At 37.6% G+C, this 72,089-nt stretch overlaps 2 protein-coding genes across 3 annotated transcripts; both read left to right on the top strand.

Annotated features, from left to right (window-relative positions):
- The first annotated feature begins 31,750 nt into the window (after positions 1-31,750).
- Positions 31,751-34,149, top strand: LOC104211318 (RNA-binding protein involved in heterochromatin assembly dri1). 2 transcript variants are annotated; one of them, XM_009760364.2, is made up of 4 exons: positions 31,751-31,888; positions 32,646-33,066; positions 33,585-33,658; positions 33,802-34,149. In XM_009760364.2, the coding sequence occupies exons 2-4, from the start codon at positions 32,660-32,662 to the stop codon at positions 33,813-33,815; spliced, it is 495 nt and encodes a 164-aa protein (XP_009758666.1). In that variant the 5' UTR covers positions 31,751-31,888; positions 32,646-32,659; the 3' UTR covers positions 33,816-34,149. The 2 variants fall into 2 exon arrangements, with proteins under 2 accessions (XP_009758666.1, XP_009758665.1); XM_009760363.2 differs by having other exon boundaries at positions 31,752-31,888; positions 33,585-33,703.
- Positions 34,150-50,195: 16,046 nt separating this feature from the next.
- LOC138875891 (uncharacterized) lies at positions 50,196-50,975 on the top strand. The gene has a single exon (XM_070154766.1). It carries the CDS (start codon positions 50,196-50,198, stop codon positions 50,973-50,975), a length of 780 nt encoding a protein of 259 aa, XP_070010867.1.
- The last annotated feature ends 21,114 nt before the right edge of the window (positions 50,976-72,089 follow it).

Genomic DNA, 72,089 nt, shown 5'->3' with positions numbered 1-72,089 from the left:
AAGTCTAAACCTTCCATGAACCTCCAAAGTACTTTCCGATCACGCTCCTAAGTCCCAAATCACCTAGCAGAGCTAACCAAATCATAAAAATTTCAATCCGAAATCATATACTAACAAGTCAAAACTTGGTCAAATCTTTCAAATTTTAAGCTTTAAACTGAAAATTGTTCTTCCAAATTCATTCTAATTACCCTAAAAAACCAAAACCGACGATTTACATAAGTCATAATACACCACACGGGGCTAGTCATGCTCGAGAACTGGCGAGCGAAGTGCAAAAGCTCAAAACGACCGGTCGGGTCGTTACATCCTCCCCCACTTAAACATACGTTCGTCTTCGAACGTCCCCAAAGTTGTTCCAAAAGCCAACCCATCGCTGAATAACCTTACCATGCACATACTCGGGGGTGATCCCACGTCACCCTATCTCATATAGGTCCGATAACACAATGTAACTGAAATTTCACAATCCAACCTAGCCCATAAACCTTAGAACTACATTTCCACTTCGGAACCATCTATAAGATCAGAATCTCACGTTTATACACTAAATAAGCCCGGACAAGCTGTAATAACCCATACCTGCAACCTCAGGTGCAATTACATGACATACCACATAACTTAAACACTTGTAGCTATAACTTCTAATCACATTAGTCGCTCAAAACATCCAAATTTCGATAATACGCCTTTTATCAAATAAAGCCTCATTCCAACACTTCTGCATACTAAAAATGCTAAATGAAACACATAGGAATTCATAACCACTCCTCAGATCAACCATTCGTGAAGCCACTTCTCCTCTAGCAAGGACCATAGCAAATTTCTAAGCCGAACATCCATAGTATCCCTCCAACACACTGAAGCCGAATCCGTTTGTATTGATTCTAGATCCCAACAATCTCATCTAATTCCAACACAACTACTCTGGTGACATGATACATCAATACAATCTAAAGCCACAACTTGTGCAATTCGCGCACCAATAAGCAACAATCTGAACGTACTCAAATCATGAAAATGACTCAAATGAGAGAGTTGTACCGCAAGCTCACCAGTACCACCACACCAAATGCTGAGAACCCATCATACCTCGTAGAAACAGAACACACAAATCTAGATCATTGGGTCATACCTCCACATAACTTTGCTGCAATGCGCGATCCTATCCAAATACTGGTCCACATGAAACACCTCAAGTCACTATGCTCAAAATCAACAACCACACGCAATTTGATGTCTAGAACCAAAGCAATCATCATAACCACTGCAAAGCAATTGATATAACATTATACAAACCCGAAAGGACACAACCGATATGCCATCCACCGAACCATACCCAATACTCCTCCCGCTTGAATTCCACTGAGAGACCCTAATAAAACTGCACCACATGTGCCTATAACCAACAAATCCCAACGCCTCGCAACACAGAAAGGTAACTCGTATATCTCTCCAGATCACTAATAAGCTCAATAACAATTGAATCAACACATCCATCAACAATACAACTCGGAGTCAACCAAGCCAACTCGATATAGAACACACATCGATATTGGACTACCAATGAACCCCTTATCAAGGAGTTCCTAACTGCTCCTTAAATTCCTTTAACCCCGCCGATGCCATACGCTACGGTGCCTGGCACCAAGTCAATACCGAAATCAACAACCCTGTCTGGCGACATGCCTGACCGCAAGAAACACATCTAAAAAATCTCTCACCACAGGAACTGAATCAATGGTAGAAGTCTCTGCACTGACATCCATCATGAAGGCCCAAATAAGAAAGACAATCCTTCCCAGCCATCCACTGGGTCTTCAAAATATAAAACCACCCTATTGAGAACATAATCTGTTGAACCTCACCACTCACTCCGTGGCATTCCCGGCATTCCCGGCATAGCCAACGCCGTCGTCTTAGCGTAACAGCCTAGAATGACACAACACTGAGATAACCAGTCTATGCCCAATATCACCTCCAAAACCTAACATACCAAGCAACAAAGATCCACTAGGGTCTCCAAACTTCCCATAGTTACCATACAAGACCGATATACGATGTCCACAACCACGACCTAACTTGTCTATGAGAACTCCCAGTCTCCAAGTCCATACAGCACGCGAATCACCATATCCGATCCCAACTCCGTTGTCCGAATATACAACATACCTCTAATACCCAATCATCCCACTAGAGGTACTCCTATAATTCTTCTATGCTACCAAGCAAACTCGAATATCAGCAGTCGATCCAACAAGAGAGTGCTGTAATACTAACAAAGTATCATTAACTCAATCGCATTACCCTCTTTCTAAAACGTATACCCTCATCAAGCCACACCAATTAGTAATATCATTTACCTAATCATCTGAACTGTCCATGCTACCTAAGAATTTGTGACCTTCCTTTAAAAACTGAACAGTGACCTTACACATGAAAATCTCAATCCTACACAACATACCGCATATACCACACCATCCTAGGATAAACATGAGAACTTCATATCCCTTTTGAGCCACAAGCAGCTATGTACCCAACTAGTCAAGAACTTTCCATTGATCTCATCTAGAAGAAAATCACTACACATCCCATGCTCCTCACACTCGTAGAAAATACGCACCTCAAACCGTGGTAGAAATCATCAAGAACTCTCCGAATCCCATTTGCACAAAACGAAACTGTCAGGACTGAATCGTTCTCACTCTACCAGCTACACAGGCTACTAAAACCCAAGAGCATTATCGCGAAATACCTGCATCAACTCATTACCTCATAAGCATCCAAAAACTAATCATATCCTTACCATGCTGATCCGGCCTACTACCAAGCTATCCCTTCTACCCAAGTTCCTTCTGGTTTACCTTCAACTTGATACTTCTTTTTGCTATAACACCATAATTTCTCAACCCAGACTCACCACAGAATACCCAAGCATAAAACCACACCGTCTAAGGCTCATAAGCCGCTGAATACTCTCTTAAATATTCCCAAAAGCACCACATTCAAAATACATACCCCGACGAGACTTCCTATGAATTCGAAGCCATTACCTTCCTGATACTGATATATAGAATCCCATAATTGATATAGAAATGACACAAGTCTTGACACCCTCCAATGCAAACCTCAGTTTCTATCCAAATTATACCACTTGAAAATCTCCAATTATTACACGTAAAATTTGAACCCATCAGAATCATTCTCGAGAGTCACCCACTCTACTCAAACCGCAATTAGACCGATCAAATGGGCCAATGACCTGTGCTCCACTAGCACCTTGACACCGCAGAATGTAACCTCACCTTAATGCAACCAAGCAACTTCCCGTTCTATGCACCGCACATCCTTTACTAATAATCACTCAAGACATTCTGTGATTCTCATACACCTATGAAGCATGACATAACCTTTATTGAAATTTCCTTTACTCGATCAATCCTCGGTCTCAACCTCCGTAAGCCATAACCGATTCACCCGTACGCCTCAAACTAGAACTAACATAGCACATAACCGTACAATAAACTAATCAATAGCAGACTCCCCCACTTGGCTCAAAGCCATAGATCAAAACACACAATAACTCGTAACGCATATACTCTATTACTGCCATAATACCATAGTGAGATTAAACTCAACCCTTCATAAGCTCGTGAAACCCAGACCATCTAGTACTTTAAATCTTCTGCAAATTCCGCATTCACCCTCATAACAGTCAAGCCCACTCTCTTAGGCGACCCAAATTCAAATTGCAGCACATATATTTCCCTGGTAACAGAGATCTTCCAATAAATGACATAAAGGATCACGCGAACTTCAGAACTATCCACAAGAGGTAACCCACTTGCTTCGCCTCAAACTAACATCTCTTTATACCCTTCCACTGGAATAAACATTTCGCAGTCACTTAATCTTCCTGAGTTCGAACTCATGTTGCAACATGAAATTTACTTCACTTCCCAACTAGAAAACATAAAAAGATTCTTCCCACTCTCATACCTCGGGGCTATACATCAATTAAGATGGAAATCAACCACCACATAGTCCTTTCTGTCCTCAGACAGACCCTTCTCGTCTTATTCAATTCATACGAACACATCTCACAGTCATATCATACCCGTTACGTAGCTATGCAATCATCACTCCCATTAATAGGATCACTATCGGACATATAGATCCAAAAGCACATGCTCACACGATCAACGCCTCAAAGCTCAAGCTATAGGCAAAATCCGGCCTCAAGTCCTCCAGACTGGCCCAACATCAACACACAAAGATCACATCTTACCCCTCGATCAGGGAATCACAAGCCGCCAATGTATAGCTGATACTGAGCGTTCATATGCACATACGAATGCATGGAACGAATTCAAAGAGTTACATTTCAAGCTGAATCAAGGACGCATGATAAGAATTCAAGAATGTGAAGTTTTTCCTAAAGGTTCTGCAACCTCCCGAGGATAAGTACAGACGTCTCCGTATCAATCCGCGAGACTCTACTAAATCGGCTCATGACTCGTGAGACCTATGTAACCTAGGCTCTGATACCAACTTGTCACGACCCTAAAACCGACCCGGTCATAATGCGCCTATCGTGAAACTAGGCCAGCAGACACAACTCCTAAATTAACCATTTATCAATAAGAATCATGTTTAAGCCTTTAATTTAAACAAATGTTTCATAATATAAGTCTAAATGAACAGTGCGGAAATAATATACAAATCCAACATCAGGATGTCAGAAGTCACAAGCATCTACTAAGGTCTGAATGCAATGGAACAGTCTGAAAGTGTATTGAATACAGTCTAATGAAAACAAGAGGGAGAAAAGCAGTGTTGCGCCCGTCAGGCAGCTACCTTGCTAAACTCCGATGACTCTGCCTCTGAGCGATCAATACCCGCTACCGAGTTCAGAAATACCGAAATCTGTACACAAGGTGTAGGGAGTAATGTGAGTACTTCAACTCAGCGAGTAATAAAGGTAAATGAAAGCTGAGCAGTAAGAAAGCACGTAAATCACGTCAAAATGCTACAACAAATACAGGATATTTCCAACACAGTACAGAAATCATTTACTTCATAATTCATGCTCAGTTTCGGTGAAAACCTTTTAAAAACAATTCTCCAATAGTTTCAAACGAGTGATAAAATAGTGAGTAAACATGATAGAAGCATAAACAGCCCTTCGGCAAAACATGTACCATAAACCGCGCCTCGGGCATAATACCAATAGAACCAGCCCCTCGGGCTACCTCACAACCAGTCGCAATCAGCCCCTCGGGCATAACATAAATCAAGAACTGCCCCTCGGGCAATAACATGGAACAACATCAGCCCCTCAGGCTATATCACATAACACACTAGGTACCCGCACTCACTGGGGGTGTACAGACTCCGGGAGGGGCCCCTTTCGACCCAAGCGCAATAACAAGCTATCTCGTAGCATAATCTATATATCACTCACTCAGGGTACCCGTGCTCACTGGGGGTGTACAGACTCCGGGAGGGGCCATTTTACGGCTCAAGCGCAATATCAAGACAAGTCCTCACAACAATGCGATCGCGGACAGCTCTATGTGATTGCATAGAGCGATTCCATCACCTCACTGCCACTCCAAGTCCTTCTACGCGAACGCAGTGACCAAGACTGCTCACCTTATGCGATCGCACTCCTACCTTTGCGATCGCGATTCACAAAATCCTCCTAGACTAAACTTGCTCTACGCGATTGCGGATGAACTCACGCGATTGTAATGAACAACCCGTTGCTGCTAAAACACCAGAAAACCAGCAATCTCTCAAAGACCAAAAGTGCCCGTTTGAGCATCCGAAATACACCCGAGGCCCCCGGGACCTCAACCAAACATACCAACACATCCATAACATCATTCAAACTTGTTCCAACCTTCGGAATGCTAAAAACAACATCAAAACGCCAAGATCACATTGGATTCAAACCTAAGAATTCCAAAAACTTCCAGATTTCGATTTCGATCAAAAGGTCTATCAAACCTCGTCCAAATGACCTAAAATTTTTCACACATGTGACAAATGACCCAATTGACCTACTCCAACTATCAGAATTCCATTCTAACCCCTAAATAAAAATCTCACCGATTAACCGAAAAACGCCAAAATTCTAATTTTGCCAATTCAAGCCTAAACCTTCCACGGACCTCCAAAGTACGTTCCGATCACGCTCCTAAGTCCCAAATCACCTAGCGGAGCTAACCAAATCATAAAAATTCCAATTCGAGATCATATACTAACAAGTCAAAATTTGGTCAAATCTTTCAAATTTTAAGCTTCAAACTGAAAATTGTTCTTCCAAATTCATTCAAATTACCCTGAAAAACCAAAACCGATAATTACATAAGTCATAATACACCACACAGGGCTAGTCATGCCCAAGAACTGGCGAGAAAAGTGCAAAAGCTCAAAATGACCGATCGGGTCGTTACAATATTGATCTGCAATATACCATTGATAACTTGAAACTTCTTATGTAATACCTTACCACTAGGGCTTACGTTGCATCGACAAATATTTGAAGTGATTTCCATAATTGTATTTCATAGTATCCCAATGTGATTCACCCTAAGTGGGTATTTTAATCCTGTGCAACTCATGAAATCCCCCTCTCTTTTTTTCTATTTTGGTTTTCAAATCATTACTCAATCGAAGGCCCAAATGTTATCCTTTACTTATCACAATTACATCCTCATTCCATTAACAGGGCAACATTCCATTTCTTCTAAATGCTATTAGTCTTAACCTACTTTGAGTTCATTCAGGCTATACTAAACTTTTTATAACTTAGATAAACCATTAGCTCTCTCGTTTTCATGGACATAATCCACAGGACTTATCCATTCTCATCCCATTTGCATTTGCCTTTCCTTATCCTTACTTATGTCTTCTTAAAACTTTGTCGCTCTACCATACTTTAGCTTGCGACCTATACATATCCATATATACTACTCGCAGCCTTCCTTCAACTTGTTTGCACCATAGATTTCCTTACGTTATTCTGGAACATCAAGCGAGATATCACATCATCTCTAACTCTTCTCTACTCTCTTAACTAGACCTCTCGGTACTTAGAAACCATAGGCTGGAAGACATGCTGCTGATGATGCCGCTATCATTCTTGGTTTGAATCCTCACGCTTCTGTCCTTCTATCCGAAGTATGGACTATTCACAACCTTCTGCATTTGAGTATCGCGTACGTTGTTCACCTTTACCTTACTTACTTAAAATCTTGCATCATATCTTCTTTCTCCTTCATAACCTCCCCTCCATATAGGTATGATTAACACCACAACTTGAAGCTCTATTATAATACTACAATCCGGTAGGAGCTTCAAAATGACTTCTTATGAGGCTGTTACTTTTTTAACTGGCTATGAGGCTGTTACTTTTTTAACTGGCCTTATCGTAGAGCTATTATAGAATATGGCTACTGTACTATCTCTCGTGTACCTCTGATATCTAAAAGGTAATCCTATAATGTTCTTAATCACGAGATCTATAATTTTCTGGGTCCAATAGTCAGATTCCTAATATACTTCGTTGATGTAACTCTTTAGTTTCCTCATTCTTATGATCAGCCTTTACATCGGCTTAAGTTATCTAATGATCTGTGGTTCATGGTATTAGTTATTCTGTTTAGCCTTTCATGGGCAATAAAGAATATGCATGATATAATCCTTTAACAATTTAATCCTTCGTTTATGACCTGGGCTCAATTCCTTCCTTTAACGTATACCCGAATCTTTTACGGCTGTATATACTGCATGTATAAAACTCTGAACCCTTAAGTGCGTTCATAACATAATCGATTCTGGATCATTAATCGAATAATTTCTTTCGTTCCATCTTAGCTCTCTTTCAGCATAAGCTATTACTTTTCCTGGTATTTCTACCCCTTTGTTGCATGCATACTTAGCTTATCTTAGTACCCACACATATTGGAATTCCATACAACCCATATGATCTTGAATATCATCCTTTGATTCTTTTCTTCTTCCCATTTATTAGCCACGATAGGTGTCACTTTCTTATGGAGTGCATACAATGTTGTTGTGGGACTGTTGTTATAAGACCATTTCCTTTTTAGATCATTGTGATTAGGTTGAAGCCTTCTTCCTTATTTCCTCATCTTAGTCTTTCGTTGTAGTACTTAGGGAGGATCTTCTGACTCTTCTAAAGTTGTGAGCTTATTACATTGTATATTCAACGGACCTTCTGATGTCCTTCCTTGCATATACTTATCCGTAGTTACTTATCTCTATGCCCTTGTGCTTGTGGGGTTGCTTCTAAACTGACATTTTGACTGTTTTCCAAGTGGCACTCTCTTTTATCCCCGTAACACTCATACGGTACCTTTAACTACCCCGACTATTATTTAATAATCTCAAGTATTATAATGACATTACTACGAGGCTGGATTCTCCATGTTGGGGTTTACTATATTTATCTTGCATAATCTACTAATTTGTCTGTATCTTCTTGTCTAGACATGAATAAGTTCTTCCTGAATCAACTACTAACTACTCGTCAGCCCATTTCCATATCCATATTCCGCATAATATTTCTTGGGTTATTTCCTTATCTTAACTTATCTCACGTACTGGCTCCTTATCTATCAATAACATCCCAGGCATGAACCCTTACTTTCCTTTTTTTTGACATCATGCTTATATAACGTTCTAGAATCATAGCATATCTGTAACATTTGGATAAGTGCAATCTCATCCCTTTCTCATTTTTATCACATTCTTCTTTTATCATTCCATATTCCCCCTCCCCCTCCCCCCTTTAGGGGAGAACTAAGACTTGGAGCTATGATGACCCGCCTATAGATATTGTTCCTCTTTATCTTTGGCGTCCTTTCATATCATCCATGACCCTTATTCGCCTTCCGGTAATCCTTCTGTACCAAAGATAACAAAATTCCTCACTCGCGATAGTGACACTTAGTGTAACTGGCACATACAGTCCCTTAAGCTTAACTTTGCTCATATTGCTTGTTTTAGGGAAGCGTCTCCCTGAATGACCATTCTCTGAATTCATCTTGGATCTTCTTCTGTTGTCTATTCTATTATTGCTGGAATGCAATCTAAAATTCTCATGATGCTGATTATCATCAAATCACTCAGTTTCTAATTCATGTTTAGTTTATCTTGTTCACTAGTCCATATTGATTTCTGTTACTCTGGGGTCTAACTTTTCCTTCTGTTAATCATGTTAGAATTGCGAACTTATTTCTTGAAATGAGGATATGACTTTATGGCCTATATTCTTTTATTGTCTCAAGGCATGTCATCTTTCGTATTTTCCTTCACTTGACTGTAGACTCTATAATATTGTCATCATTGTTTTTGACCTACCGTTATCATCCATGTATCACATCTTACTCATAATGCTTCATTAACTCTCTTCTTATCTCCTACTAATTATCTATGTCTAGTGTTTTACTCTGAAAACTCAAACAAAACATTCTTTTGCTTTTGGCTCCCCTTGCTCCATCCCTTGCTCTTCGAGTTGCCTAACATTCTTTCTTTACTAGGGACGGGAGCCACACTAAGGTAATATTTATTCCTTCAAGGCTTCCAGTCCTACTATCTAGCTTTACTATTTTAGGGTGCACCATCTAGGTGTCTCACGAGGAGATCTATTAGCGCATTTGCAATATCCTTCGAAAATGTCAACTAAAGCAAACAATCCATTCACTATTTTGGGCCACTTTAACCCTACCTGGATCGTGATATCCTGCCCTCTTCTTAATCTACACCTGTTAGCCCCCAATATGGTATAATGGGATGGGTGTGGCCAATTATACATACCTCTGCTACTGTTGAGGGTAACTCACAATGCTTATATCTTTCTGCCAAAACTGTAATATTGATAATCTTTATTAACTGGGTACCTCGTACCCTTCTTCACCTTGCTCCTTTTACTTGTTGAAACTTGTGTCTCCCTCCTTATTCCTTTTTACCGTAAGAGTGGATAGGAATTCTTGCCTTAGGGATCCTTATCAAGAAGCTTACACATCTTAGTATACACATAATTTGCTGAATACCTCATATTTATCCATTATAAGCATGATGCAAAAATTGAGTTCCTCTGACTCAATTTCTAGATGTAGGTATCGTTATACTATAAGTAAGATAGAGTTTAGGAAATTGAGTTCTTACAACTGAGCTCTACCACACGATCTAGAGTAGGAAGAAAGAGTGACAATCCTAAATGCCCTGTAGCCTCTTGATTATAAGTGTGGTACACGACACACCTATAAACAAGACTCTACTAGACACAGCTTGTAGACTTCCTAGGACAGAACTGCTCTGATACTACTTTTGTCACAACCCAAACTGATGGGCTGTGACGGACACCCGGTACCTTACTCGACCGAGTACCAACGTAACGTATCTTTCATATCATTCTATAATAGGTAAATGAACCGGAGTAAAGCATGAGGGAATACAAACTTATATATTTGAAGTACGGGCCTATAAGACCAAAATAACCACTCGTGTATTGAACATAGGCTGACAAGGCCATACAATCTTTTATGTACATGACATCTGTCTACAAGCCTCTAAGAATACATAATTTTCATAAAGCTCGGGACAGAGTCCCTCCATACCAAACAATACACGTCTAAATCAAACTAACCAAACAAGCAACTCTGAAGCAAATGGAGCGCACCAACATTTTCCGCTGAGCTGATAGCCTACTTGGAGGGCTCTCGACCTGTCTATCGGGACCTGTGGGCATGGAATGCAGCGTCCCCAAACAAAAGGAAATTCAATATGAATAATGTACCGAGTATGAAAGGCACATAAATAAGTACATAACAGACATGGAGGAAATATAGAGTAAATAACTCAACTTGTAAGTCTGGAAAACTTTGTAAATCATGAAATACTTATAGTATCATGCATATAGGTATGAATGTCATGTCGTGCATAGGTACATGTTTCATAACATCATTAGCCTCTGAGGGCATCCCATCATATCATCTCGGCCACTATGGGCAAAATCACCAATATATACCAGCTTATCAGGTGGTGGTGCGTATATAACGCCGTAACCTTTTCCCATATCCTATATACATACATATATATATACGCGTATATAACATCGTCTGAGTCATGAGTAAATGTACATGTATAAATGCATGAAATGCATAAGAAATACGTTAATAAGATTTTCTCGGAATTCCATAAAACTCAATATGCCTTTCGGATAAACTTTATCAAATACGTATTTTTTGAGACCCGTGAACAGATGACAGAATAATATGACACATGGGGAATCAAGAACATAAGCACTTCTAGTACTTCTATGAATAGAATTATTTATGAAAGTTGTGCATTTGCTCATTTCGTTTGTATCGTATGGATCATGCCAAAAGAAAGAAGAGATAGCCTTAACATACCTGAACCGATTTTCTTGAGAAAGATTGCACTGTACTTCCTTAAAATTGGAAAATTTCATGTTGCTAAGGTGCTAAGAAATTTCATTGGAATCTCGTTGGATTCACGTTGCTAACGTTGGATCATTGTATGAATTGGAGAAGTCTAATGAAATTCCTCACGTTACTTTGAGTTGGAGAAGTCTTATGAAATTTCTCAAAGTTGTGAGCTTCTCCAGCAGTAACCTTGAGTTCTTGATTCAAACATCCCTTTCTTAATTCTTTGAAATATCTTTACTAAGTGGGCGTGGGCCCCACATCTTTGATGACTAAGTCCCATGATTTACCTAAATAAGCCACCTTGGTATGTGATTAATGAGTCATTTATTCAAGACCTCTATGGCTACCACCTTTTAGCTTATCCATCCTCAACCAATCAACCACCAACATCTTAGTTAATTATTAATCCCCCATTAACCAATAATTATATAATTATCCACATAATTAAGAATTATCTTAAATTACTTAAAATATTACTCCCTTTTAACACACCTTATACACCTTACTATCATGGTCATGTAGTACCTTGTATTGCACTAGTCCATAAATATCGGGTATTAACGCTCGACCCGTATATTATCCCAACATGCCAGACTTGGACGAAAATTTATTTTCTTTGACTTGCTTCTCCTCTCATCTTTACGAATTTACTCATCACTTGTGAAATAGCATAATCCTTACAAACTCCGAATAATCTTTTCCTTGGACTGATGTCAATTACCTTACGACAAATTCAACGTACAATACTACAGGGTGCAATATCGTCGTAATTTAATACTGCGAAGCGTAACATCATCATAATGTAATACTGCAAGGCTTAACATCATCGTAATATAATACTGCAGGATGTAACATCATCCTAATATAATACTACGGGATGTAATATTATCGTAATATAATGCTGTGAGATGTAATATCAGCATAATTTTGCGAGGCGTAACAAGTATCTGCCTAAGTTTGTGTAGGGGAACTACCCCTTAGGATTGGAGTCTTTTATGCTAATTGTATCATGTAAAGTCCGTGAACGCGAGGTTTCGAGTACGTGCCCAGGATTATTTTTGGAAAGTTAACCTTTTAAGGCTCTTAGATCCTTATGTTCACTAAATATGAAGTTGTTTTGTTATGATTACGCTTGCCATTTACTAGTTTCACCTCTATATGTTTTAATTGGAATTAATTGCTTCATGATCCACCTTTATTACCCATTTGACTCTTACATGACTTAACTGAAGTTGTTACCAATTATATTGCCATGCTATGCCTCCCTAATCACTTTTCCTTAATTGAAATTATAATTATCTCTTCTATAATTGTTTATCGTTAATTGGGGTTATGATTATCTTTCTATTGCTTACCTTAATTGAATTTCTTATATCTCTTTTGTAATTGTTCAACCCTAAAAGAAGTTTAGTTATCCTATATCTTAGTTGACTTATCCTTATTTGGAATTATTAACTCGTGTTATCTCCCTTATTGTTTAATTAAACTTTATGGGATCGTTGTTACATATTATTTCTGCCTTGTTGAGCTATTCTTATTATGACAAGTATGCTCTATTGTGTTTATTCTTTGTGAACTCGTTCTACCGTTTCTTTGTGATCAAAATCTCTTGAGTTGATTTACTTGTCGTAATCTTGTGTTATTGTCATTGTTGTTTTTGTGCACAGTGATGTGATGCACGAGGTTTCTGTCGTGCGGTTGTTATTGTGTTGCACGAGTTGTATGTCGTGCTATTGTTACTATTGATATGTGCATATGCGGTGTGACGAGGGGGCTATGTATAGGGGTTACAAATGTGGAGAGACAAGGTGGGAATATTATTATGCACGTGTGGCAAGATAAGGCGGGCATTAATTTATTATTGCGCACGTGGCGAAACAAGGTGGGCTATGTCAGGGATTGATCTGTGATGACTTGTGATGGCCTAAGGGCATTCTTGTTGTTTACGTTTGTGTAGTGGGGTACCTACATGTGTGAGTTTTACCTTGTGATAAATTATGGGGAACATTCTTACGTGTTGTGCATTTTCTCTACGCTTACTGGTTGGCTTGAACTGTGTTAGAGCACTTGCACAAGCATACACATAGTTAATCACTCCTATCAATTTAAGAAGATGGTTCCTAATATTTTGGTTCTGTTTATCGGGGCGAGTGACCCTATTCATTACTTCACTTATGGGTGGTTTTCATGATTAGTACTCTGCTTATGTGTTTACCCTTATTGGGAGATTATATAATGGTATCCCATGTCTATCATTTTTTTTATTCATTATTGACAGTTATAGGACTAGGAGTGAATTCCTGTTGTCCATTACGGTGGGTTTTGATATGATTTCTAAGTGATTTAGTTATGATTTGTGATTTAGATGATCTACCGCGGTGAGAGCTCAGTAAGTGTTGTGATTTCATTGGCAGGATTGTATTAGTGAAAAGTTTCGGTTGGTATGACATGTATTCTACTTGTGATTTAGACTTGAGGGTAAAACCTCCAGAGTTTCACGTGATTTGACGTGTTAAAATCGAGCAACGTGCCGTGGTGGAAATTATATTTGGATGAGATCCTAGTGATTTGTTCATATACTTTGATTCTTCCTTGTAAATTGATTCGTAGAACGGTACTGATTGGGAGTTGTGACTGCCGGGCTTGTTGATATTTCTCTTATGTGTTTCTCCTTACATATTCAGTCATTTTTATGTTATGCTTATTGAGTCTTAGTTTGTGTTGTAAACGACTCCGGAATGGGGTTTGGATGATTTCAACAGCTTCGTATGGTGATTTTGGAGTTAGGTTTGCGTTTGGATTTAGATTTGGAGGCCCATATGGTAATTTGAAGCATTTTGGTGAAAGTTGGAAAATTTGAAGTTTTGGAAGGTTAAGAGGCTTGACCAAGAGTTGACTTTGGCGATATCGGAGTCGAAATGCAATTCTGAGAGTTGGAACATCTCCTTTATATCATTTGGGACTTGCCTGCAAAATTTGACATCATTCTGGATTGAGTTGATAAGTTTCGGCGCGCGTTTTAAAAGTTGGAAGATTTGAAAGTTCATGAGTTCGATTCATGGTGTAATTCGTAGTTGCGACATTTTTTAATGTGATTTGAGGCCTCGAATAAGTTTGTATCATGTTTTAGGATGTGTTCGTATATATGGTTGAGGTCTCGGGGGCCTCGTGTGTTTCGAATGAGATACGGGCCTTTTTCTCATTGTTTGGTATAGTTGTGCTGATATCTGGTGTCCCCTTCTACGCGATCGTGTAGGTGAAGCCACAATCACGAAGGCTTGTTTGGTGAGCTTACCATTTTCCTCTTTGCGTTCACACAAATCAGTCCGCGATCGCAGACTTGTGCTTTTTTCTTCTCTGCGTTCGCACCCATCGATCCGTGTTCGCATAGTAGTTTTGTGGGGCAGTACCATTTCTTCTCTGCGATCGCATTGACTTATTTTCGATTGCATAGTGCAATTATGTGGCAGTCATGAACTCCTCTTCGCGATTGCAAGTTCATTTCCGCGATCGCGATGTACAAATACCTGGACAGAATATTAATGTACTCTATTCTGAGGGTTAGCCATTTTTAACATTTTTGGAGTTCTAGACCTCGGTTTTGAGCGATTCTTTGTGAGGTTTTCAAGCAAATCAACTGGGTAAGTGTTCTTCACCTAGAATTTATTATATTCCATGATTCTATCATTATTTTTATCTTTAGTTAGTGTTTTGAGTTGAGGAAAATGGGGATTTTGAACAAAACTTTCAATATGTAAAATGATGATTTGAGGGACGAGTTTATATTGGAATTTGATAATTTGGTATAGTTGAACTCGTATCGGAATGGGTGTTCGGATTTTGTGAAATTTGTCAGGTTCCGAGGTGCAGACCCGGGGGTCGACTTTTGGGGTTGATTTTTAATTTTTGATAAAGATTGAAGCTTTATTATCCAAAATAGTTCCTTATGAGTTTTATTTATGCTTTGAAGTTATTTTGGCTAGATTTCAACCGTCCAGAGGTTATTTCACTCGAGAAGTTCTTTCTCGAGTAACGGTATATCTTCTTCGAGGTAAGTATCTTGCCTAACTTCGTGTGGGGAACTACCCTTTAGGATTTGAGTCTTTTATGTTAATTGCATCATGTAAAGTCTGCGTACACGAGGTGACGAGTACGTGCCTGGGCTTATTTGTGGAAAATTGACCTTTTAGGGCTCTGAGGTCCTTATGTTCACTAAATATGAAGTGTTTTTGTTATGATTAAGTTTACCATTTACTAGTTTCACCTCTACATGTTTTAATTGGAATTAATTGCTTCATGATTCACTTTTATTGCCTATTTGACTCTTATGTGACTTAACTGAAGTTGTTACCTCTTCTATTGCTATGTTATCCCTCCCTAATCACTTTTCCTTAATTGAAATTATAATTATCTCTTCGGTAATTGTTCATCCTTAATTGGGGTTATGATTATCTTTCCATTGTTTACCCTTAATTGAATTTATTGTATCTCTTTCGTAATTGCTCAACCCTAAAAGAAATTTAGTTATCCTATATCTTAGTTGACTTATCCTTATTTGGCATTATTGACTCGTGTTATCTCCTTTGTTGTTGAATTGTACTTTGTGGGATCTTTGTTACATATTATTTCTGCCTTGTTGAGTTATTCTTATTATGACTAGTATTCTCTATTGTGTTTATTCTTTATGAACCTGTTCTACCGTTTCTTTGTGATCGAGAGCTTTTGAATTGATTTACTTGCCCTAATCTTGTGTTATTGTCATTGTTGTTGTTGTACTCGGTGATGTGATGCACAAGGTTTTTGTCGTTCGGTTGTTGTTATGTTGCATAAGATTTCTGTCGTGCTATTGTTAGTATTGATATGTGCACATACGGCCAAGGCTAGCTATATATGTGGGTTGCGCATATGGCGAGACAAGGTGTGAATATTATTATGCACGTGTGGCGAGAAAAGGCGATCATTACTTTATTATTGCGCACGTGGCGAGACAAGGTGGGCTATGTTAGGGATTGATCTGTGATGACGTGTGATGGCCTGGGACATTCTTATTGTTGACGTTTGTGTTGTGGCATACCTACCTGTGTGAGTTTTACATTGTGAAAAATTATGGGGAACATTCTTACATGTTGTTCATTTTCTTTACGCTTACTACTTGGTTTGAACTGTGTTAGAACACTTGCACAAGCATATATGTAGTTAATCACTCCTATCGATTTAAGAAGATGGTTTCTGATATTATTGAGTATTTATACACACCCTCGTCTACTTGCCTTCTATGTGAGAATGGTTCTATTGGCATGTTAGTCGGCAGTGCAGTTACCTGTTGAAATGAGGGCACAAGATTCCAAGTAGGGTTCACAAGGTGGGACCCGTGACTTGTGAATATTTTGAGGTATGGTACCTTGTGGAGACTATTGAATAAATCTGGTGTGAAAATGGTTATTCTTGTCGAGTTGTTACTTGTCCTTCCTTTATTTGTTTTCATCGGATTTAGACTGTGATCAGTTTACTCTACTGTGTTATTACTTGTTGTGCTTTATTGCTAATTGTTACTTTTGTTTCTCATTGTAAGTTCTGTATCATTTTTTCATTATGCGTAGTTTTGTAGAGATATCACACTCTGTTAGTTCTCCACTTATACTTGTTCAAGTTATCTAGTCCAGTAGGTGTCTCGACTGTCCCTCGTCATTACTCTACTTAGGTTAGTCTTGATACTTACCAGGAACCGCTATGGTGTATTTACACTATGCTTTTGCATAATTTTTGTGCGGATCCAGTTATTTCGGAGTTAGTCGATCGTTAGTTAGTTGTACGGATCTTGCTGTGGAGACTCAAGGTAATCCTGCTGCTACGTTCACAAGCTTCAGAGTCACCTTCTCATTTGGTATTTACAGTGTTTATCCTTATTCTGAAATAGTTGGATTTAGAGGTTTTTCTGGCTAACTCTGTAGAGCTTATGACTTGTACTATCGGTTTTGAGATTATAAATTTTATAGAGATTTCTATTTTGAAGATGTCAAATGTTAGCTAAATATTGTTGTTATTTTAGTTAATGATAGGCTTACCTAGTCCCAAAGACTCAACGAAGGAAATATTGGGTCGTGACAAGTTGGTATTAGAGCACTAGGTTCATAAGTGCTACGAGTCATAAGAGAGTTTAGTAGAGTCTTGTGGATCAGTATGGAGACGTCTGTACTTATATTCGAGAGGCTACAAAACTATTAGGACATGTTTCACTTCTTTCATTCCTATAGTGCGAGCTCATTAATCTCGGGTTTTGAGCGTTTATCATTCTATTCCCCCACAGATGGTGAGGGCACGAACTACAGTTATTGATGATGCTGCCCTCGGAGCAGGTATCGCTAGAGGCAGGGGAAGGGGCAGAGGCTAAAGAGGAGCATGTATCGTAGCTAGGGCACCAACCAGAGCTGTAGTTGAGGAGCCGCCTATAACTCCGGTTAAGGGACAGGTACCGGAGGCAGCTATTGTTACCCTCGGACTTCAGGGGACCTTAGCACAGCTCCTGAGCATATTTGGTACATTAGCTTAGGCGGGGTTGATTCCGGTTGCACCGGCTACTTCACAGACCAGGGAAGGAGCCCACACTCCCGCTGCCCGTACTCCAAAGCAGAGCGTATCCGATGGTCAGGTTTCAGGTGTCATGGTGACATAGCCGGTGGTTCCAATTCAGCCCGTGGTTAGGGCAGCAGCATCTGAGGAAGAACAGCTTAGACTTGCAAGGTTCAAGAAGTATGACCCTCTTACTTTTAGTGGTTTTGGCTTCAGAGGGTGCACAGGGCTTTCTTGAGGAGTACCATCGCATTATCCACACTATGGGTATTGTGGAGATGAGTGTGGTTGCTTTTACTATGTTCCAGCTCAGAGGAGAAGCTTATTAGTGGTGGCGGGTGTATGAGTGGGTAGCCTAGTCGATGAAGCTTCACTTTCATGGGCTCAATTTTCAGAGATGTTCTTGAGAGAGCTTGTTACTCAATCCCTTCGGGATGCATGGCACATGGAGTTTGAGTAGCCATGCTAGGGAACTATGTTAGTGTTAGAGTATGCTGTTAGATTCGGTGATTTGGCTAGACATGCACCTGATTTGGTTGCTACAGTCAGGGAGTGAGTCCATGATATTCGGTTTAGTATGGCTCAGAAGTTAGAGTCAAATGTGTCATTTCAGCAGGTGGTAGATGTCGCTTGCCGATTAGAGGGCATGTAGGACCAGGAGAGAAAGGATAGGCGGGACCAGGAGAGAGAGGGCAGGCGAGGTCAATAGAGAGATGTCAGAGAGACTAGGAGGCCTCGCAGAACGGAGAGATCTACTGGTCCTTATTTTGGATGCAAGGTACGATATAATAAAGGTTTTGTGGGTCAACCAGTCTAGTTTACACTTTAGGCTTTGCATAGTATTTCAGGTGCTCATGGGTCTCTGAGTACCCGTACCACATAGTTTCCACATCTATGTCAGCAAGAGGTTTCTTTGAGTGTGAAGATTGTCCCAGACTCCGGACAGATGTGGCATAACAGGGTATCCAGTTGAGTAGAAGGCGCCCAAGGGGGAAGGCCCGGCCCGTTGATATGTTTCCTGCGGTAGGTCCAAGTCTATTTCACCTGATGAGGTCGTACATGTATGGTTTCGATTTGTCATAGAAGAGCACCACTCATATTTTGTTTTAGTTCTGTTTATCAGGGCGAGTTCCCCTATTTGTTGCTTCACTTATGGGTGGGTTTCATGATTAGTACTCTACTTATGTGTTTACCTTTGTTGGGAGATTCTATAATGGTATCACATGTCTATCATTTTGTTTTTATTCATTATTGAGAGTTATGGGACTAGGAGTGAATTCCTGTTGTCCATTAAGGTAGGTTTTTATGTGATTTCTAAGTGATTTGGTTACAATTTGTGATTTAGATGCTCTACCCGGGGGAGAGCTCAGTAAGTGTTGTGATTTCATTGGCAGGATTATATTAGTGGAAAGTTTCGGTTGGTATGACGTGTATTATACTTATGATTCAGAGTTGAGGGGGAGACCCCCACAGTTTCATGTGATTTGATTATGGGCAGCTATTGTGATAAGAGATGTTGTTATGGGCATATGCGTGATGTGTTACGTTTGTGGTTGTACCATGTGGGTGTAGGCATAAGTTGTTGCTGCTAGTTGAGGCTGATACCAGGTGTGGATATAGGAATCGGGTATTTTGGAGATGAGCAGATGGTTGAAAATTTTGGCTCTAAGGCTTAATGGTATTGGTAGAAGGGATAAGTTGCAGTTGAGATGGTGTCGTCAAGCTTATGTGGATTGAGGTGACGCGAGGTCACCTGCGGGTATATGTAAGATGAATGCATTTAGTGATTTGAAGACTTCGGGACGAACCTTGGCACGTTTCAGGACGAATGTTTGTTTAAGTGGGGGAGGAGTAACGACCCGACCGGTCGTTTTTAGAATTAAAGTCATGTTCGACGACATACAGTCTCAAGCATCTTTGTATATCGTGTTATGACATGCGTTCGTGGATGAGTTTAGTTATCGGATAATACAAAGTCAATTTGGAAGAAGAATTTCTGTTTTGGAAGCTTTAGTGGTAAGAGTTGATCGGAATTTGACTTTTGTGTAAATGACTTCGGAATGAGGTTTTGATGATTTCAACAGCTTCGTATAGTGATTTTGTACTAACAGTGTGTGTCCGGATTTGGGTTTGGAGGCCCGTAGGGTAATTTGAAGTATTTCGGTAAAAGTTGGAAAAATTAATGTTTTGGAAGGTTGAGAGGTTTGACCAAGAGTTGACTTTGGTGATATCGGGATCGAAATGCAATTTCGAGAGTTGGAATAGCTCTGTTATTTCATTTGAGACTTGCCTGCAAAATTTGACATCATTCCGGATTGAGTTGATAGGTTTCAACGCGAGTTTTAGAAGTTGGAAGATTGGAAAGTTCATGAGTTCGATTCATGGTGCGATTCGTAGTTTTGACGTTGTTTGATGCGATTTGAGGCCTCGACTAAGTATGTATCGTGCTTTAGGATGTGTTGGTGTATTTGGTTGAGGTCCTGGGGGCCTCGAGTGTATTTCGAATGGGCTACGGGCTATTTTCTCATTGTTTGGTATAGCTGTGCTGATATCTGGTGTCCCCTTCTACGCGATCGCTTAGGTGAAGCCGCAATCGCGATGGCTTGCTTGGGGAGCTGATCATTTTCCTCTTTGCATTCGCACAGATAAGTCTGCGATCGCGGACTTATGCCTTTTTCCTCTCCGTGTCCGCATCCAACGATCCGCATTTTGCATAGTACTTTTGTGGGGCAGTACCATTTCTTCTCTAGGATCGCATTGATATATTCGAGATCGCGTAGTGAAATTCTGTGGCAGTCATGAACTCCTCTTCAAGATTGCATAGTGCAACTTTGTGGGGTAGTGCCATTTCTTTTCTACGACCGCATTGACTTATTCACGATCGCGTAGTGCAATTCTGTGGCAGTCATGAACTCCTCTTCGCGATCACAATTGCATTTCCGCGATCGCGATGTACAAATACCTGGCCAGAATATAAAAGTGCTCTATTCCGAGGGTTAGCCATTTTTAACATTTTTGGAGTTCTAGAGCTCGGTTTTGGGTGATTCTTTGTGGGGTTTTTAAGCAAATCAATTGGGTAAGTGTTCTTCACCTAGAATTTATTATATTTCATGATTCCATCTTTATTTCTATCATTTAATTAGTGTTTTGAGTTGAGAAAAAATGGGAATTTTGAAGAAAATTTTCAATATGTAAAATGATGATTTGAGGGATGAATTGGTATTGGAATTTGATAATTTTGGTATGGTGGAACTCATATTGGAATGGGTATTCGGATTTTCTTAAATTTGTCGGGTTCTGAGGTGCGAGCCCAAGGGTCGAATTCTGGTTGATTTTTAGTTTTTGATAAAGATTGAAGCTTTATTATCCGGAATAGTTCCTTATGAGTTTTACTTATGCTTTGAAGTTATTTTGGCTAGATTTGAGCCGTCCGGAGATTATTTCACTCAAGAAGTTCATTTTAGAGTAGTGGTTTATTTTCTTTGAGGTAAGTATCTTGCCAAACTTCGTGTGTGGGAACTACCCCTTAGGATTTAAGTCTTTTATGCTAATTGTATCATGTAAGGTCCGTGTATGTGAGGCGACGAGTACGTGCCTGGGCTTATTTGTGAAAAGTTGACCTTTTAGGGCTCTTAGGTCCTTATGTTCACTAAATATAAAGTTGTTTTGTTGTGATTAAGTTTCGTATTTAATAGTTTTACTTCTACATGTTTTGATTGGAATTAATTGCTTCATAATCCATTTTTTTGCCTATTTGTCTCTTATGTGACTTAACTGAAGTTGTTACCTTTTCTATTGCTATGCTATCCCTCCCTAATCGCTTTTCCTTAATTGAAATTTTAATTATCTCTTATGTAATTGTTCGTCTTTAATTGGAATTATGATTATCTTTCCATTTCTTACCCTTAATTGAATATGTTGTATCTTTCTCGTAATTGCTCAACCCTAAAAGAAGTTTAGTTATCCTATATCTTAGTTGACTTATCCTTATTTGGAATTATTTACTCATGGTATCTCCCTTGTTGTTGAATTGTACTTTGTGGGATCATTGTTACATATTATATCTGCCTTGTTGAGCTATTCTTGTTATGACTAGTATTCTCTATTGTGTTTATTCTTTGTGAACTCGTTCTACTATTTTTTGTGATCGAAAGATCTTAAGTTGATTTACTTGCCGTAATCTTGTATTATTGTCATTGTTGTTGATGTACTCGGGGATGTGATGCACGAGGTTTCTGTCGTGCGGTTGTTGTGTTGCACGAGGTTTCTGTCATGCTATTGTTACTATTGATATACACATATACGGCACGACAAGGCGGGCTATGTATAGGGGTTGTGCATGTGGAGAGACAAGATGGGAATATTATTATGCATGTGTGGCAAGATAAGGCAGGCATTAATTTATTATTGCGCACGTGGCGAGATAAGGTGGGCAATGTCAGGGATTGATCTATGATGACCTGTGATGGCCTGGGGGCATTCTTGTTGTTTACGTTTGTGTAATGGGGTACCTACCTGTGTTAGTTTTACCTTGTGAAAAATTATGGGGAACATTCTTACGTGTTGTGCATTTTCTCTACACTTACAGGTTGGCTTGAACTGTGTTAGAGCACTTGCACAAACATACACATAGTTAATCACTCCTATCAATTTAAAAAGATAGTTCCTGATATTATTGAGTATATATACACATCCTCGTCTATTTGCCTTCTATGTGAGAATGGTTCTATTGGTACGTGAGTCGGCCATGCAGTTACCAGTTGAAATGAGGGCACAAGATGCCAAATGTTTAGGGTTCAAAAAGTGGGATCCGTGACTTGTGAATATATTGAGGTATGGTACCTCGTGGAGACTATTGAATAAACCTGGTGTGAAAATGGTTATTCTTGTCGAGTTGCTACTTGTCCTTCCTTTATCTGTTTTCATCGGATTTAGACTCTGATCAGCTTACTCTACTGTGTTATTACTTGTTGTGCTTCGCTGCTAATTTTTACTTCTATTTCTCGTTGTAAGCACGGTATCATTTTGTCATTATGCGTAGTTTTGTAGAGATACCACACTTTGTTTGTTCTCCACGTATACTTATTCAGGTTATCTTGTCCAATAGGTGTCTCGACTGTCCCTCATCACTACTCCACTGAGGTTAGTCTGGGTACCACTGTGGTGTACTCAAATTATACTTCTACACATTTTTTGTGTATATCCAGGCATTTCGGAGTCAGTCGATCGTTAGCTAGCTGTACGGATCTTATTGTGGAGACTCAAGGTAAACATGTTGTTGTGTTCGCAGACTTCAGAGTCACCTTCTGATTTTGTATTTACACTATTTATCCTTATTCTGAAATTGTTGTATTTAGAGGGTTTTCTAGTAAACTCAGTAGATCTTATGACTTGTACTATCGATTTTGGGATTGTAAATTTGTATAGAGATTTCTATTTCAAAATTGTCAGACGTTAGCTAAATATTATTGTTATTTCAGTTAATGTTAGGCTTACCTAGTCCCTAAGACTAGGTGCCATCACGACACTCAACAGAGGAAAATTTAGGTCTTGACAAAGTTTGAGTTCCAAGTCCTTCTTTTCCCTATTGAGTCTCTTTAATTAATTTAGCATTTTTTAGACTCCTTTAGGGTAAAGCCAAGAATATCCTGTAATTTATTACATCTACCACAGTTATAAGGTCTTACCTCACTTGGTTCACCTCGTTCCATGAAGCAATTTTTAGTATTTTCTTTGTATTCATTGTCTGATGCATATTCATCAGTCCAATAACCAGAGTATTTGTTTATATCATTTTCCAAAATAGTCATGAAACACATGTTTTCTATTTTCTCATGTTCTGATCTATCTTCATCACTCCAGCGTCCAAATGATTTTTTTTATTGAACCCTCTGGAGACTTTTCTTTTAAGATTCGGGTTTTCAGTTTGAACATGGCCAGAACTTGCACATTAAAAGCACTTTCCATTATTTTTGTCTTGTTCATTGTATTGTCTGATTTTTCTAGATGACATCCTTCCTTTTTTGTGTTTCTGTATCTTTTCATCAATCCATTCATGTTTCTCGACACCATGGAAATTACTTCTTCAAGAGCTTCTACATCATCATCAATATTGCTCTTTGGTCCTTCTATTGTGGTTTTGAAGGTGATTGTTTTCTTCTTCTCTTCCTGACGCGTTTTCTTGAGATGTATTTTTTTCAAATGCCATGAGATCTCCATGCAGTTCATCATATGATAATTTGTCCAAATCTTGAGATTCAAGTGCGACTACTTTTGTCTGCCATGTAGTAGCCAAACTTCTTATGATTTTTCGAACCTGCTCATCACTTGAATAAGGTTTACCAAAGGCTTTCAGATTGCCAATGATTTTGCTGAATCTTGCAAACATTTCCTCAATGAATTCATCTTCTTTCATCTGGAAGAGTTCATAGTCGTGAACTAAAAAAATTATCTGTGTTTCTCTCACTTTGCTAGTTCCTTCATAAGTGAAATCTAGTTTGTCCCACATTTCTTTGGCGGTATTACAACTTGAAATTTTCTCATATTCCTCTCCACTTATAGTGTTATAGAGCAAGTTTTGTGCCTTAGCGTTAACTTGAACAACAATTATTTGCTCGTCAGAGTAGTCATCTATATCTTCAGGATCAATAGGTGGTTGTCTTGCTGCTAAAAATGGATAGTTTCCCTTTTTGATAACACGTCATACTTTGACATCAGAAGACTTTGCATAAATTTTCATTTGTATCTTCCAATGAGAGAAGTGTTGTCTTTAGAAATATGATGGTCTTACTTGCGATGTCCCTTCTTGAAAAAGTGCTCCAATAGTTACTTGGTTTAACATGATCTTTTCTCACTAGTTGTTAAGCAAAAGATAAATATGTAAGACCTGCTCTGATACTAATTGAAAGTATATAGGGGGAGGGAGGGAGAGGGAGTGAATTGCCGATATTTCTTTTTCTATCCTAAGTAGTTGACTAGTTTACTAATTAGTCTACTTAAAATAAAGACGGAATAACTGAAAGCAGAAATAAAGTGTAGGAATTAAAGACACCCAGATTTTTATATTGGTTCGAATTCAATGTGAATCTTACTCCAGTCCCCCTGGGTTGCAAGGGTATTCTCTTTTCAAATCTCCTTGAAAGTTTCGTACAATTGTGTTGATGTTATCTTCGAACACCAAGTCACTTTTGAATCTAAGTACGCTAGTGATATGTTAGATACAATGTCTCACCAATATTTCTTTCTCTTTCTTCTCTCTACTGATTACACAGTAAACTTTGCTAAGATTACAATGCTTGTTTAGAGTAAAACAAAGAGTATAAAGTTGGTATGATAAAAGTATGTGATTCTTCCTTGACAATCTGCATTATATACTTGAGCTTGCCTTAACGTATCTTTGGAAGATCGTTGAGAGTTTTGAGATCCCAAAGGAATTGATCATTGGAATTGAATCTATTATGATTCATTTCAAGAATAAATGCGAGGCTTCCATAACTGCGGTCTTTTCCTTCTTCGACAGAAAATCCCTTATAATTGGTCCTTAAGTTGTTACTTGATCCATGGGACTGATAGCCTTCCTTTTCGAAACATATCTTCAACAATCAGGATAGGCGCAATTATAGTTCATATTTCCGTGAATCTTGGTATACCAAGTATCCTGGTTGTCATATTGCTTTAATCTTGGACCTTCCTTTCTTGCTTTCGTTGACAGGTCTTTTGCCTAGGTTCTTTTACTCCTTCCTTTCTTCTCCTCGTCCGTACATCATTGATAGATTTGCTCGCATCCTTCTTTTCATCTCAAGTGATCATGCACATAATAATATGTTAATTTTCATCATTGAAATCTATATCTAACGACGTCGAGTCAGATCTTTCAAATACATACTGTTATCTTAGCCATATTACGGTTCAAAAAGATGGGGAAACTTATCTTACGTGAAGTTATTGCATGTGTATAGTCGTCCTAGCTTATTTATGCGGATAGGGAAAAGTACAAAAAGATATTCGTTTCAAGTAAGTTGTCGTATTTGTTTCTTGTAACTACCACAGGCTTCAGTGCATGTCCATCTTTGGTGCATCATTTGAATTGAAATTCGTCATTTGTGGTATAATTTCAACGGTGGCGTTTTCATTTTTGACATTCCAAACTTACATTGCTCGTATCAAAATTTTAAACATCGATAATCTTTTGAATCATCGTAGATATAAAAATCAAGTACGACCATAAATGATCTTTTCTATAGTAGTGTATGAAAAAGGTTTTACATCAAGGGGCTATTTAATAATAACATACCCAATGAAATCCAACAAGTTGGATCTGAGAGGGGTAGAGTGTACGCATGTAGAGATATTGTTTCCTATAGATTCTCGATTCTATGAAAGTAATTCCAAAACAGGTTTGAAGAAAGAAGAAAAAAAACTATGCCGAAAGTGTTGGCAAAAATAATACGATGGTACTAATAAAAGAATTATAAAAACAGTACAGAAGTACTAGTAAAAGGAATATAATATAGTAAAGGAGCTATATTATACTGCAAAAAGAAAAGTATCAAACAACAAAGATAGTAAGCTAGCCTAAGCAGCAGTAGCATCAAGTAAGTTGTAGAAATGAAGAATAAAATAATACGAGTATACTAGTAGTACTACAGATAAGGCACAAAGGGAACAGAAAATGGTGCTCCAAACGAAAACCCCGCTCTCCCACGTAATAGAGAGAAAACGTTTGCCGGCCTACTAACTTTCTATCTTAATCTTGAAGCTTCACTCCTTCTTATCTAGGGTCATGTTCTTTATAAGTTGAAGATGTGTCATGTCTTGTCTAATTACAACTCTCAAATACTTCTTCGGTCTACCTCCATCTTTTTTCAGACTGCCAACCTCTTGCACCTCCTCACTGGGACATTTGCAAATCTCCTTTTCATATGCGTATATCATCTCAGTCTCACTTTATATATATATATATATATATATATATATATATATATATATATATATATATATTCGATCTTAATCATATCCTGCCTAGCATGTATGCAGGAAATCAATAAAATATGGATTATAATTGTTCCTATTTTCTTCCATAAATTTATTAGTTCAAATATGTAAATTTTACTTATCTCCCCTCCAATTTGCATTTGAGACTTTCAAACCTTATGGCGTTGAGATTGAGGAAAATGTACTTCGAGTCGTAACAATAGTCATCCCTGGCATACATAATGATGTAAAATGAAATATATAGCTCGCTAGTGTGTGTATCAATATAATTAGCTTGTCATAATTGTAATTAGTTTTAGCAAATTAAAAAGGGTATATTTTGGTAAATTCAAGAATCAATTGCTTGAGTACTGTAGGGTTGTTGCTTTGTCAAAAGCCTATGTAGTCTTTGTAACATCACTTTAGGAGGAATATTAGAGGAAATATTCATTCATCTTGTGAAGGAATTCCCAATGGGAGGAGAGAAAGTAAGCATTAATGTGTACGTTATAGTCATTGCATGGAGGAAATGGGAAGCATTTGCATTTCCCAAAGAGAATCGAATCATTCTTCCTTTCTTTTTGCTTTTTCACAGTTTGCTACAGCTCTCTTTACCACTCCCCAAGAAAATGGTGGGTGGTTCCTTTGCTTGGGAGGAGGGGGTGGGGTGAGTGAACTTAAATTATTACTACTATATCTACTCTCTTTATTCTTTATTTTGGTTATAATATCTTTCGCAGAGCTAATTTAACAGCAGTCCACGTAAATACTAAGATTTTGTTAAATTTAACTTTTTATAATAGATTGCGCTATAAAATATGAAAATGCCAATCAGAGCACAAAAATTCTAATTATATATAGATGAAACTATGTTAAATATATTCTTTTAGTTTTTCGAATAGTACTCCCCTCTATTGAGTAGTAATTTGTTTTGAAGTGCGTACTCATCTCATTTAAAAGTTTAAACTGTTAAATGACACACACTAAATTATGTCTTTCAATATGCCCTTCATGCATGAGTCTTTTTTTTTTCATGGATTAAGCACATGAAAATTCTTTGGATCTTTGGATAAGTGGCCGACTAGATTTGTTGTTTACTTTTCATAACCGATATACATAAATTATACACTGATTGTACACTATTATATATTTCCGTCAATTGCTTTTGATTTAAGTGGTTGGGTAAGCAACCATCTAGGTTAATTCTTTAAATTCTTTTAAATGAGATACAAACTTTAACGGTTTGAAAATCAGTATCTAATGAGAAAATTCATGTTTTCAAAAAATGCTAAAAGTAGTATTTTAACAAGTGTTTTCTATGGGGAAGAGGGCTTAGCTATTACTCCCTCTATAACTTTTACTCTCTCCGGACCATAATAAGTGTTTTTTTGGTTGTTTTCACACAAATTAAGAAATTCACCTTTTAACATTAATTAGCAATGAAATTGACCATATTAATATTTACTATCTCTTCACATAAACTCTCCTAACACATACTCCAACACTATTTACTTCAAAGACAATGATAGGAAAAAAATAATTAATTTATTTTTGAAATCTGGAAAAATTACTTATTTTAGACAAAAAAAAAGGCAAAAAACTTACCTATTGTGGACCGGAGGAGTAGTTATCAAGTATTCTAAAAATAAATTTTTATTTTTACTTGTCACCTTTTGCATATCAAGAGAAAAATAATTTATTTTTCCTGTTTTGCCATTAACATTAATTACTCATCCAAATTCATCAAGACTATACGCCAATATATTAGTATCATGGTAATTATGCATTTTATTTGGGCATTGCAAAGTCAAAAGTGGAGGGAGTACTAACTGGAGTATTTATTTCTTTCGAAATCTTCATTTGAAAATTTATGTTTTGAGATGTTTCTTTTTTCTCTTCTGAGAGTTCCATTTCTTGGAGAATGGTGTGTTTGGTGGTTCCTGTCTTTACACCTAAAAGAGGAGAGAGAGAAAGAAAAAGAAATGATTCAGAAAAACAAATATAAGAATGAGAGAGAAAGAGAGGGGAGGAAAAAGAAAAATGACAGCAAAAAAGCCAATGCAGTGCTCGGAAGAAAAAGAAAAGATATTACACTAAAAAGAAAGAAAAGATGGTCAAATTGGACCTCGAAGACTCCCTTATGCCATCATCAGCTTCGACTATCTTTATCGAAAATCTACCAATTTTCACTTTCTTCCATTTTGAACCATCCACCTTCCTCATTCCTCTCCTCCCATAATTTTTAATTTGGAATTAATTACCCCTAAATCCATCTTATAATGATTTAATTTATAAAATTTATATTATATCATTCAAAAGATACTTATAGGCAGGGGTGGAAGCTGAGGGGTGAAGGGGGTTCAACTTCCTTCATCGGAAGATTATAGTATGTAAATAGAATAAATATTTTTTATTTATATATAATTAAGTTGTTGAATCTCCTAGGCATAAGGAAATCTCTTCTTGAATGTCCTTATTTGAATTCATGGTTGTGCTATGGGTAATCCCCTCATACTAGGTAAGACTTGTAATCTTGTAAATAAGGTATGTAGATTATTTGATACAACATAGAAAGATAACCTGATTGTGTGAGAAATTTGTATCATATTCGCATGTATAAGTAAACTACCATTTACTATCGCATTCATGTGTTGGTATTATATTAAGAACAAAAAGATATCCAACGTACTTACATAGATTGGTGTAGCCATGCAACTTTAACTTGGGCTTCGATTTCAGCTTCGAATACGTCCATTTTACGAAATCTGACACACACGAGTGCGCATCCCTTCTCCCCCCCCCCCCCCCGCCCACAACCCAAGAGAATATTCTTTTTTATATTTTTGAAATAGCTTATGTCATATGCTCATTTATTTGTTATATTTAAAACTATTGATGGATTTTACCATCAAGACGTTTCTTCTATCTGGGGGTTGGGGGTGGGGATGGGGGTTGAGGTGGATGACAAGGTCACAAGGGAGAGGAGTGATGTTTGGCGATACTATTTCTTAAAATGACCAACTAACCCCTATTTTTGGGTTGATGTAAATTTTAATAGAGGTTATGTTCATATCTTGACAATGTAAACAATATTTACAAAATATTTAGATAAAAGGATTACAACAAATCTCTATGATCAGATAATATAAATAAATCTCTACGATAACTATTAAAGATAAGCTAGTAAAAATGATAACTAACTATTATATGCTAAGTAATACTATAGGTGTTACAAAAAATTTATATTATCAGTATATATAATTTAAATCCATCTTAATGTATAGATACTTAATCATTTCATTTCTTGCGACCTACGTTAGTTAAAAAGCATGTTAATCCCATTAGAGCCATTATATAGCAAATAGATTGTTAATATATCTTCTATGATTCAAGAGTTAATCTCACAAAACATAGTAATAAAGATTTGGAACTATATTCTTCGTTAACAAATGACCTTGAGCTAGGAATAGTAAATTAGGGTCATATTAGTTTATAAAATGACTAAAGTAACCCCTTACATCGGTTCGATACAAAGAAAAATGTGTTCAATGAGTGTCCTTTTGACTTACTTATGCAACTTTGACCTTCCAAGTACAAAATTGGAATATTCAAAAGATATTAAAGGAATGACCATTTTTCCCATGTATAGCGACTCTTGGATTTTTTTTATTTTTTATTTTTTATTTTTTGAAAGGGAGACGTGACCCCTCCTTCACAGGTGAATTTCGAGATAAGAATAAGTTGTGGGGGTCAATATTGAGAGCATAAAAAATAAACGGAATATTCATTTTGTCTGGCTCCAAGTTGAAACCTATTTAGTTCATGTTATTCTTATCCAATGACGAGTTAACAAGCAAGCAATTTTGCCATGTGGGGCTTGTGTGGACCTTATGATGTTGGCCACGTAAGCAAATTAAGGGCCCTAAAATGATTTAGTCAAAGGTTTTTTAATGCATGCTTCAACGAGTTCATGCACTAAATTATATAATTCCTTTCACAATTGTGTATTAGTTATGTTGTCAAACAGTCTTTCCATTCTTGATATTATTTCAAGCAGGATAATTTAGTCCTGCTACGCTTTCATAGTTATATATACTTCTTAAAGAATAAAAATCAAATAAAACAATCAATTCCTTGATGTCATGTGATGGTTTGAACGAGGGAGCATTTTTTTTTAGTAAAAAAATGATATTTTAAAATGTGTTTGGATGATTTCCGACCAACCTTCACTGATTTTTGGCCAAATTAATATCTTAGGATATTTACTGAAAATTGAGAGAAAAAATTGTAAGTAGTTTCTGCAACTAACTATAAGATCGATGATTTTATGAGTAATTAAGGGTATATATGGAATTATATCATGTATTTTGTTGGTATTCGTTTCAAGGCATCCACGCACATATATCCTTATTCACATCTCTTGAAGCCTTAAAATTAAAGATGTTGTAAACATAGCTAAGAGAAACTATATCAAATTTGACAAACAAATATTCCATTATCGTTAGAATCCAACATTATATTCTGTTTTCTTGTAAAATATCGTTTTTTGCTTTTCTTTCTTTTACTACTCCACTATTTTTAATTTTGTTTTCCTTTAGTAGGGATTCTACTGTTTAAAGGGAGGCTAATTAATTTAGCTACGTGAAAAAGAACATCCCACCGCTGCCTTTATCCTCTCGAAGTTCGAGGAATTTTGCAGTATATAAAGCTCTGCAAACAACACCAAGAATCCACAACTTGTTTCTTAGATTTAAAATCTAGTCTTCTACTTCTCTTACTCCTGCAAACAACAACGTTATTATCTAAAGCCACTATCTTAATTAGCTCATTTTGTGTTCTATTTGTTTTATATTTCTTCCAAGGTCAGCCTTTCACCTTGTTAATTAACGCAACTTATTTCTTGACAAATTCTTCCTTCAACATTATTTGCATATCTTATATGGAGCGCATACACATGCAGTGATCATTTGTCTAATCCCTATTCACTCTTTCTTAATTTCCTTGTTTTTATTCTTAATGCTGTAGTTAGTGAGGGTTAAGGGCATAATTGTCTTTAAACTTTTGTTCTATATATCTTCGCTTAAATTATATCCAGAGAATTTTTTGCTTACAAACCTAATTTGACCGTGCAGTTGTCGTTTGAATTATTTTTTTTTTAGAATCTCTTATTGCCCACTATTCATTTTAGAATCAAAATGGAAACAGATATTCTCTTTCCATGTCCTTTTTCAACATTAGTGACAGTTGTTTTGTACATCCAAGAAAATGAATAAAGTCGAAGACTCTTTCTCTGTTTTACCTTTTTCTCTCCCCCTAAATTTTTATTAATTTAACCATTTTTATACTTTCAGGATATAATATAATTTGTTATAACAGACTTTTAGATTACTTTTCAGATCATTAATTCAATTCATTATCAATAATTAATTTAAGTTATGTTTCGGTGACATGAATTTTGATGATAGTGTAAATAACATTCTTTTCAACTTAAGTTTTATTACCTAGAAAGCATCAAAAGAATGCTGCGTACATACAAAAATCATGGTTTTTTTTGGTTAATTTTTCCAAGTGCTCATAATTTGACCAGTGGTCTCAATAATATTTTATATGAATTTATAGGGAAAAAGGAGAAAATGAGCAGACCAGGAGACTGGAATTGCAGGTCATGCCAGCACTTGAACTTCCAAAGGAGAGACTCATGCCAAAGATGTGGAGAGCCACGTCACGGTCATGACTTTGGAAGCTGCTTTGGCGGAAGAGGAGGCGGCGGCTCCTCCGCTTTCGGCTTCAGTACCGGCCCTGATGTAAGGCCCGGCGACTGGTACTGCGCCGTAGGGAATTGTGGCGCACACAACTTTGCCAGCCGCTCAAGCTGCTTCAAGTGCGGTGCTTTTAAGGATGAATCCTCTGGTGGTGGTTGTGGTGGCGGCGGCTTTGACGCTGAACATATGATGTCGTCCCGCCCGAGAGGCTTTGGCTTCGGTAGTGCTAGTGGCGGCAGCCGCTCTGGATGGAAGTCCGGTGACTGGATTTGCACCAGGTAAATACAATCTTAAAGTTTCAGTAGAAAACAAAGGCAATACATTTAGCTGCCATAAGTTTCGCTATCTTGGTGCCTAAGTAAACCCCGTACGTATTATGGATATCTACGCTCAGTTATCTTTAAAAGACCTGATACTTTATAATACTATAAGTTTATATAATTAAACTCAAAAGTAAATAAATAAAACTTGTACTATTAGAGAAACAAAAAAAACAAAAAAAAAAACGTGTGTTCGTCTCAATTTCTGCTTTCTCTTCCTCCAGCCAAAAAAATAATACTAAAAGATCGTGATTGTTAGATTCAGTGACCAACTTTAAATAAAGTAGTTTCTATCTGGTTTGAAATTTTGAATAACACCCGGGCATAAGTAAGAACGATGGATGAAAGTACAGCTATTGGTCCAATTTAAAAACAATTAGCGTGCATGTTTAGAACAGCAAATATTTGAATTTTTAGGCTCATTTTTTCTTTAATTTGTAGCCCATTGTTATAAAAATATTTGAAATTATTAACAGGTTAGGGTGCAATGAGCACAACTTTGCCAGCAGGATGGAGTGTTTCAGATGCAATGCACCTAGGGACTTAGCTGGTAACAAGTCCTCGTTTTAATTCAACATTGATTCTCCATTTTTGGGTAATTAATCAAAATTCATTTCTTCCCTTGAATTTTAATAAAAAAATTACCCATTATATATTTTCTTTTATTAAGTAAATAATATTATATTTATTCAGGTGTTGCAGTCTAAGAGAGAATCAAGCTAGAAAGACGTGGAGAAGATGATATCTCGGAAGAAGATCTCTTTTTGCCCTATCAAATCCTACCTATTCTCTTCCTATTTTTCTTTTTTCCCTTTTCCTTTTGATATTTTGATATTTATATTATTCACTTGTAGGAATCTTTAGATGAATTATGATCTCAAAGAAAAAGAAAAAAAAATCATATCGACCGAGTGTAGCTGAATCTTTATTTCGCGAGCTTTATTAGGTATTAAATGTAGCCTTGTACTTCCAGCTGCTTTGTTTCAATCTACTTAGTATCAACGTGTGTTATTGAGAAAGAGCTAGCTTCTTCTTTTGCCATATATAAACTCTTTTTTGTCATTCCATTTCGATATTTCTGTTAATCAAAATTAACATAAATTAACCCTCCTCGACGCTTAAAAGAATGGAAAAGAAAGAAAGAAAGGAAGGAAGGAAGGAAGGAAGGAAGGAAGGAAGGAAGGAAGGAAGGAAGGAAGGAAGGAAGAAAGAAAGAAAGAAAAAAGAAATCAACCGATTATTTTTCTCCATTTCTTTGAGCTGTTTATGCAACTGAACATCCATGCCTACAATTAATTTGAACTGAAACGCTAAAAGCAAGCTAAAGTTACATGTACGTAATTACTTATGTTGGTTAAACTTATGCATTAGATAATTACTTTCTTATTTGGATTATGGAAAACCACATTTCAGCGTAAAGAATGCTCACTCCAATTCGGTTTACGCGAGGTAGTTTGACTCGGCTTAAGAAAAAAAGAAGATTTCTAAAATTTATAGTGTTAAACATGACAAAATATTTGTGTGGCAATAAAATTTGAAACTTATTATCACAGTAATGTAATTTGCGTTGTATGGCTAGAAAGCTTCTCATTAAGCGTAAAAGGGGTATAATAAAAAATATAAATTTAAATTGTTTTCAAATATAAAAATATGTTATTATTTGTTAAACAGATTAATAAAAAAAGTATGTCACATAAATTGAAATGGAGGAAGTATAATTTATGATAATCATAAATCAAATAATTTCTTTAACGGAATGAAAGATAAGATTGATCTTGCTAGCTAAGACTTCATTTTCCTTCAACATCGGGGATAAGAGAAGAGCTAATGCTCTCACTATAGCACCAACTGAAAGCAAATTTTCAGTATCTCTCAGAGCAAAATGGATTTCATTGCTTTGGGCGATTCCTCTTCAAGCTCGGCCACTCTATTCATTTACTATTGAAAACTGTATTCGTAAAAATAGAGAGGATCTCTTGAATATGTGCATAAAGCACATGATAGTCGTAAAATTTAGAGCTAGTCACAATCGAGTATTAGCTTTAGTAGATCAACGTCTTGGCATCAGAACTTAATTTGTTGTTTACTAGATTAATTTGCCCATATTTATTAAGGACCTCACTCGAGTTTCTCATCTTCTATATGCAAATTTATTCATATTAAATTTGTAGAAAGCTACGGTGTTTAAATATGGAGCTTAGTAGGGTTTACCATAGAGTTCTAGTTGATTTTTTTTTCCTTTTAAATACCTTTGTTTTGTAGGGTATTCACCTTTATAGTTGTACCGTTTAAGATATGTTAGTTTCTGGAAGTAAAAGTTGGGCAATGATATATGATAAGACATGCTCCTATTCTCAATCAAAATCATATACATTTTGATATCTTCGCTTTTTAGGCTGCTTTCACAGAATAGCTTTATCTATCCCTTTGAGCCGATTTCTTTTACTCCGTCCAATAATAAAAATTAATATCTTTTAATTTTTTTAAATAAGTACTCAAAAATCTAATTAAAAATATGTTTAGATAAAAGCTGCGAGTATATGTTTTCCAATAATCATTCTTCAAAACTAATTGAAGAGGAGGACATACAATATCACCGATATCTTAATTATAAAGCCTGTAAAGAAGAATAGAAGATTGTAAATATTTATTGGAAATTACTAAAGCTACTATTATTGTGAAATGTGTGGTGATCTCATCTAAAAGCTTAAGCAATTAGATGGAGCACACTTTTTTTTACTTAATTATGTCTTCAACATGCCCCTCACGTGTTGGCTTGATTCTTTTTTATGAGCCAAACACGTGAAAATTCTTTTTGATATTGAGTGGCAGTGAAACTCGAACCAAGGACCTCTGTCTGCTCTGATACTATATTGAAATGTATGATCATCTCATCTAAAAGCTAATTAAATTGTTAGTAGAGTACACTTTTATTTATTTAATTATGTCTTCAACAATTATATACCTTTAGAGGGAGGCAAGCAAATGTGCAGACTTCCTAGCAAATGAAGGTCACAAGCATGAAGATGATTTGATAATATGAGAAGTTGCGCTCAAGGAATAAAGTTTTTGTCTCCTCGCTAATCAAGCTATGTAAGTTATTAAAGATTTTAAGAATATATTTAGTCTTTTCTAATATACCCAAAAAAATTAGAGTATCGGAGGTTGAGAACTAATATTACGTACGTTCAGTTTCTTGTGCCATTGACATTTTTTTACTACTTCAAAAATCAGTGAGGTATAAATGTACAAACGTAACTTCACCTATTTCATAACAGAAAAAGAGCTTCATTGTTAAAATTTCTATTACCCAAAAAGCATATCGATAATGAATGAGTTTGCAGGTGTTTCAATTAGCATATATAACTGGGTCTTTTCGTTTCCTTGAAGAAAGTAAAACACATTTACCTTGTTTGATCTTTCCTTTTCCTTTACAGGAAAGAATATATATGTCATTTGGCTTGTCTTTTTCTTATAGAAGGATTGTGTTGTATAGGGTAAAATATGATATGACACGTGGTCATCTAAAGGAAAGACACGTGGAATTTCCAAAAGCATATTACCACTTACAATGGCGCTAAAAGGAAATAATTTAGCTCCTCATGAAATTGAATCTGTGTTGCTACAAAAATTCGGAGAAACTCTCACGAGGGGAGTTCTGACATGGTATTTATTATTACCCGATCATTCCATAGATTCCTTTGAGATGCTCGCGGATTCTTTCATCAAGGCTCATGCCGGGGCCGGAAAAGTACAAGCCCGGAAGGCCGATATATTCAGGATTGCGCAGGGAGAGTCCGAGTTACTACAAGAATTTGTCACCCGATTCCAAAAGGAAAGAATGTTGCTCCCGGTTGCCCCGGATGAATAGGCAGCTGAAGCATTCACTAAGAAGCTGAATCCGAGAAGTTTAGACACTTCCCGAAAATTAAAGGAAAGCCTGCTTGAGTTTCAAGCAACGACTTGGGCAGATATCCACAACCGGTACGAGCCAAAGATAAGAATCGAAGATGATCAAGTTGGATTTCCATCGTTGACCAAAGGACAGAAGAAAAAAAAAAAAATCAAAGATGACTACGACTCGGATAGACGGACTTCGAGGGGCTGGTTTTTGCCGTACGAACGGACCGAAAGCCATGGCAGAGGCTCCCGAACAGCAGACAATTTCACCGTTAACAGAAGGATCGATCGTGGGTGGAGCAATAGATCGCTACAGGATAAGGAAACGTTGGGCTCTTGGGATCCTTCTTACCCCAAGTTATCATAATACAACTTTAATGTCAGTACAGTGGAATTGGTGTCAGCCATGAGAAATATCAAAGAGGCACGGTTCCCAAGACCAATGAGATCTGATTCCAGTCAGAGGGATCCTAACTTATGATATGAATACCATGGGACGAATGGTCACCGGACAGGGACTGTCGACACCTTCGAAAAGAAGTGGCAACACTGTTGAAGAATGGGTACACCTTAGAGAATTCTTAAGTGACCGAGCTAATGACAACTATGGTCGTAACAGAGACTACGTAGAACCCTCGAAATCAAGAGAAGAACCTCCATGTCAAACCATTAATATGATCTTCGGAGGGAATGAGATTAACGGGGTCACCTTTTCGGCAGCAAAGAAGACAAAAGTATCAATAACTCATAGTAAAAGGCTCTGGGAAGATGATATCACTTTCACGGAAGAGGACGCAGAAGGATTGTTGTTACCGCACGACGATGTACTGGTAATTTCTTTAAATGTGTTAGACTTTAAAATTAAATGTGTTCTAGTGGATCTAGGTAGTTCGGCTAATATCATACAATGGAGAGTATTGGAGAAAGTTAAACTCACCGGAAGTATTATCCCGACCATAAAGCTCCTCACTAGTTTTAACCTCGCGAGCGTAACGACCCGAGCGGAGATTTTGCTGCTCACGAATGCTGAAGGAGTAATGAAAACGACTCTTTTCGAAATAGTAGATGGTGACATGGGATACAATATCATCCTGGGAAGACCATGGCTACACGGGATGAAAGTTGTACCCTCAAAATATCACCAATTGCTGAAATTTCCAGCGCCCGAAGGAATCAAGTAGATAAGGGGTGATCAACCAGCGGCAAGGGAGATGAATGCAATTTCGGTTTACAGTAGCAAAGGAAAGGAACACACATCATAGCAATTACAGGAACTGGCACCTACTCCCGAGCTAGAAGAAGTTAGTCTGGGAGCAGGGTCGTCAGAACATTATCAGGTGCCGAGATATTTCCAAGTTACAGAAGAGATGGACGCAACAAAGTCCACGGCGGAAGAATTGGAGCGAATTGCATTGTTCAAAGAATTCCTATAAAGGAAATTCCATTTGGGAACGGGACTGTACCCGGAGCTCAGGTCTGGTTTTATTGAATTTCTCAAATTTAATGCCGATCGTTTTGCATGGTCGCACGAGGATATGACAAGTATCCTGATGGAGGTAGTAGTGGACAAGTTAAGCTTGGATTTACAACGTACCTTCGGTAAGACAAAAGAAGTGCCCTATTGCCGAATCCAGGAATAAATTCGTCAAAGAAGAGGTAACCCACTTGCTTAATATCGGTTTGATCCGAGAGGTAAGATATCTGGACTGGCTGGCTAGCATAGTGGTAGTTCCTAAGAAGAACAATAAATTCCGTATATGTCTAGATTATAAAGATCTTAATAAGGCGTGACCGAAAGACTCGTCCCCATTACCAAAAATCGATCAAATGATTGATGCCACGGTCGGGCATGAGTTAATGAGTTTCCTCAATGCTTATTCCGGGTATAACCAAATCAAGATGAACCAAGAAGACAAGGAAAAGACTTCGTTTATAATGAATTTCGATACATATTGTTATAATGTGATGCCCTTCAGGTTGAACAACGCTGGAGCCACTTATTAACGGCTCGTGAAAAAATGTTTGAAAATCAAATAGGAAAAACTATGGAAGTTTGTATAGACGATACGCTCTTTAAGTCTTTGAATGCAGGTGACCACCTCAAACATCTGCAAAAAACATTCGACATCCTAAGAAAGCATAACATGAAACTTAATCCCGAGAAATGCATATTCGGGATTAGTTCTGGTAAGTTTCTGGGGTTTCTGGTCTCACAAAGGGGAATAGAGGTAAACCCCAATAAAATCAAGGTCATAGAAGACATCCAGGATCAACTATCAAGCATAAAAGAAGTCTAAAGGCTCACAGGAAGGTTGCCAGCTTTGAGCAGGTTTATTTCCCGGTCGTCAGAAAAATATCATGGTTTCTTCACATTACTCAAAAAGAAAAATAATTTCGAATGGATACCAGAGTTCCAGCAAGCTTTGAGGGATTTGAAGAGGTACTTATCAAGTCCTTCATTGCTCTCAAAACCAAAAAAATGCGAACGTTGCTGGTCTATCTCGCGGTCTCAGAAGTTGCGGTAAGTGCGATTTTAGTTTGTGCGGATGAATGTACGCAATCTCCCATTTATTATGTTAGCAAAATTTTAACAGGAGCATAAACTCGCTACCCACATTTGAAAAAACTGTCTTTAGCTCTCATAGTTGTCGCTCGGAAGCCGAGGCCCTACTTCCAATGCCACCTGATAGCTATGGTGACTACTTTTCCTTCGCGAAACATCCTCCATAAGCCCGAGCTCTCGGGCAGATTGGAGAAAAATGGTCCATCGAAATGAGTGAGTTCGACATTGTATACAAACTACGGACTGGAATTAAGTCACAAATCTTGGCTGACTTCGTGGCCAATTTCAGTCCAGGAATGCTGCCTCTGGAAACCAAGAAGGCAGCAATAGTGTCAGAATCGACATCGGGAGTTTGGACCTTATTTATGGATGTGGCTTATAAGTCCGGACTTGGAATAGGCTTAATCACGCTTTCAGGAGAAACTTTGAGGCAAGCCATCAAACGATCCCTTTAACTAACAATAAAGCAGAGTATGAAGTTTTGATTGCAGGACTTGAATTGGCTCGAGGACTTGACTCTGAGGTCATCGAAATCAAATTTGAGTTATAGGTGGTAGTAAATTAGGTCTACGGGATCTTTGACACTAAAGAAGAACGCATGAAACAATATGTGATAAAGGTCCAGGCTCTGTTGGTGCAATTCCGAGAGTAGTTAATTACTCAAATCCCAAGGGAGGATAACACAGAAGTATATGTGTTGGCGAACTTAGGATCATCAAAGAAAATAAAGGGAACGGAGTCTGAGGCTGTAGTACAACTAACAAACTCAGTTCTCGATACATATGGTTACTACGAGGTAAATACGACTAGTTTGGTATGGGAATGGAGAAATGAAATAATCGACTATCTCGAGCACATGAAGTTGCCTGAATACCCTAAAGCATCATGGGCATTATGCGCAAAAGCTGCACGATACAACTTCAAGAAAGGCCAGTTGTATAGAAAATCTTTCCAAGGCCCGCTCGCTCGGTGTTTAGGAATATCCAAAGCTAACTACGTCATGAGAGAGGTCCATGAAGGGATATACGACAACCACTCTGGCACAAAATCATTGGTGCTGAAATTGGTACGGGCAGGATATTACTGGCCACGCATAGAACGGGATGCCAAAAACTTCGTAAGAAAATGTGATAAGTGCCAGCGTTAGAAACCACTAATGCATCAACCGGCAGAACCCTACATTCGGTTCTGTCCCCTGGCCGTTCATGAAATGGGGGATGGACATCGTCAGACCGCCGCCACCAGCTCCTAGAAAGGTAAGATTTCTTTTAATTTTGACTGACTATTTTTCTAAATGGGTGGAAGCAGGTCCTTATTAGAAGATTAGAGAACGCGAAGTGGTTGATTTATTGTAGGAAAATATAATTTACTGGTTCGGGATACCAAAAGAGATAGCATGCCACAATGGTCCGCAGTTTATCGGTGTAAAAGTTACAAAGTTCCTTAAAGATTTGAAGATAAAAAGGATCATATCTTCACCTTAATGCAAATGGTCAAGCGGAATCAACGAACAAAGTGATTATTCAAAACCTCAAGAAAAGGTTGGAAGCGGCAAAAGGCAAATGGCCCGAAGAATTTCTCGGAGTTCTATGGGCCTACCGAACAATGACTAAATTGAGCATAGGAGAAACTCCTTTTTCTCTTGTGTACGGTGCAGAAGCTCTAATCCCGGTGGAAGTAGGGGAACCTACTTTGAAATATTTCCAGGCAAATGAAGAATCAAACACAATGTCTATCAACTTGGAGCTGCTTGAGGGACGCAAGAACTTGGCGCATGTAAGAATGGCGGCTCAAAAGCAGAGAATAGAGAGGTATTATGATCAAAGAGCCAACCTCTGTTGTTTCAAAGTAGGAGATTTGTTTCTAAGGAAAGTAACTCAAAATACCTGGGAGCCCAGCGCGGGGAAGCTGGGACCAACATGGGAAGGTCCCTACCAAATTTCAGCTATCACTGGGAAAGGTTCATATGAGTTGGAGAACCAGAATGGAGACAAGTTTCCTAGCAACTGGAACGTGGCACACCTCAAAAGATATTATTGCTGATAAACATTATCCAAGATGAAAGTATGTGTTGCACTCTTTTTTTTCCTTCGTTCAGTTTTTGTCCCAATTGGGTTTTTCTAGCAAGGTTTTCAATGAGGCAGGGATAGAAAGCATACTACGAAGATAGCAGCAGTAAGACCTTTAATAGCAAGGCAAACAAGCAAATTTCCACTCGGGGATGGTTAGATAGTCTTTGGCTCTATAGAAAATTCCTACTTGGAAGTTAAGTTTGCTATTGAGAAAAGGTTACCTGGCCGTTCACGAGCACAAACCACTAGAGGATTGTTAGATAATATTTTGCTTGATAACATAGATTCCTGAGGGAAAGTAAGGTATGTTACCGAGTTAAGGATTATCTGGCAATTCACTGATGAAATCTTTGAAAGTACAAGACTTCCAGTGTTCCAATTCGCATTCTTAGCATTAGAACACTGGGGGGAATGATATGAGGATACGACATCAATAACATCCACTTCAACTAAGAACGAAAATCCGAAAACATAATTGTCACCGAGATTGGGGACTGCTCAGCCAACCCCTTAGAAACAAATTCTATAAGATAGCCACAAGTAATGGCAATTTCTTTTTAGTATAGCAAATGCTTGTATACTTTCGAAAATAGAAGGAATTAAATGAAATGAAATCCTTTTATTTTTATCTTGTTTCTAGTCTGAATGATGAACTAACTTCTTCATTTGAAAGTTAAACAAGTACTTCAAATGCTAGTGCCGTAATGAACAAGAGATGTCCTCTTTAAGAGTACCGCAAACATAAGATGGTCATCTCTTATGAAAACTCTCACGTTAAAGGGTTGGTTTTGAAGAATTTATGCCTGGAATCAAAATGCCTTTGGGGGAAGATGCACCCGATGACGTACACGAAAGGACACAGAAAGTAAACTTGCACAAACACTTATAGAAACCCTCGCGTAAAAGGGATAATACTTGGAGCCAAAGTGCTTCAAGGAAAAAGCATCCGAGATTACACATAGCAAAGCGCAAACAAAAAAACGCGCACAAAATTCTTAAACAAATGCAAAAGTTAAAGACTTGCATGGATATTCAAACAAAAGTAAGACTCAAACAATACTTGAGAAAAAATATGTCTTTATTTACAAGAACATGCCAAAATGGCAAAAGTACAAGAATGGGAAAAAGAAAAGAAAAGCTAAACTGCAGTATCTCCGGAATTAAGAGGAAGAGAAGTATTTGCGCCCCTAGGAGAAGTGGGTGGATCCAACGATGGCTTGGCATTTCTCGCAGTTTGATCTTCAACATCGTCGCCTTCTGATTCCTCTTCAGTTCCCGAAAACTCAGAACCAGAACCGAAAGAACTAGGAGCATCATGTTGCACCGGGAGTTCATCTTTAGCAGCCAACTCAAGCTCTCAGGCCTTAGCAATTTGACATCTAAGTCAATGATACCTGCTTTGGTCTCTTCCAAGGTTTTTCTCCTTATGTTGTACATGGCATAAGTTTTTTAACGATGAGGGAAGCCGATCGACGCTTAAGTTCTTCTTTGAGTTGAGTTACCTCGGTAGAAAGGCTTTCCCGAGAAGACTTAACAGATCTGAGGCTAACATCAAGGTCGCGGACAGTTGAGCTTAAAAGCCTGTTATGCTCGATCGTTTTCTTGTGCTTCTCTTCCAACTGGGCATGTTTTGCACTCGCAGTAGCAATCTCTTCGATTTTGGAGTTCAAGGCTGCCTCTAGGTCAGTCACTTTTTCAGCAGTGGCAACCTCGAGCTCGATTGCAGCAAGAACGTCGTCCTGGACTTCAGCCCATTTAGCCTTAGCTTCATCAAATCTAACCCTCAGCGGGCCAATTTCTTGGCTAATTACCACCTCTTGCTTGCTTTGCTGCAAACGAGCCTCCAAAACAACAGTCTCAGTAGCTTTGGTTTCCAGCTCCGAGAGGCAGAGAATGGTTTGAACTGTTCCACCAAAAGTTGATCCCGCTCAGAAATAAGTTCCTCCTTCTCACGAATCAGCTTCTGAAGGCCCTCGGAAGCAAGAAAGTTGTCCTACAAAACAAGAAAAGTAAAACTTTAAAGTTGTGCATGGCATTGTTCAACAAACACTCCCCCAATAGTGCTTGAATATTTTCCCAATCTTTCTCTGAAGCCAAAGGCTTCAGATAGTTAGCAAGCTCCACCGGTCGGAAAAGCAGGTTGCACCCAGTAGAGACCGAGAGGGTAACATTCCTCCTCGGATCTTCAGAAGGGGCAACATAATTTTGTCCCAAATTCCCATGAACTGGGGACTAGGGAGGAGGAATATTTCTTTCGTGATCAGATGTGGCCGGTGGAGATGATGTAGCAGTTGCTGGTGGGAGAGTGGATGAAGATGGATATGATGTAGTAGTTGTTGGTGCTGGTGAAGACGGGGTTGAAGCTGATGGAATTGAACGGTGTGAAGTAGTTGCATCAAGTCTAGTGCTGGTAGTTGGATGCTCGCCAACCAAAGACGGCAGGGACTCGGTACTCAGCCCCGCAATACCGGGCACAACAGTTGGGACCCGATAGCGGGAGTTGGCATTTTCTACCAAATCAAAACCCCCAGAGTGTCGGGACGTCGTCCTCGGTTGGCATAGCTAACTCAACAGACGGGGATGGAAGAACGCCTTCTTTTTGGTTGCTTGTTCTCCAGCCGGGGACCCCCACGGTGAAACATTTGCGCCCAAAGCAGGCTTGGAGATACCTGTTTGAGTAAGTGCCTCATGAAGCAGCCTCCCTACATCAACGGGATCAGCCAAGACGTCCTCCTCAGGGACAGAAACAAAGCCCGCGGGTAGACCTAATTTCATGAACAAATCAGAAGGGTTCAACCAAGTTCTTCACATAAAAAAATAGAAACAAGGTAAGTTCAAATTACCATGATATTTGGCCTTCCACCCATATTTAAGGGTCAGTACTTTCCACAAACAAGTTTTGGGTGTCGTAACATTCAAGATCTTCTGGACCCACCAGTCCAAGCCTTCCACCACCAGTGGACCCATCGAGTTGCTGAAACATGTGATGGGATGAAGAGTCAATACGGCCACAAAGGAATATTTAGTAAAGGGAAATATTAATTGAAAAATCTTACGAGTGCGATTCCAAGCGACCAGAAATGATGAAGCCATTATCGGAATGATTTTATCGGTGGCAGGTTCCGTCCATCCACGATCGTTATCATCATCCATGCTGGTCAACAGAACATGGTGGCCACGTTTGCATAGGTTTATCATTCCCCTACGGAAAATCTTGGAAGAGTAGAGATTCATCATATGAGCTAAGGTTAGCTCTTCTCTAGTCTCCTAGCACAAGCACCGGAGGCAGGCAATCGTCCTCCACACAGAAGGAATTACTTGTGCCAAATATATTTGGTAGCGGAGGCAAAACTCCATAATCACAGAATCTAGCTCTCCACTCAAAGAAAACGCATCCAAAGTAAAGGGATACGTGTAAAAATATGTAAAACCCTCCTTGGGAAGGGTCACTCACTCCGATAGATCAGGAGCAACAATATCTAACTCATGGCAATGGCAGTTTTCCTTCACAGTAGGAATATTGGAAGGACGAATGGAAGAAGGATACGTACTGACAGACCATGTACGAGGGTTGGCAGTAGGAAATCTCTCTTTGAAATCTTTTGTGGTGCTAAGACTTCTGGGATGATGGAACCCATCGTTGGAGGACCAGAGTCTTCGATTTTGTTCTTGCTTTTTGAAGAACCAACACGCTTTGAAGAGGGAGACATTGAATAGAAGAAGGAAAATGTTTTTGTTTGAAGAGAATTAGAGAAAAGGTGGAGAACAAAGATGCAAGTCAGAAGTTCGAGAAAATATGAAGTGCATAGGAGAAGGATGATGCGTATAAGAAAAATTTTGGTGGCTAAATTCATGGCCATGATTACCTCGATAATCGGCGAAAGTTATGCTGAATCGTAGGATGACGTGTTCGGGGCAGTAAATGCGGAGAGGCGTGCGTCTAATCAACCATCAGAAGACTGCAGAGGGAGTTATAGTAATTCCCGCCAAAAGAGTATTTCTACCAACTTCCCGGTGACACAAAAGTTATATCACCGGAAAGTAGAGGACTATCTGTATAGGGTAAAATAGGATATGACACGTGGTTATATAAAGGAAAGACACGTGGAACCCAAAATGGGGATGGCCGAAGACCGAACACAGCTATTCCGCTTGTCACCGGAAGGGATAACGCTCATAAAGGTGTATTAAATGCGTTGCGCCTGGTAGCATTTAATAAAGAATATTCTTCAGCATTAAGGACGACTGCGCGTTACAGAGAATTTGGCATTTATGTTCACCGTTATATCTTCATTAATGACCCTCATAATTGACATTAAAGGAGGGTACAATCCTAGGACCTTCTTCCCTAGACACAACTATAAATAGTGAGCCCAGTTATCATTGTAAAGGACACGAATTTTCTGACTAACTTATACTACATTCTATGTAAAACTTAATATAATTTTACTTTCTTGCTTTTGATCTCATCATTGTTGTGCCCGGAAATCTTGTTCTCCGAACTGTCATTCCTGCCATTTCATCTATATTCTGAGGCTAAGTATTGTATAATTCTTCAATTATTTTATTATTTCAGGGTCAAATTAGTTCATTTGTCTAGCAACTATATATAAATTCAACTGTACCATTTTACGGGTAAACATATGCAACTTTTCTTAACCAGAGGTCTTGGGTTCGAGTCTTGGATATGGAAAAATCCTTGGTAGGGAGCGCTTTACCTCGAATGGGATCCTACACGACTACGCGGCGCGAATCCGAATATAGTCGGGATGCAACGCGGGTATCGGACACCGAATAAGAAAAAAAAAAGGTTGTGCAGTCCTATAGATATAGGTCTCTTTTTCTTTTTTGACCTCAATCAAAAATAAATACCTCATCCAATCAGTGATATCAAAGTTTAAGTGATCTGAAATTTTTTATAAAAATAAATAAAAAATTAGTAGGAAGTATAGTTCCCCCCTTATATAAGTGCTATACAACGGGAATTTGAATTCCTCCGTCTTTAATCAAAAGTTTGGGATTCAAGTTCCGTAAATAAAGAAATTTTTAGTAGAGAACACCTATCGGTTAATTGTGTTGCGCAAATCTAAATTAGGCAAGACAATTGATTGCTGAAAAAAAGAAGAAAGAAGCGATATTCTCAGTTATAAAAAGGGCCTACGGTTATTGGTGTGAACTTCCAATGAAAACATCTTACTTAACTTTTACGAGGAACAATTGTTGAGTGAATATTTTACTTCTGCCCCATAGACTCCTATCTAATTAAACAAAATTAATATAAAATTAAACTTGCATAGGATTCCAAAGCTTTTTTGAGCTATCCTCCTTTTATAAGTTGCGTTCATTGACCTCATGGGGTTGCTCGATAGATAGTACGTAAACATTAATATATTGGTCAAAAAGTAAATAGACATTTTTTCCTTTTTTAATCTTTTTAAAAAAGTAACTACACATTCATTTAGGTCTCCTACTGTTCTCCATTATTTAGCTTTTAGCAAGATTCTTGTCCCTCTTTAAGCAGGCTTTACGTTGCCTCATGTGGTTTATTGATCTTTGGTTAAGTTTCCTCTACCCCTCCGCCCCACCCACCCACTCCTCACATACTGTCATTTCCATTAATAATGGGGTGGAATGGTTAAATTTGTTTACTTAGAAAATATTCAACTTGTAATTTTGTTTCTCATCAATACTTAGAGCTTCTTCATTTATATATAAGTATTCCTTACTATAACAGGAGAAAGAGTGTTAGAAACAAAACGCAAATTATAATATTATATGGATAACTCTAAAAGGAATTAATTACAAAGATAAAATTATTTTGATCAGAATTATCGACCATTTAGTTTCAGTTACAAAAATACTTTGCTTAAAGATTTTGAAAATGGCAACTATGAAGAAAGAACGTCACCTTGTGATTTCTTTCTCACCGTTAATTGGAATGGCAAGAAAAGAGGTATCAAATCTATGTAATAGCTATTTACAAGTTCATTACATTGTATGAGAATCGACTGCAAAATTTATTGCCAAAATCTAATTTCTTTCAGATTTCATTTCTAAAAGTTGTAAGGTTTGTTTTTCTATCAGTTGACATTTTCAATTGGAATAAATTACATCACATAAGTTTAAAATAAAGTATGCTATTCTCTTATTTATTTTTCAATAAATGCATCCATTACTTCTATCAATTCTTTGGTCATAATCATATGTCGTGGACCAATAGGAAACCATCATTTATCATTTTTAGTTGAAATGCGAGGATTAACTATTAAGATATGCTCTTCTATACATTATTCATTCATCACCCATTATATGTTAGTCATTTCGAATTATTATTTAGTGGTAAGCAAACAAAGTGGTCCTTGGAAATGACAACCATGTTTTTCAGTTTATCATTTGTGCAAACTATACCTCTATCATCCCAAAGTTGTCGATTTCATGAACACAAGACAAATGATGGACTGCCCCATTGAAATTAATTATAGAAATTTGAACCTTTGATCATGACCTACCAGGTATAGTACATAACCAACAAAGGATAGGTTGTGGTGGAGTGATAAGTACTCGTTCATTTTTTTTCATCCTCAACTAGATATATCTGATTCGAGCCCTGAATATGAAGTGACTTTTGTTAAGGAGCACTTTACCCCAAATGAAAATTTCAGTAGCGAATTCAAATTCAGTTTGGATAGCAAACACCACTTTGGAAACAAATAAAAAGAGGTATAGCACATATGGGCCCATAGCTCCATGAAAATATGGTCAAAATTCATTGGATTTAAGTGAAAGCTTTTTGGGAATTTTAATAAGCACTGTGATGGTCAATGATAGCAAAAACAAGCTAGCTTTTATACAATTCTAAGTGCAAGCAAAAGATAGCCTTTAATCCCCTTTTGTATAGTCTTTGCTCCTGAATCCATCTTTCTTTCATGCTTGAAGACACTTTTAATCTTTTAGATGGGCCACGTTGACAATGGTTATGTACGCTAGTGCTCTACTTGGTTGGACCCAGTTAAAGTTTGAAATGCCTTAAAGAGGCCATACCTAAAATTGATGTGTAAAAATCTTTTGATTTCTTTTTCTTAGCAACTTTCTTTCTTCACACCATCCTCTCTCTATCTTCTAGGAGTACCTGTTTTGTTTTTATCTTTATTTTAAATCTATTCTGAGCTAGGCAAGGTAGGAAAATAGAGCAATTTCCCAGAGGACTTTAGCTCTACCTTATACTGAGGAAAGGCCCATATGTTAGCCCAAATAATTGCTAGACCACCCAACTATAACCGTGCGGTCACTTTAGTAGTCTTATATTTGCAAGTCTGGTACCGCCAAAGGATGTGATAGATTCCGTCCATCCTTAATATTAATAAGATATCTCAGGATCGAGTCTTGTAAATAAAGAAATTTCGGATAGAGAATACTGTTGGCTTAAGTGAAAGTTAATTTTGAAGATTGACAAGGGAAGCTCAGGCATGAACCAGGTCCATCCCTTAGGTTCATAAAAACGGGCAGACTCAAGCATGTGTGATGCACGTGAAGGAGATAAACTTAACTTGGTATATTTGATATATCTCCTGATCGAAAAGGTTGCATAATTGATAAGGAGAAGGACACCTTACTCAAAGAGAATATTATCCAAGATAGGGAAGGAGTTAGAAGTTGAGATCAACTGAAACTCTTCCACTAAGGAAGAGTAGCATTAGAACTCTAGTTATTCTCTTCATCTACTAACTCTATAAATTGCAGGATGTTCTCATTTTACAGTAATGCACAAAAATGCAGAAGTTAAACATGAATTGTGAGCAAAATAGCAAGGCTTTTTGCAAGCAGTTCGTGTGTGATTCAAGTGTGCAAACCTGAAGCTACGTGAACTAGATAGAAGAACCAGTTCCAAGTGTCTATCTTTTATTCTAGTTTAATTGTAGTAGGTGTTTTCATATTGTACCTTTTAGCTTTATCTAGAGGCAATTTTAATCGGTACTCAGAGTATTCAAGTTAGAGTTAACTTGAAGTTGTCGCAACAGTTAGAGGTTGTTTGCCATAACGGGATTAGAGTTAATCCTAGGTTTACAAAAGTATTTTGTAAATACAGTTTTTGGATCAGTGATTTAGTGGAGAGTTTGGAAAATCCTACTAGAAAGTAGGTCGCGGTTTTTCACCTTTTAAGCCAAGTGGTTTTCACACAAAATACTTGTGTTCTTTACTTTTCGTATTTACTATTTCTGCAATAGTTGGTTAAGGAACACTTAGAAAAATCAGGTCCTTCCATAATCAGTTTAAGCGAAAAATTGAACACCACACAAATCACCCTCTCTCTTGTGTGGTATTGAAGTTAAAACATCAATTCGTATCAAAGCAGGTTATCCTTGAAGAGGTTAACACCTTAGGAACATATCAAGATAAGTGCACCACTTGGAAACTGGGAAGAGCAATCCACTGCTAGGCCTCCACTCTTTAATGGCCAGTACTACTCTTGGTGGAAAAATAGGATGATAGATCACATCATCGGAGAAAACTATTAGCTATGGGACATTGTCACCGATGGTCCCCTGGCTACCATGAAGAAGAATGCTGAAGGAGTAGATGTGCCAAAAACAAGAGATGACTGCAATGCCGAGGACTTGAGAAAATGGGAGAAGAATGCTAAGGCCAAGAAATGGCTTGTGTGTGGACTTGGTCCAGACGAGTATAATAGAATTCAAAACTATACCACTGCTAAGAAAATCTGGGACACTTTGCATGTGGCTCATGAAGGAACACCTCAAGTGAAGAGGTCTAGGGGAACACTATTATATTCTCAATATGAGAATTTCACCATGAAGAAAGGAGAAATCGTCCAGGAGATATATACAAGGTTTTCCAGACTAACAAATGAACTTAAGTCTCTTGGAAGGGTTATTCTTGAAGAAGACAAAGTTGAAAAGATTTTGACAAGGGTTCTGCCAGCCTCTTGGGAGAGCAAAATCACTGTCATTCAGGGATCAAAGAACATTTCCACTCTTAAGTTGGACGAGCTAATTGGAAATCTCATTGCTTATGAACTTAGAAGGCAACCCATGAAGATGGATGCATCCAAGAAGGAAAGGAGCCTGGCACTCAGAGTCATTGAAGGTGCCGATCTAGAAGAGGATGGAATGGCTATGATCACAAAGGACTTCAAGAAGTACCTAATAAGAGGAAAAGGTTCCTCAAAAGGTGCAAGTTACATCAAACCAAGGGTTCCTGAAAAACAGACCAACGAGGGCTGCTACAAGTGTGGGAAGACTGATCAACACATCAAAAACTATCCTCAGTGGGAAATTGAATGGAAGAAGGAAAGAGCTGAACGAAGAAACTAGAAGAAGGAACAAGTTCATCCCAAGAAGAACAAAGGATCAACAAAGGCTATGGTTGCTGCCTGGGGAGAAAGCTCAGATGAGGACTCAGAGGATGAAGATGGAGATGAACAAGCACTTATGGCAATTGGAGAATCCGAGGAGGAATCTGAGGTAAGTATAATTCATCTCAAAGACAAGATTAAGTTTTTGTCTAAAGAAAAGCTACCTGAGTTACTTCTAGATTTCATTGATGTATCTGAGGTTATAAATAATGAAAAGGAACAGATGTCTAAGGAATGTGTGATTTTGAAAGCTAAGTGCAAAAGTTTGGAACTTAGGGCTAGTGAAAGTGATAATAAAAATGCTGAGTTAAAGAACATGGTTCTTGAACTTGACACCACTGTCCTAGAGCTTAGATATGAAAATCTAAAACTGAAGTTAGGAACAGGTAATAAGAAAGCTGATCATGCACATCTCACTTTAGTAGGAAACTTAGGGAAAATGAAAGATGAGTTGTACAAAAAAGATGAGCAGATAAGAGTTCTAAAGAAGGATCTAAGCAAGGTCAAGCACGATCTAGACAGAACTTGTAAATGGAATAGGTCCTCCAATGCACTTTCATGGCTACAAGAACACCATAGTAGCAATAAGATAGGACTTGGCTACAGGACCCGTGCACCTAAGTGGGATCCCAAAAGCAAGTACCTCACACCTCCTGAGAACAAAAGCTACACACACTGTGGTAAGACTGGTCAATACAAAAGTGAATATACTGCAAAAGAAAATGCTAGTCAAAAGAATAAAATATTTGTTCAAGGGAAAAATAGGCTGTCAGGATTGGCTAAAAAGAATCTGATTCACCCTTTTTCCTATAGAAAGAGACCTAAACTAGTTTGGGTTCCTAAGACTAACCCGTGATTTCCTTTTGCAGGTCCAAGTGAAGGGGAGCAGCCAAATATGGTACATGGATAGTGGTTGCTCAAAGCACATGATAGGAAGCAAGAACCAGTTTCTTTCACTTGAGGACCTCAAAGGAGGTAATGTCTCCTTTTCAAATGGAAAGAAAGGTGAGATCATTAGGGTTGGAAAGGTAGGTAAGACAGACTCTCACTCTATTGAGAATATCTACTTGATATATGGCTTGAAATACAGTTTAATCAATGTATCACAACTGTATGACAGAGGTAACTTGGTAGCATTTACCTCTACCAGATGTTTTGTGATAAATCTTACCACTGACAAGATTGTTTTGTAGGGAAAAAGAGTAAACAATATTTACATTGTAGATCTGCCCACACTCTCAACAAATAAACTCACTTGCTTAAGTGTGTTGGACAATGATCCCCTCCTGTGGCACAAGAGACTTGGACATGCAAGTCTGAGTCAACTCAATAAATTAGTCTTCAAGGACCTGGTGATAGGACTGTCTAACATCAAGTTTAAGGAAGACAAATTTTGTGAGGCTTGTGCAAGGGAGAAGCATGTAAGATCCTCTTTTAAATGCAAGAAAGTGGTAAGCACCACCAGAACGGTGGAACTGGTCCATATGGATCTCTGTGGTCCAATGAGAACATTAAGCAGAGGTGGTAAAAGATATGTAATGGTGCTTGTTGATGATAACTCTAGGTTTACCTGGACATTATTTTTAACATCTAAAGATGAAGCATTTGACATGTTTACTTCTTTTGTTAGAAAAACTCAGAAACAACTAGGTAATCAACTTGCATCAATTTAAGTCTGATCATGGAACTGAATTTGAAAATGCTAAGTTTGCTGAATTTTGTGATGTGCATGGCATAGATCATAATTTTTCTGCTCCTAGGACTCCACTACAAAATGGAGTAGTTGAAAGATAGAATATGACAGTTGAAGATATAGCTAGGACTATGCTTCTTTCTAGTAAACTGCCCCATAGTTTCTGGGAAGAAGCTATAAATAATGCTTGCTACAACATCAATAGGTGTATGACTAGACCTCTTGTAGAGAAGACTCCCTATGAGTTACTTAAAGGGAGAAAACTAAATATATCCCATCTTAGGCATTTGGATGCAAGTGCTTTGTGCACAACAATGGTAAAGACTCCCTAGGTAAGTTTGATCCCAGAAGTGATGAGGGAGTATTTTGGGATATTCTTCACATAGTAAAGCTTATAAGGTATACAACAAAAGAACTATGTGTATAGAAGAAAGTGTATATGTAGTTTTTGATGAAACTAACATTCTTTCTGTGAGACAGGAACATAAAGATGAAGAAATTGGGCTGGTAAGAAATTTAAATGAAATCACATCCTAGGCTGAAGCTGCACCAGAAGAAGGAACAGGTGATGGAACAGGTTCTTCTATTAAGGGCAACCTGACAGGGGGAACTGAACAAAGAGGAACTGAATCTCATACCTCGATGGAACCTGCCCATGCACCTGTTCCTCAGCAAAAAAACATTGGAAAAACATCAAGAGGAAGCCAGTTGGTTGTGAAACCTTACAAGTACCAAAGTTCTCATCCCATTAAGAACATAATTACTTATCCAACCTTTGGAATTAAAATCAGATCTTCATTAAAGAATCTTTGTGCTTTTGATGCTTTTCTATCTCTTATTGAACCTAAAATGTTGTTGAGGCTTTGAAGGATGCAGAATGGGTAAATGCAATGCAGGAGGAGCTCAACCAATTTGAGAGAAGTCAAGTTTGACATCTGGTACCAAGACCTAGGGACATATCAATGATTGGAACTAAATGGGTATTCAGAAACAAACTTGATAAAAATAGAATAGTTACAAGGAACAAGGCAAGATTGGTGGTGCAAGGGTATAGCCAAGAGGAGGGTATAGACTATGATGAGACTTTTGCTCCAGTTTCAAGATTGGAAGCTATTAAACTCCTTATAGCTTTTGCTGCTTACATGGAATTCACTTTCCATCAGATGGATGTCAAGAGTGCCTTCCTCAATGGATATCTCAAGGAAGAAGTGTTTGTCAAGCAACCTTCGGGGTTTGAAAGCAAGGAGTGTCCTAATCATATGTATAAACTTGACAAGGGGCTCTATGGGCACAAGTAGGCTCCCAGAGCATGGTATGAAAGATTATAAAAATTCCTACTTGAGAATGTCTACAAGAGAGATAAAATCGACGAGACCTTATTCTTGAAGGAAAAAGGTAAAGACCTCTTAGTAGTGCAGATATACGTTGATGATATAATCTTTAGAGCAACTACTGATAAGCTAAGTAAAGAATTTACTAAACTAATGAGGAGTGAATTTGAAATGAGCATGATGGGTGAGCTTAATTTCTTTTTAGGCTTACAAATTAAACAAAATTCAAATGAAACTATGTTCCATCAGCAAAAGTATGTAAAAGAGTTGCTTAAAAGGTTTAAAATAGAAGATTCCAAACAAATTGACACTCTTATTGCAACAGCTACAAAGTTGGATATAGATAAATCTGGTTCATCTGTCGATCAGAAGTTGTATAGGGGAATGATTGGCTTATTGTTGTATCTCACTACTAGTAGACCTAACATTGTTTTCAGTGTAGGCCTTTGTACAAGATTTCAGGCAAATCCAAAGGAGTCTCACTTGACTGTTGTCAAGAGAATTTTAAGATATCTAAAAGCCACCATTGATCTTTGTCTTTGGTATCCAAAAGGTAGTAATTTCAATCTTGTGGGATATGATGATGCTGATTATGCAAGTTTTCTTGTGGATAGAAAGATCACTTCAGGTATGGCACACTTTCTTGGTTCATGTCTTGTGTCATAGGCTAACAAAAAGCAAAATTCAGTGGCCTTATCTATTGCTGAAGCTGAGTATGTTGCTGCTGCTTCATATTGTGCTCAATTGCTGTGGATCAAACAACAATTATTGGACTTTGGAATTGATGTTGGTTGCATTCCCATTTTTTTATAACACTACTGCAATTAGTATGACCAAGAGCCTGGATCATCACAAGAGAACTAAGCACATAGATGTTAGGCATCATTTTTTGAGGGATAACTATGAAAACACTTTGATCACTGTGGAGTTTTGTGCTACTGACAAGCAAATTGCTGACATCTTCACAAAAGCCTTAAGTAGAGCTCACTTTGAGAGGAACAGGTCGGAATTAGGAATGATTAAGATCACCTAAAAGGGCCAGTTCAAGGTTAAACAAAAAAATTGAAAAAAAGGAAAAATTATTTGGTTAGAAAGTCTGTAAATTGTGTATAATTAGATTAAGTATTTTTTAGTCTCATACTTTCAATAGTATACTCTTATGCCCTGTGTAAAAATGATTCATTAATCTCTAATGATATTTTCTCTATTTTGGCAAATTTAGACTTACACGAGAGAATTTTCAATGAAGAACCTGGTTCATCAAGATAAATAGGTATGTTTTATACACTTTACATAATTTGAAATAATAATATTTGGATCATGAGCAGAGTTCTACCAAATTCCAAAGTTCTTTTGAACTTATCGTTATAAGTGAACCAGTTTCTTTCAAGACTCCTAACCGTATTAAACTACCTAAATTCTTTTAAGTCTACTACTAAGGAGGAAGAAAGTGGTTCTGCCGAAACTGAACAGGTATATTCTGATTCTAAACTTACTTTGAGACTATTTCTAAAGTTGCTGTAAATTTGGATAGTAGAGTGGTATTGGTAGGATCTATAGCAGGTGTTGAGACTACAGAATTTAGAGAAGTTGGTGGTAAAAATGAAAAGGGAAAAGAAAAAGAGATCAAGGGTGTTAGGAGTACTGTAAGGAAAAAGGGGACAGGAGTGGTTGATTCTTCACCAGCTTTTGTGAGTTTAACCAAAGACGTAGGTGCAATGGTTAAAACCCTCGCAGACCTGCTGAAGAAAGTGGCTGAAAGCTATAATCCAGCCTCTTGATAGAGTTATCAATGGCACCGAAACGCATACCATTACCTATGGCTTCATTCTCACAATTGTGCTTGACATTTCAATATACCTATGAAGAAGTGGGAGGTTAGTACAAGCAAGGATCATTTTGGGGTTAATACTCTGCTTGCTTGCGATTATGAAGTCAATGCCACTCCTAAAGAACCTGGTTCATCCAAAAAGGTACCAGTGAATAGCAAGGGCAGAGCCTTGGTGCAAGAAAGTGGGGCTAATGATGCTGAGATTGAAAGGCTGGAGAAGAGGTTGGTTGAGGTGGAGACTGAGAGAGATGCTCTCAGAACTGAGCTGGCAAGAGAAAACGAGAAAAATGATGGCATTCTTCAGGATATGCTGAAACTCCTCCAAGCCAAAAATCAAGCACCTAATCCTTCCCAACCTTAAGCCTCTTAGCCTAGTGTAGATTAACCAGTAACCCAGTTCGGGACTTTTTGTTTCTTTTGCTCATGTTTTCAGTATTTTTATTTGTTCTTATGCTTTGTGGTAGAATCTTATCAATCATCAATGAAATCCACTATTTTTGCTCTAACTGTTTGTTTATATTTATTTGATGGTTAAAATTCTTAGCTTGGTCTATGATTATTAATCCATGATTCCATTTGAAGTAGCCCCAGTGGTCATGATTAAGTTTTAAAATATGGTTATCTCACATTTTATGTAACTTTTCGATGATTCCAAAAGGGGAAAAAAGGTTGTACTTTATACTTTGAACATTGATGTTTATAACCTAATGTACCTGGTCCTTAATGATAAGTGATAAAAAGAAAAATATTTCCAACATTGTGTTGAATATCGAGCTAAGTTGAAACAAGGCCTAAGCATGTAAAGAACAGAGTTTGTCATCATCAAAAAGGGGGAATTTTTTGGCCCAAGTGAAAGTTAGTTTTGAAGATTGACAAAGGAAGCTCAGACATGAACCAGGTCCATCCCTCAGGTTCATAAAAATGGGCAAACTCAAGCATGTGGGATGCACGTGAAGGAGATAAACTTAACTTGGTATATTTGATATATCTCCTAATCGAAAAGGTTGCATAATTAATAAGGAGAAAGACTCCTTACTCAAAGAGAACATTATCCAAGATTGGGAAGAAGTTAGAAGTTGAGATCAACTAGAACTCTTCCACCAAGGAAGAGTAGCATTAGAACTCTAGTTATTCTCTTCATCTACTAACTCTCTAAATCGCAGGATGTTCTCATTTTACAGTAATGCACAAAAATGCAGAAGTTAAACATGAATTGAGGGAAAAATAGTAAGGCTTTTTGCAAGCAGTTCGTGTGTGATTCATGTGTGCAAACCTGAAGCTACGTGAACCAAATAGAAGAACCAATTCCAAGTGTCTATCTTTTATTCTAGTTCAATTGTAGTAGGTGTTTTCTTATTGTACCTTTCAGCTTTATCTAGAGGTAATTGTAATAGGTACTCAGAGTATTCAAGTTAGAGTTAACTTGAAGTTGTCGCAATAGTTAGAGGCTATTTGCCACAACGGGACTAGAGTTAATCCTAGGTTTACAAAAGTATTTTGTAAATGCAGTTTTTGGCTTAGTGATTTAGTGGAGAGTTTGGGAAAATCCTACTGGGAAGTAGGTCGTGTTTTTTTCACCTTTTGAGCCAGGTGTTTTCCACGTAAAATACTTGTGTTCTTTACTTTCCGCATTTACTATTTTTGCAATAGTTGGTTAAGGAACACTTAAAAGAACCAGTTCCTTCCATAATCAGTTTAAGCAAAAAATTGGACACCACACAAAACACCCTCCCCTCTCTCGTGTAATATTGAAGTTAAAACATCAAATACTTTCTCCTTTAATATATTCTATGTAGCGCAAATTTTTATTAGTCTTGTATGGGGTAAAATTGATGAATGACAGGTGGATGCTCGACGAGTTAACACGTGGAAGTAAAGACAAGTAAGATATGAGTCAGCAAATAGCTAGCATTGGTAACGAATATGTGGCCGGTGTTGAGTAAGTTTCGAAGGCATTGGAACCTAGGATGAATATCTGAAAGGAAGATATTGGCCGAAAAAGACAGTATTTAATGAGTAGTCATTACAAAGAATCTTTGCATTAATACCCAACCTTCATGCAAATATCAAGAGAGGTATTATCCATATTAAAGAAGAGATTGATTTGGGGATCTTGTCTCCATGAATTGAGTCATAAATAGAAGAATTTGTATTCATTATAGGACACGAAACACTTGTATGCAAAAAAAAGAAGGCAAAACCTGCTCTTATTCTATTAACAATATTCTATCTTTCTGTTCTAGAGATTGTTCTTATTGTTGCTTCCAAAGAAGCTCATCCCACAGCCGGGCTTGTATTTTATTCAAGTTTGTTTAATCAATTTATTTTTGTTCTTAGTTATTTTATATTATTAGATCAAATTAATTCACAGGTCTATAAACCACATTATAAATTCAACTGTACCATTTTACGGGTAAATAGTTTCTTCTTTTGATCAATCAAAATCCCTTCCCAAACTGTACAAGCTTCTTCCAAAGCATACGACTATCTGGATGTAGATGATGATATCTATACAAATGGATCTTATATATCTCTACAAAGGTCGTGACTGAGTCTTTGTTGATTAGTTTGCCTTTTATTGGTCTGGTGTGGCTAACAGGCGATAGAAGGATGGCGACTTTTTATTGGGAATGTAGCACAGAAAGTCGGGTCGATAGCCCTTGATCTGAGATCTCTTTTTAACAAAAAAGAGTTGGATTTGCCAGCCTTAGCTGAAGAAGACTGTTTGTATAGTAGTAGGTTTGAGACCGGATTCTGTAGCAGAGGCGAGCATGAAAGAGACAATAGCGGTTATTCTAATTGAATGTGAACCCGCCTATTATGATTCACTTTACCCAATAAAGGGCTATGCGAAATAGGGATTTCCACCCGACTAAGAGAGAGTATGCCCCGGGTATTCGCTGCAGTTTGGCACCCACCATGTGGAGTAGATAATTGTGTTATTACTTCGATCCATTCATCTGTTACTAATGTATTTTGACAATTTTCTTTAGTCAAAGTAAACCAAATATGGTAGCTAACGATGTAAATAACTCTTTCAATGTTGGAACAAACAACAAGCGTGAGGATATGTTCCAGTGTGATGATTCAACTAGTGAAACTCGCAACGAAGGAGATGAGACAACTCCGGTTCGCGAAGAACGAAACCTTCAGCATGTGCGAAGTCCAACTCCTGATGATATAGATGATGAACCTATTGTTGAAACAGTAAAAGTTTTAAGAGTGCAACAAAGGAAAATCATGAACCATCTCTCAAGACAAGAATGGTTAATGAATGGAGCTCCAATAAGCACTTTCGATTGCCTCTAATAATTCCAATGGAGGAGTTCGAGCCCTTTCTAGCATGCCTGCAAATCAAACAATGCAAAGAACCGATAATGTCGCTTCGCGGGAGGAGTTCAGTTTTAATGAAAATTAAGTAGGTGGTGCAGGTAGTGGATCCAGGAACGACAACCACACAAATGATCCTTTTAAAATTGAACTCATGAGATTCGTGAGGTAAATGAATGATTGGATGAATCAAAATGCTAAATAATTTCACGCCCTGATAGATCAGATCCTGGGAGCACCACTGGTACCAGTCTTAAAGAAGTATACGTGGTTGCCATTCAATCCAATGCGACCCCAGAGTTGATTCCAAAATGATTCAATGCCTGATATTTTGAAGTATGATGGAACTTCGGATATCACAATTTACACTACGGGTGTAAAGGGAAATGATTTGGCCCCGCATGAGATCGAATTTGTTCTACTAATGAAATTTGGCGAAACCCTAACAAAGGAAGCTTTAACATGGTACTCTCTTTTACCTGAGCATTCGATTGAATCTTTTGAAATGCTTGCATATTCTTTTATTAAAGCTCATGCCGGGGTGAGAAAAGTCCAAGCTAGAAAAGCAGATATATTCAGAATCACTCAGGGAGAATCTAAATTGTTACGGGAGTTTGTAATCTGATTTTAAAAGGAAAGGATATTGCGGCAGCACCGAATGAGTGGGCAGCCGAAGCATTCACCAAAGGCCTCAATCCATTGAGCTCCTACGCCTCTAGGAAATTGAAGGAAAGCTTGTTGGAGTTTTAGGCAACCACATTGGTAGATGTTCATAACCGTTATGAATCAAAAATTAGAATTGAAGATGATCAACTAAGTTCTTAGGTGTCATACAAATGTTGCAATCGCGATCAAAATCAGGAGAAGTTTAGAAGTGATTTTGATGCAGACCAAAGGTCTTCTAGGAATCATTTCCAGCCTTATTAAAGAACTCATAGGCGTAGAAATAAGGGTTCAGAATCTTCAGAAAGATTTGTAGCGAATAGAAGGACAGATCGAGGTCAGAGTAGCGGGATTTTGCATGGGAAAGAACCGTCAGGGTCCCGAGATTCAACATGTCCCCTGTTGTCTGATTACAACTTCAATATTAGTTCGGTAGAACTAGTTTCAACTATGAAAAACATCAAGGATGCAAGATTTCTGAAATTAATTAGGTCAGATCCTAGTTAAAGAGATCTTAATCTATAGTGTGAATTTCACGGAACACATGGCCATTGGATGGGGGACTGTCGACATCTTCGTGAAGAGGTTGTAACATCATTGAAGAATGGTCATATTAGATAATTTCTAAGTGATCGGTCTAAGAATAATTATAAAAGGAATCGAGATGCTACGGAACCAGCCAAACTAGCTGCAGGGTCACCTCGCCTAATAATAAATATGATTTTTGGAGGAGTTAAAGTAAATGGGGTGACATTTTCAACAATAAAAAGATAAAGATATCGGTAACTCATGGAAAGAGAGTCCAAGAAGCATCAGAAGATGATGAAAGTACCTTATTGGATGAAGATGATGATGGCCTTATTTTACCGCACAACGACGCTCTAGCAATATCAGTTAACATTTTAGATTTTAAAATTAAACATGTGTTGGTTGATCCAGGTAGTTCAGCTAATATAATCCAGTTGAGAGTTTTGGAACAAGCAAAGTTAATCGAAAACATAGTTCCGGCAACAAAGCTTCTTGCCGGGTTCAGCTAACAAGTGTAACAACTCGATGGGTGATTTTATTGCCCATACATGCTGAAGGAGTGATACATAATACTTTGTTTGAGGTGGTGGATGGCGATATGGGATACAATGTGATCCTTGGAAGACCATGAATTCATGAATTGAAGGTTGTGACGTCGACTTACCATCAACTAATAAAGTTTCCTAACCATATAGGATCAAACAGATTAGAGGTGACCCACCAGGTGCGAGGGAAATGAATGCAGTCTCTTTATCCAGCAGTAGGGCAGAAGGAACGAGCAAATAGCAACTACAAGAACCGATGTTTGTTGCCCTTGCAGATCAGTAGAAGGTGTTGGAAAGGACATCGGATTATTAACAGGTGCTTAGATCCTTTCAGGTACTGCAAAAAATAGATGCCACAAAGTCGACCACAGAGGAACTGGAACAAATCGCTTTGTTCGCAGAGTTCCCACATAAAAAGGTTTTCCTGGGAACGTGATTGAGTCCCAAACTCAGGCTTAAAATTGTTGAAAAGATAACTTCAATTGCTTTGCATGGTCTCATTCTGATATGATAGGTATTCTACTAAGTGTGGTTATCCACAAGTTAAGTTTGGACCCAAATTCTTGTCGGTGAAGCAAAAGAAATGACCGATAGCTGAGGTCAGGAACAAGCTTATTAAAGAGGAGGTATCCCCATTATTAAATATAGGTTCAATCCGTGAGGTAAATTATCCTGATTGGCTTGTTTACGTAGTGGTTATTCCTAAAAAGAATAATAAATTTAGAATATGTATAGATTATAAAGATTTAAATAAGGCATGCCCTAAAGATTCTTTCTCGTTGCCAAATATTGACCAAATGATCGATGCTACAATCGGACATAAATTAATGAGTTTTCTTGATGCGTATTCCGGTTATAATCAAATTAGGATGCACCCGGAAGATCAAGAAAAAACCTCATTCATCACAAATTTTGGCACTTATTTCTATAATGTGATGCCTTTCAGGCTTAAGAATGTCGAAGCCATTTATCAGAGGCTCGTTAATAAGATGTTTGAGCATCAAATTGGTAAATTATGGAAGTTTATATTGATGATATGTTAATTAAGCATCTTATTGTAGGAAGTCATTTGATGCATTTACATGAGACATTCGATATTTTGAGAAAATACAACATGAAGCTCAACCCAAAAAAATGCACTTTTGGAGTTGGGTCAGGAAAGTTTCTTGGTTTCTCAAAGAGGAATTGAAATAAATTCCGACAAGATTAAGGCCATAAAGGATATCCCTGACTAATTTCCAAGTATAAAGAAAGTGCAAAGATTGACCTGCCAGTTCACTACAAAAAAACTGGAATTAGCTACGAATGTCGTCGCTAATCTGTCCCAAAATCGGCCGTAGCTAGTAGAATGTTTTGATAATCTGTCACTAATCCGTCGCTAAATGAGATTAGCGACAGATATTTTGTTTAGCTACAGAATTTGTCTGTCGCTAAAACCAGATTTTTTAGTAGTGGTTGGTGGCCCTTAGCAGATTCATATCAAGGTCATCGAAAAAATGTCATTATATCTTTTCACTTTTGAAAAAGATGAATGATTTTGCGTATACTCCAGAATGTCAGCAAGTGTTGAGAGACCTAAAAAGGTACTTTTCTAGTCCTCCGCTAATGTCTAAACAGAAGGAGGGCAAACAATTGTTAATTGATTTAGCAATTTTAGAAGTTGCGGTGAGTGAAGTCTTGGTTCGGGAGGAAAAATGTTCGCAATTACCTGTTTTTATGTTAGTAAAATACTGTCAGGAGAGGAGACACACTATCCGCACCTGGATAAGTTGGCTCTAGGTCTCGTAGTTGCTTCCCGTAAGATTGGACCCTACTTTCAGTGCCACCCAATAACTGTTGTGATGACTTTTCCCTTGAGAAACTTCCTTCATAAACCTGAATTATTGGGTCGATTGGCTAAATATGCAGTTGAAATTAGTGAATTTGATATAGAATATAAATTCAGACTGCCATTAAGTCATAAGTTTTGGACGACTTTGTGGCTGACTTTAGTTCGGGAATGAGGACTTTAGCTGCAAAAAAAAAGCAGCTCTAGTGTCGGGAACCGCCTCCGATGTATGGACCCTTTTCACAGATGGAGCCTCCAACGTAAAAGTGTCCGGTCTTGGGATATTTTTAATCATTCCTTCGGGAGAGACCTTAAGACAGACCATTAGAATTATTTCTTTGACTAACAATGAAGTCGAGCATGAGGCTTTGGTTGCAAGACTTGAACTAGCCCGGAGATTAGGCTACGTGGTGATTGAGATAAAGTGCGACTCCCAGCTGATAGGGAATCATATATATGGATTCTTTGACACCAAAGAGGATTGCATATAGCTGTATTTGAATAAATTTCAAGTTTTACTTTTTCTGTTCAGGAAACGGCCGGTAATTTACATCCTGAGGGAAGAGATGTGGAGGCAGACGCGTTGGTCAATTTAGGGTCATCCATGGAAATGAAATGAGGTTGTTCAGATGATGCACTCAACATTGGGCGTAAATGGGTATTGCTAACTCAACCAACTTAATCAGATATTGGAGAAATGAGTTCATCGAATATTTAAGGCATGGTAAATTGCCTGAAGATTCTAAAGCCTCCCAGGCGGTACGAAATAAAGTTGCTTGTTATTGCCTTGTTGATGATCAAATATACCGAAGATCTTTTCAAAGACCACTGGATCGATGTTTAGGAATGCTAGAGGCTGTTTATGTGATGAGAGAAGTTCATGAAGGGTTTGCGAAAATCATTCCGGTGCTAACTCGCTGGATCTTAAATTGATAAGGGTTGGTTACTATTGGCACTGGAAGGAATAAGATGCGAAGACATTTGTTCAAAAATGTGATAAGTGTCAGCATCATGAAAAACTAGTGCATCAGCCGTCAGAGGTTCTGCATTCAGTGGTGTCACCATGGCCATTCATGAAATGAGGGATGGACACAGTTGGCCCTTTGTCTCAAGGGCCTGGGCAGGTAAAATTCTTTTTAGTTTTAAATGACTATTTCACTAAATGGGTTGAAGCAGGTGCTTACAAAAAGATTGGAGAGCGAGAAGTGATTGATTGCATTTGGTATCATATCATTTGTTGGTTGGAGTATCAAAAGAAATTGCTTGTGACAATAGGCCACAATTTATAGGTTCCAGAGTCATAAAGTTTATGGAAGGATTGAAGATCAAATGGATCACATATTCCCCATATCATCCAAGTGCTAACGGACAAGCAGAGTTAACCAACAAGATGATAATTCAAAACCTCAAAAAGAAATTAGAGGATACTAAAGGCAAATGGCCAGAAGCGTTGCCGAGAGTGTTGTGGGCGTATCGAACAACGATGAAGTCAAGCACGGAAGAAACACCCTTTTCCCTTATGTACGGCGCAAAAGCTTTGATTCCAGTGGAGATCGGGGAACCAACCATAAGGTATTCTTGGCCAAATGAGTATGCGAATAATGAAGAAATACTGATTAAGCTGGATTTGCTTGAAGAACGTCAAAATTTAGCATATGTGAGGACGAAGACACAAAAGTAAATGATTGAAAGATATTATAACCGCAGAGCAAATCTTCGATATTTCAAAGTAGGAGATTTTGTTTTGTAAAAAGTGACTCAAAGTACCCGAGAGATTAATGTTGAGAAGCTAGGACAAATGTGGGAAGGACCTTACCAAATTTCAGCTATAACTGGTAAATGTTCATATCAGTTAGAAAATCAAGATGAGTAAAATTACCAAGTAATTGGAATGTGACTCTGATGGTAGGCTTGTAATACAAATTTTTAGCTACTTTGCACCTATTACTTACTACACTTTATTGTGTTTGAGCTAAAATGTGAATAATTTATACTCATTATGTGTTTTTTCCAGTGTAGGTTGTGATTTCGAGCTAAGACACATTTTTTGGAGCTAAATTGAATAAAAAGAAAGCTTTGAAGTCTGAGTAAAAATTTAAGAGTTGAGTTAGAATCGAGGCAGGAATTAAGAACTGAGTATGTATTTGAAAAGTGAAAAAAAAACGATCAAGACCAATTGGATGGTCAATCACGGTGTGAAGCTAGTCGAGCATGACGAGGTGGTTGCCAATTCAAATCTTAGGCAGCAAAAGTTGCAAGGAATTGAACTATTTTTGATAAAGTGGCTTGGCACTTTGTGCTAGCCAACATATCCAAAAATAGGACAAGCAAATTGTCATCATGAATTAAATAAACAAAGTTCTCTGAATTCCTCCATTAATGCGGCATGCAGCGCGTCTCCCAGTGCGGCATGTCTGTGTAATATTTTGCCCAGTTAATCCTTTTTCAGCTCAGAAAGGGTACTTTAGTCTAGATCAGTCCATACTCAGTATAAATACACTATTAGCACAATTTCTGAAGGGGGATTCGACCTACGAGAGTTTTAGAGAGATACCACGGCCTGAAGACACAAAATTCCATCAATTCTCTTGCCAACAATCGGTGCAAAACTAGGGTTTTTTTTGTAAAGTTGTCTTTGATGTTTTCTATGTTCTTAAACTTATTTGTGATGAATTTCTTCATATCTATGGAGTATTTCTTCCCTAGAGATTTGATGGATATGGTGTTTTGAGTGTTGTTTATGGATTTTAACTATTGTTTAATTGCATGAATTCGTTTATGTAGCTTTTAATTGTTTGCGATTATTCACCAGTTTATTTAATCGAAAAGGAATATTTCGGTAATTATTTTTGCATTTTTTTGTTTAATTTAGTGATCATTCTAAGCAATCGAGATAGCTTTTTGAATTGTTAATTAAGCTAAATTTGGAAAATATTCGAGAGACGTTTTCCTGAAGACTAGTCCAATAACGTATTCTTACATATATTCACAGTGCTTCATATTAGTTTATCTCGTAGAGTTCAGATTTAATCGAGAGAGGAATCTTGATGTTAAAGCTAATTATCGAGTGAATTTGTGAGTATCACTAGAATGTTAGAAGTGAAATTAAATAGAGTTAAATTTCGAATGACTATCTTGCACCTATCCTGTCATGGCCCTTATTTCTCATATTGATAGCCAACCATTTTAGTTCACCTCTCATTCTCTATGATCAAGTCTACTTAGTCATAATTTTAGTTTAGTTAGTTAATCGTAGTTAGTAATTATCTCAAATCAAGTGTTGATTATCCTTAATGTAACACCCCGTACATAGACTAGGTGTAGATATGTTAAATGTGTATTAATTTGATATTTTAGATATATGAAGTTCTATAGGGATGATTATTGGTGAAGATAGTTGTTTCAGAATCAAGATAAAGAGTGGGTGCATAAGATTCGACAAAATCGACTAAATTTACAAAATGTCCATCTTCCAGCAGCAGTTAGTGAAAATATGTAAGGAATTTGGGAAATGTCAAAAGATGAAAGTTTTATAACTTTGCAATAGCTTTCCAACGATATATTATGGAGTCCAAACGGATCTCTTTGCATAAAGTTATGTGTGTTTTACAGAACAGCGAAGAATATGCGCGCCCCGAGCGCGACCGCGCACCTATGGCAGTGTTGCTGCCATTTTGTGCGGTCGGGTGCTTGGTCAGGCCTACAGGTGCAAGGTCAGGCCTACAGGTGCGCAGGGGCACACTTGGGGGGTCATTTGAAAGCCCTACTTCGTCCCCCACAACCCCAAAACATAAAAACTTGCTCTAGAAAGGGGAACTCTCAAAAACCTAACTCCTTAAGGGTCCCTCCACCATCCAAGGTAAGTTCTAATGGTGATTCTAAGTTAATTTCAATTTTTCAACACCTTATTAATATGCTTAAACCCTCCATATCATTAGATATTCGATTGGGACATCATTGTTGAGAGAAGAAACCCTAGAACTTGAATTCAAGAAGATTGAACGTCAAAAAGGTACTGTCTTCACCCTCTAATTGATTCTAGCATTGGATTAATGATTATAAACTCTAATTCATGAGATATGAGTTGATGGGTTTGATAGAAAAGCATGACCGGTTATAGGTTTGGGTTGTTATTGTTGATTATTGGTTAAGGGTGTTGTTTACCTTATGAGTGATAAAGAATGAAGTTGATTAAAACCATTTGAGACTTTAGAATTTATCTAAGAGCAAGAGAATGAGTTATTGGGGTGTAGAAACACCATTAATAAGGACTATAAAGCTTTATACCACCAAGTGTTTGATAAAATGCCTAAGTGACCAAAATACGAGTATCATTCCTAATATTGAATCCCTTTGACTTGTATTGCTATAGAGTAAAGTTGAAAAGGTTGAAAAACGTTGTATTACGCTCAAGGACAGGAAATTAAGGTATGTGAGGCTAACTCTCTATGTTTGGGAACATTAATGATTCTCACTACACTACGCTTCTTTTACGACGTTACTAATTTCCTCAGAAATATAGTTTAGCCTAGTTCCTTGAATAGTTGTAGAACTTCTATTCTTTAGCTTCATAACTCGTTCATGACTTTTATTCTGAACCTTGTGAGCTCAGTGCGTATTCAATATAGACTTGGGTTTGATGCCCTCGAGTCGTAGTATAGATTACTCAGTATGCCATAAACAGTTGAAGTTTTAGTGTTCATAATCAGTTTAAGAATACATGTCTCAGTCTAGTCCTATTCAATATTTCAGTATTATGTAACTCAGTGTAATCCAGTATTTCAGTATCATGTAATTCAGTGTGATTCAATATTTCACTATCATGTATTGTAGTATGATTCTCAGTTCCTGATTTTAAATTCCTGAATGTTGAACACCTGCATTTGGGCTCGAGGCCGTAGTTTATGCTATATGCATGTTTGGGCCTGAGGCCGTAGTTTATGCTTTATGAATTTTTGGGCCCGAGGCCATAGTTATGTGTATGTATACTTGGGCCTGAGGCCGTAGCTTGTGCACATATATATTGGGCCTGAGGCCATAGCTTATTCAGATAAACAGGTTGTTCATCATTCAGAAGAGGGAGTATTCATATCCTTACTTCCTTTGTTCAGTTCAATTATTAGTTATCAGTTCAGTTATCAGTTATCATTTCAGTTTTAGTTTTAGTTTCAGTTTCAATAGTTGTCATTTTAGTTATCAATTATTAATTCTCAGTTATCAGCTTAGTTTAGATTTCAACATTTATAATTCTTTCTTTCAGTTGCTTTACATACCAGTGCTTGGAACAAAACTTGAAGAATTATTCTTGATATTGAACTCTAATTGATGTTGAAGATGGAGTACAACCAGCCTAAGAAAATAGTTGCAGAGTTAGCAGCTGAATACTATTACAAGTATTCTATTTGTTTTAAATGTAGTGAAAATCATCTACGGGTTGACTGTCAAGCAGGTAAGTATTCCCCGTATGGTTTAACCTTTGAAAAGTCTCACTTTGTTTCTAGTTCATACAAGTATTGAAGTTTCATATGGGCACAATCTTAACTCTGAATAGAATATTTCCTTTTTATGACTGAAATGAAAGTAAAGTGAAACAACCACCTCAAGAGAAGAATGGTAGTTTAGAAGAGTTTATGTATAAGTTCATGAATAGTGTTGAAGAGAGAGTTACACAAATTGTTGAAGCCATTAAGAACCTAACAACGCAAGTGAGTCAAATGGTAAGTATACTTTCAGAAAGCTCATTGCATTATGATGGTGAATATATGGAGGGGATACCTGTGAGAATGGGCATACACAAAGAGGACTTTTCACTCTACAAGAAGACTCTAATTCGATTGAGATGATTGAAGATAAGACTTTGGTTGATTGTGAAGCAGTAAAAGAAGAGTTCAAAACCCCATCCACCTTTCCACATTTACAACCTTTAATAGAAGAGAATGAGAAACAAATGGTCTTGGACATAACGCCTGAATATTCACATGACCTTTCTTCTTTGTTTTCTTATTCTAACCTTGATCGTGTGGATTTTATTTTTGGTAACTTATAGGAAGTTACATATCGATCATGTGAAAGAATGCAGGAACAAGTTGAAGATGATCCTACAAGAGCAATTCACCGCTCAAAATGAGGCCAAGAAAGAAAGGAAATATGCGTTTTTTACTTGTAGATATCCTCAAAAGACTTTGGCTTATTGGGCTCCATAAATAATCCAAAGGAGCGAAAACGAGGAATGAATTCAGAATTAAGGATGGAGTGCATAATTTCTCGGAAAAGAAAAAAATTTAGGGGAGTTTCCCTCTTGTTTTTTACTTGTGTATCATGGAGTAATGCCACAATATAAAGTATAGGGTGGGAGATGTAAATATGCGTGTATATATTTGTGTGTATTTCATTATTACTTTAATAAAGTTTTTAAAAGAGTTGGACTTTTCCCAATGATAGATTATTTTTACTGTCTTCTTGAGGGATTTGAAGTCGGAAAAAAATCAAAAATTTTAAAAATCCAAAAATATGCCTTTTATTTTATTTTTATTTGATTTTCTTAGATAGTGTAATAATTCCCCATTGGTTTTTCTTTGTGCCGCAGTTCTTTTCCCAGGGGTTTGTTTGAACCGGGTGTAGTTGATTTTTTTATATAAGAATAAAAAGATCTTGTGTCCTAGTGTTAATTGGATATAAACTTTTATTGACTTTGTTATGCCTTGAGAGCGGTGAGTGTCGTATTTGTGACACCTAGGATCAGTTCTTGGCTCATGTGTAAGTGCTTAAAATATTTGACTTTGATATACTGCTTTGACTAGAAAGTCGGGATATATCTGGTCCTGAGTAAGTTATGTGCCATGGTGTAAGTAAGGTTTGTTGATATTTTGTGCATGTCAGTTGATGTTTAGAACTTGCCCTATGTATTTGCAAAATGAAATACAGTCTTGTTCAGTTTAGGATGTGATAGATGCATTTCTTTGTTGGCACAAATATATGCATTTTACCCACATAATTAATGTGTATCTTAGTTAACCCCTTTGAGCCTGTAATCATATTTCTTTGGCAATCACACTATGAGCCTGAATTGACTATCTATTTGAACCTTTTACCTCTCTCGAGCACTTGAAATTGATATGAGCTTGTTAAGTGGAGGTATGGTTAGATTTTGAGTGAAATTGAGAAAAATAGGAGAAATGTGCACTATTTAAACATTGGGAGAGCCACTTCTAAGGAATTGAGAAAAAAATTGAATTTTATTGAGAAAACAAAATAGAAAAAAATACAGAACCTTGAAATGAAAAAAAGGAGTTTGTGTCTGTATTATAAAGAATAAAACAAATTGATTCCTTGCTAGTGGTAGTTCTCATCCTGTTGTGCTTAAGGAAATTCGGAGCGTGATGTTATTATGTTATGAAGGTTGGATTTTGGTTCACCATAAGTGTGGCGTTGATGTATATGTATTAAAGTGCTCAGGGAGGTGTAGTCACTATTTTATTGAGTGTGGAACAACTCTCTAATGTTTGTGTGAGGGCACATGATTTGCGAAGGAAAGATAATGTCTTTGGCCTCTGTGTTAGAGTAAGTAAGCAGGTTTTTAAAAATACGCGGTGCTTGTGAGTTGAGTCTTGAGTCTAGGATGTTACAGTATGGTGCTTAATCTACTTTAAATGTTCTTGGCATGATGGGTTAGGGACGTTGTTTGAAGGACAGGTCGTCTCGATATGAAGTGTAATAGTTTGATTGCTCAAGGACACACAATGGTCTAAGTGTAGGGTGTTGATGGTAGGTTAGAAATACGAATTTTTAGCTACTTTGCATCTATTATTTGCTACACTTTAATTGTGTTTGAGCTAAAATGTGAATAATTTATACTCATTATGTATTTTTTGTTGTGTAGGTTATGATTTCGAACTAAGACATATATTTTGAGCAAAAATGAATAAAAAGAGAACTTTGAAGTATGAGTAAAAATTTAAGAGTTAAGTTGGAATCGTGTTCAGGAATTAAGAACTAAGTATGTATTTGAAAAGTAAAAAAAAACAAAATGATCAAGACCAATTGGATGGTCTATCACGACGCAAAGCTAGTCGTGCATGACTAGGTGGTTGTCAATTCAAATGTTAGGCAGGAAAAGTTGCAAGAAATTGAACTATTTTTGATAAAGTGGCCAAGCACTTTGTGCTAGCCAATGTGTCCAACAAAGGGGACAAGCAAATTGTCATCATGAATTTGTATACGGTGAAATCGGAGAGTCTAATTTCTCCTCATCGAGGCGTCTTAGAAGATCACCTCGAAATCTCGAGACTACAAGGTTATGGTTGAGTTCCCTCCCTCGAGGTTCGTCAACATCCAACCTTGGGGAAATGTTGACTACGGCTATGATAGAAATGGGGAGTTCCCAAGGCATGAAGCTAGAGCCGACAAAGCCTGTCAAGACTAGTCTGAGATTGTACCGTAGCATTAGTTAAATGTTCCATCTCCATATCTTTGTAATAAATACGTTTTGTACTTTGTTGGGATTATCCTCCTATATAAAAAGGATCCTTGTCATTTTGTAAACTCTCTGTTGCTCTAGCTGCTCAAAATGAAATATACAAGAACACCCTCTTGCTCTCTAACACATTCTTCGTTTAATATAGCTTTCATTTGTTATCTTCATTATTGTTCGTCACTTATTGCTTACCATTGGTCATAAAGAGCCTCCATTGATTTTAGTATAACTATTAGCCATATCTCGATTGCCTTCGATAGATCCCAGTCGAGCTTCAGAATCGACCCTGAGGACCTGAATCGACAAGCTCGAGGCCCCGATAATTGACCCATCAGTTTGCTTATCACTTTTTCCTTTACTCTTATTTTGTATCTAAGTCTTACATACATAGCATCAACCACTTAACAAACTAGCATAAAAATAGATTACGTATTTTTAGAATCCCATAATCAAATTTAATTGTTATTTCCATTTTTATAGTAAACAGAATTAAAAAAATAAAGTTCTCTAAATTCCTCCATTAACGCGGTGTGCAGCGCATCGCCCAATGCGGTGGGCCAGTGTAATGTTTCACCCAGTTAATCCTATTTCGGCTCAAGAAGGATACTTTAGTCCAGGTCCGCCCATACTCGGTATAAATACACTGTAATCAAAATTTCTGAAGGGGGATTCGACCTAGGAGAGTTTTAGAGAGCTACCACGGCTTGAAGACACAAGATTTCATCAATTCTCTTTCCAACAATCAGTGCAAAACGAGAGTTTATTTAGTAAAGTTGCCTTTGATGTTTTCTATGTTCTTAAACTTATTTGTGATGACTTTCTCCATATCTATGGAGTAGTTATGCCCTAGA

Source organism: Nicotiana sylvestris, chromosome 8, assembly GCF_000393655.2.
Source record: "Nicotiana sylvestris chromosome 8, ASM39365v2, whole genome shotgun sequence".
NCBI lineage: Eukaryota > Viridiplantae > Streptophyta > Magnoliopsida > Solanales > Solanaceae > Nicotiana > Nicotiana sylvestris.
Note: the sequence above shows the minus strand (reverse complement) of the source record. Positions and strands in the feature narration are given on the sequence as shown.

Excerpts from the sequence above, each read along its gene's own strand:
- LOC104211318 (XM_009760363.2), top strand. The coding sequence starts at position 32,660 with ATGAGCAGACCAGGAGACTGGAATTGCAGGTCATGCCAGCACTTGAAC. Across the intron at positions 33,067-33,584 it reads GGTGACTGGATTTGCACCAG|GTTAGGGTGCAATGAGCACA; the intron begins GTAAATACAATC and ends AATTATTAACAG.
- LOC138875891 (XM_070154766.1), top strand. The coding sequence starts at position 50,196 with ATGAAGAAGAATGCTGAAGGAGTAGATGTGCCAAAAACAAGAGATGAC.